This window comes from Abrus precatorius, unplaced genomic scaffold (assembly GCF_003935025.1).
Source record: "Abrus precatorius isolate BTA unplaced genomic scaffold, Abrus_2018 Scaffold10, whole genome shotgun sequence".
NCBI classification, from domain to species: Eukaryota; Viridiplantae; Streptophyta; class Magnoliopsida; order Fabales; family Fabaceae; genus Abrus; species Abrus precatorius.
Genome location: NW_020874292.1, coordinates 22,916,618 through 22,988,706, shown reverse-complemented (window position 1 = coordinate 22,988,706; position 72,089 = coordinate 22,916,618). Strand labels below are relative to the sequence as shown.

Below are 72,089 nucleotides of genomic sequence, written 5' to 3'. Positions count from 1 at the left end.
ACAAAAATATTTGTTGGGACTAATTACAAAAAGACTTATATTTATAGGGATAAAAAACATAATTAAGTCAAAAAGAAATCAAAAGTAACTAAAAATTTATTATTTTTTTAAAATTTATCACAAAATTAGAATTTTGGTTTATGAACAAAAATGAAAATGATAAAAAAACATGTAGAGAAGAAAATTATTCTCTGGCTTTGACACAAACTAGTACCTATCATGCCTTCTTCTTCAACCAATTTGTTTAAAACATTCACCAAAACCGCTAGGCTTGAGGCCTGGATCTGGTAGTTCAGGTGACAAAACTCAAAACAAAAGGAGCTTTGCAGCATAAACTCCATTCCAGTGGTGGTTGTCATGATCCCTTTTTAGAAGGAACCGAGAACATTATTTCTATACTGCTTACTTATTTGAGATAAATAAATAACAAAGAATATAAGTATAAAATTCACTTTTCATTTAAAATAAATAGAATTCCTTGTGACAAATATTCAACAGAACAACATAATATTACATTTAGTTCATAATACTCAAAATACATAAATTTTTTTTACTACATCACTCCCTTTATATGAGGTCTCAAGATATAAGGAAAAAAGAATTTAATGCAAAATTACTTGACTCTAGCTTCTGACATTTCTCCATTGGCCCCTCAGCCTGTGAAGTAGATGCAACACCTGTTACATCTGCTCATGTACCACCATATGATCATCACAGTACCCACGCACATAATAACATAGACAAAAATGTAAGGGTGATGGTGTGTAAAAAACCGATTACTAGGCAATTGCATCCATTGTTAGAGTAATATTGCAAAAAATAGAGTACTAAGTGTCATATCCACATAGACTGTTACTAAGAATTACTTCCTTAATTACCCAATTGTTAATAAATATGAGCAAGAGATTATGTTGATAAAATTGTTGAACTAAGAAAATAACAAATTAAAAGGAACAGATTTCTATGAAAATAAAACCTAGAAAAGTATGACTAAGTGTATTCAAGAGAAATAAGTGAGTATCTAGATTGTAAATCCTCCTAAATGTCCAAATAACTGGAATTCTCCTTCAACTACTTAGTTCCAGTCCCTTGTTACTGCAGGAATTCCTGAAATAAACCACTACCTTTCTCAAGGATAATAGTTCCTAACCTTCGGTTGATTAATCAGAATCTCTTCCTTAATTAATTCTACTAGGTTACATTAAGTTCATTATGAATTTCATAATTAGGGTTATTCCTAATACAAAAAACTCATGTCTTTCTATCTCTAGAAATACATTCAAGTTCTTTAAATTGACTAATGGTAAATTCATGCAGGAGTTTTACTCAAAATCAAACACGAAAATAAGATAGGAGACAATTAATACTACTTAATTAAACCCAAGAGAAGAGAACATGAAATAACATTAAGAAGAATTCTAAAATGTTTGGTCAATTAGGATTCATTACGTCTAGATACTCAAAGGAAAACTAAAACCTAAACATGTCGAAACTACAATTACAAAAGAAAGAAATTAAAGAGCTTGATTCCCTTCTCCAGCTGTCATTGACTCTTTCTTTCCCAAAAACATCGTCCCCTCAGTTTCTGTACCAAGTTTTCTTTTATATCAGTGGTCCCATGACTTATCTTTTCGTAGAAGTTTAATTCTGACGTAAATTAAAAGTACACGCCCCATATACACAGCCATGTACTTTAGCCGTGTACATCTCTGGTCTCTAAAAATTACTCTTCACAACTTTTCTGGGAAGTACACACTCATGTACATGGCCATGTACTTTGACTGTGTACATCTCTAGTTTGGATGATGTACTTCAATTGATGTGACCAGCTAGATACACACCCATATACACGGGCATGTACTTGCCTATGTATATATCTGGTTCTGATTTTGTGCTTGATTGATGCAACCAGTGAGTTACACTCTCAGATACACGGCCATGTACTTGCCCGTGTATATCTCTGGTTCTGATTTTTGCTTCAATTCCCATTATTCTTTAAAGCTTTCACTTCTTGATCATTTTCTTTCCTGAAATGTGAACAAAAGGGACTTAATAATAAATTCTCTCAATGAATAACTCAAAAATCTCAATTATCATTCACGAATTACATTATAAGACCAAGTGTGGAATAAATTTATCAGTTGAACTTACAAAAATAAAATAAAATCATATATATATATATATATATATATATATATAGCAAGATATTACTCACAGTAACAGCCCCATGCATTCCTAATCCATCTAATGCACAACATGAAACCGATTTTTAATTGGTTTCACAGCCTAAGTAATCTAGAAGGAACCGAGCCAGTCTGGGAGCGACCCATTCTAGTATCTGGATCCAAACAGCACAACACAGAACAACTTAGCATGCTTTACCATTACACGTCTACCCACATAAACGTTTAACTCAGCTCTATAATAATGTAAGATATATATCTCAGTATGATGCAACACGCCTAAAATTATTTCAACAGCTCAGCTAAGACAAGTTTATAATAAATCAGCCAAATCTCAGTGTTATTAAATCAGTTATCAACAGTTACAACATATAAAAATAACTTTCAAGTATTAAATCTTTTATATCTCAGATTTTATCAAAGAGATCTAATAAAACCAACTCAAACCTTTCTTTAATAGCACATCCAACTGTTTAAAACATAGTTCATAGGCTAAAGTAAGTTTCCTTTACCTTAGAACGGTGATTCACACCAAATCTACCGAATATTACTTGTTTTAATGCTAGATTCACCAAAGATTTGGCTTTAGAACAGAGTCTCTCCTAAGAACACCATGAATTTCTATGAGAAAGAGAAGAAGAAGAGAAACGAATAATGAATCTATCTTCAAACTTAGAAAAACTTACTTCAAATCCCTTAAAATAGATGCAAAACCATAGATTTGGAGAAAAATATAAGTTTAGGAGGGTTTAGTATGAGAAAAATGGTGGTATATGGCCTTGGAACCTTTGAGAAGTGTGAAGAAGTGAAAATTTCGTGTAAGGACCCCTATTTATAAAAAAAAAAATTTGGTACTGTTCATGTCAGAGTTACTGTTCATATTGTCTTATTGTTCATGCTGAAATTACTCTTCGCTAACACCGTTCACGCGTTTTGCACTGTTCACTGACACTGTTCACTTTTTTTTATATATAAAAAAAACTCCATCTAAATCTATTCCAACACCAAATAATCATTCAATTAACATTTAGTAAGTACAAAATATTACAGATTTTCTCAATAATATATTATAGGCTTGACAATTCTCCCTCTTAAAATAAATTTTTGTTCTCAAAAATTTCATCCCTTAGAGAAAAGATGTGGATACAACTCTCATTCTTTCCTCTAACTCTCATGTGGCATCACCAGTGACTGGGTCTTAAACAACCTTTTGCTAATCGAATAGACGTGCCTCTCCTTAACTCTAGTGTCCTCAATATGAGCAGTTGGGACCTCTACAGACAAATTATCTTGTATTTCCACAACAATAGGCTTGACTACATGAGACAGATCAGAAACATATTTCCTTAGCTGTGACACATGAAAAACATTATCAGTCCTAACAACTGAGGTGGTAAAGTTAATTCATAGGCTACTGGTCCTCTACGATGTAATATCTGATACGGTCCTATGAACTTAGGCATTAACTTCTTAGCCCTTAAGGCTCACCCTACCCTTATAGTGCATGACTCTCTCAAGAATACATAATCTCTAACTTCAAACTCCAAGGGCCTCCTGTGTCGGTTAGTATAACACTTCTGACGACTCTGAGTAGCTCTCAACTTTTTTCTGATAAGTTCAACTTTCTCTTTAGTTTTCTGTAGTATTTCAGGCCCAAACATCAAATGTACTCCATCTTGGAACTAACAGATAGGGGTTCTACACCTTCTGCCATACAGAACCTCAAATGATGCCATGTCCATACTCGAATGGTAGCTATTATTATAAGTGAATTCTATCAAAGGAAGCATATCCTCCCAATTACCCCTCTGCTTGACAATACAAGTCTGCAACAAGTCTTCTAAAGTCTTAATAGTACGCTCAGATAGACCATTTGTCTAGAATTTCCATCATCTACAACTCTCCCAGAGGACTTCAATGCTCCGCCTTTGCCTTTTGGCAAGTCAAACAAGCTTTAACAAACTCAGTTATCTCGTGCTTCATTCCTGGCCACCAAAACATTTGCTTTAAATCTTGATACATCTTGGTAACACCGGGATGAATGTTGAGACTACCCTTATGTCATTCTTCTAAAATTGCTCTCTTGAATTCAGCATCTCTAGGGACACAAATTCAACCTTGACATCTAAGAATACCATTAACACCTCTACTAAAACCCTCTATTTTATCTGTCCCTAAGAGAAATACAGTCTGACATAACATAAGATCCCATAGCTGGTTGTCTTTAATTTCCTGCAAGAAATCGTTAGTTACCACAATTTTGCCACAACTAATCTTTCCAGGTAATAAGTCCACATGTAAGTTCAGGTCTCAAAATTGTTCTACCAAAAGAAATTCACTAACTCTCAAGGAGAATGCCTGAACAATATTCCTGCTTAATGCATCAGCCACCATATTAGCTTTTCCTGGATGGTATTGGAGCTGAAAATCATAATCCTTAAGGAATTCCATCCTATGCCTCTGCCTCATATTTAACTCTCGTTGATCAAACAAATAATTCAGACTTTTGTGATCACTATACACATCAAACTGAGCTCCATAAAAATAGTGCCGCCACACCTTCAAAGCAATAACTACGACAACTAGCTCAAGGTCATAGGTTGGGTAATTTCACTTATGAGTTCGCAATTGGCGAGATACATAAGCTATCACTCTCTTATCTTGCATCGACACAAAATCCAATCCCTGATGGGAAGCATAACAGTACACCTCAAATGATCAACTAGTATCAGGGAGAATCAACACCGGCGAGGAAGTTAGTCGCTGCTTCAATTCATTAAAACTTTGCTCACATTCCATAGTCCATACAAAGGGTTGATCACGGCGAGTTAACCGTGTCAATGGTGCAGCTATCTTCGCAAATCCCTCTATAAATCTCTGGTAGTAACCTGCTAGGCCCACAAAACTACGAATCTCTATGGCTGTCTTTGGCCTTTTCCGTTGCAACACTGCTTCAACTTTGGAAGGATCAACTGCAATTCTCTTAACTGAAATAACATGGCCAAGGAATTTTACTTCCTTTAGCCAAAACTCACACTTAGACAATTTAGTATATAATTGTTTCTCCCTCAAAACACTAAGTATTGTCCTCAAATGTTCTGCATATTCCTTTGGCGAACTAGAATAAATTAAGATATCATCAATAAAGACTACCACAAACCAATCCAGGAAAGGTCTAAAGATCTTATTCATGTAGTCCACAAACACTATCAGAGCATTAATGACTCCAAAAGACATCACTATATACTCGTAATGACCATATCTAGTGCGAAATGTTGTCTTTGGGATATCTTCATCCTTTACTCAGATCTAACGGTATTCAGACTTCAAATCAATCTTAGAGAATACTGTAGCACCTCTTAATTGGTTCATCAAATCATTAATCCATGATAACAGGTACTTATTCTTGATTGTTAACTTATTCAGCTTATGATAATCAACACATAATCTAGAACTTTTGTCCTTCTTTTTCACCAAGAAAACTGGTGCTCCCCAAGGCGATACTCTTGGCCTAATCTACTGTTTCAGCATTAGATCCTCAATCTACTTCTTAAGATCCATTAACTCTTTCCTTGCCATTCTGTAAGGTGTTACAGACACTAGCTCAGCTCCAAGAATCAAGTCTATAGCAAACTCCACCTTTCTGCATGGAGGTATTCTAGGAATATCCTCTAGGAAGATCTCAGGGAATTCTTGTACTACTAGTATGGACTGAAGACTTTGCTCAATTTCTGCACTCATAACACCCAACAAAACAAAACAAGATACTCCCTCACCCAAGTACATTTCTACTTAGTGAGTAGAAATCAATTCAACACAGCCTTGCTGCTCAGGAAAGATTAAACACTTCTGGCCACAATCAATCAACACACGATTGGCAGTTAGCCAATCCATACCCAGTATTATAACTAACCCTGACATCGGGATACAAATAAGATTTACTTTGTACCTTCGTCCCTCAATTACTATGGGACACCTAACACAAACCGTATAAGTCTTGATCAAACTCAAAGCAGGTGTCGATACTACCAATTCACATCCTAGATCACTCACCGACAATCTTAAGTTTCTCACACAAATATCCACATAAAAGAGTGCATGGCTCCAAAATCAAACAACATAGAAAGAGAAGTACTTGCCACTACCGCTATTCCCTGAACGAGATCCGTCGCCTAGGCTAGCTCTAATGCAGAAGTCGTGAATACATATCCCTCTGCTCTCGATCTGGTTGTCATCAGAGCTCTGACCGCTCTAGGCCTCACAGCGTGTAAGGCGCTAGCAGAAGACGAAATTGTCCCACTAGGTGTAGGATAGTCCCTAGCAAGGTGCCTTGACTGCTGGCACGAGAAGCAAACTCTGACATCAGTCTGTAGGCACTGGTTTGGGTAGTGTGGCCCACCACACCTGAAACATCTGACAGTCTTGGGCATTGAGGCTCTAGGAGCTGAAGAACCCGCTCCTCTAGGCTGAAATGCAGAAGTAGCAGTCCCTACTAGCACTGGGGCTTATTCTGCCGATCCCCTCGATTGAGATGGTTGAAACTGTTGCTGGCGTGGCGGCCGATTGTAAGGGCTCTTCTTGGCACCCTTACCTCCATTACCATAGCTGCTAGCGGCTCTACTAGATGGAGCCTTCCCAACTCCACCAGCATCCTCTACATTAAGACTCTTTATAATGGTGGCCTAATCCACCAAGTCAGCAAACTCTGTGATCCTTATCGAGATCAAAATCCTCTTTATGTCAGTTTTCAGCCGTCTAAAAATCTATGACATCTCCACTCCTCTAAGGTTGGGTGAGAATAAAATATGTAGAGCCACTCAAACTGTATTGCATACTCATAGACTGATAAGCTCCCTTGCACCAAGCTTAGAAACTCCAGCTCCTTGGCAGCACGAACATAAGAAAGGAGGAACTTCCTCAGAAAGCTACTCCTAAATGCAGCCTAAGTGATGACTTCACCTCAGGCCTCCAGCATAGCACGAGCTCTGTACCACCACATATTTGCGTCACCTATCAGCATATACACAACATATAACACCTTCCTCTCCTCGGCGCAACCTATGGTCAGGAAGATCTTCTCAATCTCCTTAATCTAGAGTTTAGCAGCATCTGGTCCATCCACCATTATGAATTGAGGAGGATCGTTCTTCCTGAAATTTGACAACCTTTGGTATTCAGAAAAAAGGTGCAGCTGAGGTAGTAGTTGCTACTGCCTATGCTGTAGCAGCAGCTTGGTTTGCAGCCTGCTGTTACTGAATCATATTTAGACTTTGCCTCACAGTGGCTGTCATGGCCTCCATGGCGTGAGCCATCTGGTTCACATCCGTAGGAGGAAGCTTTGCAGTAGATCTTCTATGTCTAGCCATCTTAATATACAGAATAAAACCAGCTTAGATTACTAACATTCAACACATTTAGCAATACCGTCACATAGCTATATTCATAGATTCAACTTATAGTGATATATTTATACTAGGTATATCATAACAATTTAATCAATTTAGCGTGTAGCATAACATCATATTAGCATTCTCAGCATTAACATAGCATAGCATACACACTTATCTCAGCAATAATTTACAACTTAGCTTAATAGCCTATTATTCACGCAGCATGACTCACCTATAGCTCACCTAAGTATCATATACCAAAATTTTTTACATCTGTCGTGTATGAGAATCGAGGTGATCAAGTTCATTTCCTCACAACCTGATGATTAGAAATTATGATATATGATTCATAGTAAAAAACTCACATGCCTAATATGCACAACTGACGCCTAACAACCTCACCCCGTAGGTTTACCTAGACCATGCTCTAATACCACTAAAAATGTCACAACTCCTTTTTGTAAGGAACTAAGAACATTATTTCTACACCACTTACTTATTTGAGATAAATAAATAACGAAGAATTTAAGTACAAAATTCACTTTTCATTCAAAATAAATAGAATTCCTTGTGACAAATATCCAACAGAACAACATAATATTACATTTAGTTCATAATACTCAAAATAAATAAAAAAGTTTTACTACATCACTTCTTCTATATGAGGTCTCAAAATATAAGGGAAAATGACTTTAATGCAAAATTACTCGACTCCAGCTTCTTACATTTCTCCATTAGCCCCTTAGCCTGTGAAGTAGATGCAACACCTGTTGCATCTGCTCACATACCACTGTACGATCATCGCAGTACACACGCATACAACAACACAGACAGAAATGCAAGGGTGAGCTTGCAAAAATAAAATAAAATCATATATATAGAGCAAGATTTATTACTCATAGCAACAACCTCATGCATTCTCAAGCCATCTAATACACAACATGAAAATGTTTCTAACTAGTTTCATAGCCTAACTAATCAAAAAGGAATCGAGACATTCCGAGAGCGACCTATTCCAGTATCTGGATCCAGACAGCGCAGCACAACTCAGCTTAACATGTTCTATCGTTACACATCTACCTACCTAAACGTGTAACTCGGCTCTATAATGATGCAAGACATATATTTCAGCATGATGCAATACGACTAAAATCATTTCAACAGCTAAGTGAAGACAAGTTTATAATAAATCAGTCAAATCTCAGTGTTATTAAATCAATTATCAGCAGTTATAACATAAAAAAATAACTTTCAAGTATTAAATCATTTATATCTCAGATTTTATCAAAGAGATCTAACAAAACTAACTTAAACCTTTCTTTAATAGCATATCCAACTGTTCAAAACATAGTTCATAGGTTAAAGTAAGCTCCCCTTACCTTAGAATAGTGATTCACACTAGATCTACCGAATATTACTTATTTTAACGCAAGATTCACTGAAGATTTGTCTTTAGAACAAAGTCTTTCCTAAGAATACCATGAATTTCTATAAGAAAGAGAAGAAGAAGAGATACAACGGTTAATCTAACTTCAAACTTAGAGAAACTTACTTCAAATCCCTTAAAACAGAAGTAGAATCACAGATTTGGAGAGAAATCTAAGTTTATGAGGGTTTAGTATGATAAAAATGGTGGTATATGGCCTTAGAACCTTTAAGAACATTTGAGAAGTGTTAAAAAGTGAAAATTTCGTGCAAGGACCCTATTTATAGAAAAAAAAAATTTGGTATTCTTCATGCCAGAGTTATTGTTCACACATGCTTTACTGTTCACGCCGGAATTACTGTTTGCTGACACTGTTCATACAGTTTACACTGTTCACGTGCATTGTTTACTTTTTTTTTTTAACACCATCTAAATCTATTCCAATACCAAATAATCATTCAATTAACATTTAGTGAATACAAAATATTACAGATTTTCTCAATAATATTTTACAGGCCTAAAAGTGGCTGGAGGAAGAAAGAAGATATCGTGGAAGAAAGGGTGAAGCAGAAGATGAGGAAGAGACCTTCTTGCCAAATATGTTTCAAAGATAAAAATGAATTATTTTTTGAAGGATTAAAAAAATGACATCATTTTGTGTTCAAGATGAATTGTCACATATTACTTAACATGACATATCATCATTTAGTTACTTACTTTTAACAATAAAAACTAACGAGATTAACGATTGCTAAATATTGAGACTAAAATTTCAAAAATAAAATTAAAATTTTGGGGTTTGATTTGAACGACACTACATATTTTAAGGACCAAAATGAATGTTTACTCAGAAATTTTCTCATCCTTGAATTGAACATTATACTTGACTTTCATGTAATCATAAACTTTTCCATTCTTTTTTTAGAGTCTTTCAAAATTTCTTTACTAATTCTTTAATAAACCATCCTTGATCAGTTTTACTATGTTTAAAAGTTCTTCCACAGGTATGATCTAAGTTGAATATCTTGATCTAATAACTATGTTTGACATTGTTTGTGACACAATATATCTCTCAATCACATAACTCTTTCATTTAGCTCGAACCTTTATCTTGTCATTCTTAATTCCTAACTATATTGTGTAACTCACTAACCTCCAATATTGTAAACTTCATCCCCAATTCCTATGTAACATGCTCAAATGTGGTCTCCTTAGTGAATTGAAGAAACACTTCTATTTATGTTGCTTCATCATCAGTTGTGACAATGATTTTTTTTTTTGAATTGTTTAAACATCTAAGAATTATATCATGTAACACCTATTTTATAACAAAACCCCGTATACTCATATTATAACTTAAGACTCTACATCGTGGCACACCTAAATTATATGCGTAAGAGAACTCAATCAAACAGTATTATAGAGGGATCCTACTAGCTATATACCATCATCCATTACTCTAGGGGCATAATTTCGTCTCTCAATCCTTAAGATTCGTTCAAAAGTACTTCCATGAAATATCGCATTACAATTCTCTGTTGTACGATTCCACACCAACTGCATCAATTTACAGTATTCACATTCCAACTCAAATATTTAATTCATCACAATAACTCAAACTAATTAAAAGATAACCATTATAACAGTGTACTTGCATCGAGTTCACTCATCATAAAATTATATATATATATATATATATATATATATATATTACCCAGTCTCACATTTCAACAACGTACAAGTCATTTATGTTAGTTACTCTAATTGTTCGCAAAATAACTCTATAACAACGATACCGTTAGAGATGAAATTTTGGAAATATAGCAAAGAGTATATTGAAAAAGAAAAGTGCATAAATATATGTACCATCCAGCCAAGGTGTCCGAGGTAAAAAAAAAATCAAAGCCAAATAACCCCAAAGTTTAGTAATCCGAAATAGTAAAGACAACCCAAGTCCTATGAGTAGTATTTATCCATGACGAAAATAAAACAACTACAAATAAAACTCTAACGGAAGGGAATCCTCGCTAGGGTCAGACTCTACTCCGTCGGAGTCATGAGAATCATCCACTGGCTGAGGACGAGGAGAGGGCGGCAGGTCATCCGGGTCGCTGTCAATCCAGTCAACAGTAGGTGGAGGCGATTGAGAAGCAGGTGGTGGTGGTGAAGGGCGTCAGATGGAGGGTCCAGCTTCGTCGGGAGGAGGTGCTTGGATCCGTGGGAAGTGGCGAGACACTGGCCTAATGGAAGACTCAATAACCTCAATATCTTTCAACTCAGGGGCAGGAGAAGGGCTGGGAGGAGGGGTAGGCTCTAGGTCCAGATCGATAATGGTTTTACCTTTTTCGACAAAAGTTTTCAATCGCTTGGCATGGGGTTCTTGAGATGAAGGAGAAGAAGGGGGTGTGTGAATGATAATGTTCCGTTCAGATGGTAAAGGTACGGAGATATCAGCAAAAAGATGGTCACTCCAACTAGGCTTCCAACCGCCTTCAGCGAGAGGCCCCGTGGTCATGGAGATCATTCCTTGATACATGAGACGACGCGTTGTCAGGTCGTATCTCCAGACTGCTTTCTCCCCAGAATCCTCTCCCCAAATCATTGCTTGCTGAGGGTCCATTTGTCACACAGTCATGCAATACATACAACAGACAAAATAACAAAACAGGAACAGAAAGGGTGAGCTTCAATACAATCATCTATCAGCAGTTGAACAAGTAGGGAAATTAAATAACATAAAAGTTTTCACGAAATCATACTCCAGTAAACACATAGTCACAATTTAATGTCCATTAAAAAACCACAAGATGCAAATAAAGTCACAGAAATTCATCACCATGCGATTTAAACGATGTCACTTAGAATGTCACTACTTCCTCAATTTGTTTCCACCATTCCTCCAGTCAAGGTGATCGGAGACTCTCATTCCCTACAAGCACACATTGTACGTAATCTCTCAAGGACATTATCCCATTTTACCATTTCGATTCCTCAAGAATGAGTCCTTCCAGATCCTGGTAATGCTTACTCACGTCAGGATTAGTGGAGGCTTCGATGGCAACGTGTCCCGGCCGCGGTGAGCTATTCCGCACCATTGGCGCAACCCCCCTCCACTACCCCCAAGGTTCTTCCCTTGAACCTGAACACTCACATCCCTCAGTTGTGCTAAACTGTGACCTTGACTCTCCATCCTCCATATCATGCACATAAAAAGTTTCGTAACCGCATCCTTACTTCACCATTTTTTAGCACACATTTAACTCCCAAAGGTCACAAACCACATAACCAAATCCGCTTATAAGAGCTAGCACATTCAAAGAAAGGAAGGATCATTCATTCAAGGTCCAAGAATAAAAGAAAAGGGAGGGAAGATGGAGATAGTTATAAGAATTTCGTTCAAATACTAAAGTCAAAATGTTCCTTCACAAGAAAAATCACCAAAGAGTCATGAAAATAATCGTAGGCTTATTCATACATGCAAACTTATTTCTACCACAAATTTTTGTAAAACTATAGTTTAGGTGATGAGAAAATTCGTTTAGGTTAAGAAAAAGGGGTTCCTTGGTCAAACAAAAATTTAAATCAAGAGAAAAGGGTGAGTTCTGTTTTTCATATACTTGTTTTCTATTTTTGAAGGACGGGGAAGAAAGAAGGTAAGTGATTTCTTAGTTAAAATGAAAGAGAAGAAGGGTAGTCAATGAGAACCGAGAAGAAAACAAGGATTCATGTAGAGATTTTAACATGCAATGAGATATCCGTTAAAAGTCATGATTTTTATTCAATAGTAAAGGCAAACAACCGAGACTCATGTAAGGATTTCAATATTATCAACATGCAAAACTATTTCAACCTCAATCAAGTTCACGCAAGTTACAAAACATGGATTTTTAAAACACCAACCAAATAGAATCACCACGAGATGAAGAAAAATGGTTTGCATGTAAATTTCTTTGATGAAGATCAGAGACGAAAACAAGAAGAGAGTGCATGCAGAGTTTACAAGTTAACGAACAACCACATGCATTCAAGAGCAAACAAGAGCTCCCCTAACCTTGTTGAAGACGAGAATAGAAGAAAAAAGTTGAAAACTTGCTTTGTGTCTTCACGAAAGTCCATCCACGGTGCTTTCTTGGTGGTGAGAACGTAGAGGAAAGCAGACAAAGGCGGCGTTAATGACGGTTCAGTGTTCGTTGTCCCTTTGAGAGAGAGGTGAAGAGTGTTACTCTTGAGAGAAGAAAGTAGAGTTTAAGGGTTTGTGTGAGGGTGAGAAAATATCGAGAGAGAGGAGAAGTGAGGAGGTTGAGAGTGTTTTTGAGAATGAGGAGAGAAAAGGGTGCGTAAGGATTAGAAGGGTCCTTATATAGTGTGAGTGGAAGCCTAAGTCTTTTCACCTTCAAAGGGCATGGTGATTGGATGCACACGAGGGTTAGGGTTGGAGCACTAGAATGGCGTGACTCTTGGTCTATCTCTAGAGGGTCACACCCCTTGTTTTTCAAAAACTGATTATTATTGATGGTAGGGCCGGCGGTCAGATTTGAAGTGAGTGAATAGGTGTAATCTCTTCACATTCTTAGCATCTGAATGGGTGAGTCTCTTAGGTTTCTTGAGACAAGGTGATGCCCTCCCTTTTTCCGCAAGCGTGTGGCCAATGCCATAAAACAGAAAATAATTACACGTAATCAATGGCGTGACTCTTGGTCTATCTCTAGAGGGTCATGCCCCTTGTTTTTCAAAAACTGATTATTATCGATGGTAGGGCCGGCAGTCAGATTTGAAGTGAGGGAATAGGTGTAATCTCTTCACATTCTTAGCATCTGAATGGGTGAGTCTCTTAGGTTTCTTGAGACAAGGTAATGCCCTCCCTTTTTCCGCAAGCGTGTGGCCAATGCCATAAAACAGAAAATAATTACACGTAATCAATGGGGTATAGTTTCCAGAATTAAGGTTGCTAAGTTTTTGGTTGCCCATTAAGTGCAGGCTGGCGGCTGGGTCAACTCGAGAAGGAAGTGGAGTAGGTTTTCCTTTGTTTTTCTCCTAATATTAAATATGGATAAGAGGAAATTAAATGGCTTAAATGGTGGTTTAATTGAGGTAGGTGAGGCCCCTCGGTTTATATGCAATTAAGACGTGGTTATTAGGGAAAAATAATGTGAATGATTGATTGGTTTCAGTAATGCCATGCAATTAATGCAAGGTGGCTACTTAAATTTTTTTGATGGAGGGTGGCGCCACTTTTGGCCATGTGTTTACACAAATCTCCATAAGGTTCGGCCATAAATGTAAGGTAATTAAGGAAGGAATGTATGGTTAATGTTAGGCACAGTTTTGAGGAATTAATTGTTCTAGGGGTAACGTCCCAAGCTAATTGGCACGCCCAAATAAATGCAGTTCACCGTTTAGGTCAATGTGGAGGGAATCAAGTAGGCGCCTCTTCACTTCCCTATGGTATTTAGTGCAAGTGGGAAATTAAGTGAATCTAGTGGCGGTTAAATGAGAAAATAGAGGGTTTCTTGAAAAAAAAGGAAAGGCAAGGGTATCCTCAATAATTGTCTACAAGATTCTTGCTAATTTATGATTAATGACCTACCCTAATTAAATATGCATGAGAACCTGAAAAGTTTTGCAATTAAGGGAGGGAATAAAACTCCATTCTCGGCTAAACCATTTATGAGGGAATCTCAAAGATTATCATGCAAGATGTAACAGCTCAGGAGAAGAAAACGACTGCATCTAATTATGGTAACTAGGAAATTGATAATTGCATTAAGTGCAATTATTTAGGTTAAAATCTAGGTCATTATGGTCGGTTTTTCTCTCTCCTATCTCATATGCATTAAACGAAAATTGGTTGTCCTAATTAAGAGGGATATATTTGAACAAAATCATAAGGTGTCTCTTTGAATTTCTCCCTCCCCTAGGCATTGAATGGCTTTTCGGCTACAAGATTTAAATGAGGAAAGATTGAAAAGTGTCTCCTGGGCCCTTTGTGGTGCACGTGAAACTTAGGGTAAAAAGTGGTGGTTCTCATTAATTGACTAGCTTAGTCTGCATGGTTCTCAAGAAAAATGGAAGGACTTGTATACACTTATTTACTTGTCAAATGGACGCTTAAGGCAAGACATGTGGAGGAATATCATTAATGGCTAGGGAGATTGAAAGTCGCACATGTATCTCCCTCAATACATATAATACAAATAAATAGACAAATTAGAAGGATAATGCAATTAATAATAATAGTCATGAAAAGGAAAAAAAAATATGGGGTCCACCTATTTGACTATAATAATTTCGTCCTAGGGTTAGTCTTGCTAACCTAGGGTTATTCAAGGCATTCATACCACATGATCATATAACAACCCCATTCATGTACATACACATATAATGTGCCGACCATTACCCCATCATCATTTGTAAGAATTTGGGCAGCAAAGACTCAAATAACTCAAGCAATCATCATCATAAAGGAATATATTTAAGAAAAATCAATTAACCACAAAATTATCAAAACACAACGATAAACAACCAAAATAATAATAATAATAATAATAATAATAATAATAATAGTACTAATAAAAGCAAACTAATTTGGACAACCTTAAGTATACATACCAAAATTGGGGATGTTACATATCACACCTCAAAAGACTAAGTTTATGCTTAGTGATCTTATGACCAATTCCTTGCAAACTAACATTATTAATTTTTGCATTCAAATCATTTTCAATAACCACAAGGCAGTGTTTCCTTGTGACTTTCCCTTTTCCTTTGTTTTGGAACTTTTTTCTATTTTTCTCTTCATTTATTTTTTTAGTTGGTTGACTCCTTTCACCAACTTTTTCACTCTCTACAACTTTCTCTTTTCCTTTCATATTCTTTATTGTTCTTGCTGTAATGTATATGGTCCTCCTTTCAAATATGATACATTGTTTCTCCTTCTTACCTTCCAAATCTTTTATTTTAACTTTCTTTTATTTTCCTTTATCCTTAGCAGCCAACTTCTTACTGGAATATTTTAGCATGATATTCTTTCTTGGCTCTTATTTTAGTGTATACTTCTCTATAACTCTTTTTTTTCCTCAACAATATTTTGTAGATTTAAACTCTTTAAAGGAAAATATTACTAAAAAAAGAAGTTATAATTGACAAATAACATCAACATCATAAAATCAAACTAAGGTTAAAAATATTACATCACAAGAATCCACATCAACTTCATGGCAAGATGTATTTAATTACACATAATTATAAATAGGAAGGAAATGTAACAAAAATAAAATATCCATAACCACAATTAATAAGAAAATATACTTTTTATTATATTAAAAAAATATATAATTCTTTGTTAGATTCAAAATTCAGATTTAACATTCACTTTTTTTGTATTTATTTTAATTTTTCTTAATGATTTGACCTATTTTAACCAAGTTACATTGTCACCATTTCTTACAATAATAATTTTAAAATTTAAGGGGTAATAGAATAATTTTAATAAAAAAAAGGTTAAAATTTTATAAATAAAATGTTAGGATGACAATTATCACTAGATCAATACTATCATTTGTAAACGTTTCAAAACCAATACCTTCATTTCTTTCTCTAGTAAAATTGTCCAAGTTTATAAATTCAACTTCACTTATTGAATGTTCATAATACATATATATCTTTTACTTTTCTTCTTTTCAACATATACCATTTTTAATGTGACTAAACTTTTAACTCTCTTAACCCTTCTCCTAAATTCTTTGAAGGATCCTACCAAAACACATTAATCAATTCCTAATATCCTAACTCCTTATTATAATTGGTGATACCATAGACATCCACTATGTCTTCATCACAGTCAAGTCACACTTCTGCCTTACCACACAAATAGCTCTTTATTTTCCAATTTTCTTCCACAAAAGTGCATATGAATATGTATTACCTACACTAATAAAACATAGATACAATGATAAAATATTAATTTAAAAGGATATCACATATTCACTTACCAAAAAAAATATCACAAGACCACTAAAATAGGATTGTATGCTACCAACGACAAAATCTAGGACTACATCCTCCTCATAATACAAACTTATTTAAACACTTAATGTATATAAACACAATTATAGCCTATATTCTTAACTCTTAATGTATATAAATACAATTATAGCTTAAAACACAACCAAACTATTAACTTACCACTAAGCATATTACTTTGTACCCTAAAACTCAAACTCAATCTTAACCAACCACGATATCAACGTGCATGCAAAAAATACTAAAATTATGTTTGATTTTGTTGGCGGTCGTAATAGTACCGTAAAAACGTGTTAAGAAAAACATCTTTTAAGAATAAAAAAATATTTTTAAAAAAATTAGAAAACTCGTCACTAAAGTTTATTTTAAGAAAATCTTAGAATTTTTTTTAAAATAATATGATCTTTAAAACCAAAAATGAGTTTGAGAGTTATTTATATGTAAGAAAAGTATTAGCACCCTACAACGTCTGTTTAAAAATAGTAACCTTAAATTAATTGTGCAAATTCATTTTAATTTTAAAAAATATTTATTTAACTCCTAAACAATAATTATTTTTGTTTTTATTTTAGAAGAAGAAAAATTATTTATGTGAATGATATTTCAAAAAAAAATATTTTAAAAATTATTTTGACTTGACGGGTCTAGTTCCTGCTCCTACATATTCCAGGTGCAATGGGAAACTCAAAGCTAGATAGTTCTATTATAAAAATTTTGAAATTGATTGATTAAAATTGAATTTAGTAAAACAAAGTTTATTTTGAAATTAAAATTATTTTTATAAGATTATAATGTTTAGGATACAAGTTAACGCAGTTATACATGTATTCTACTAGAAACAATACAAAATGTGAAGAAAGATCACCCAACTATATTGCAACTCGTTAAAAAAAATTATTTATAAATGAAATATTTAAATTTATATTTAACTTATGATTCATGTTGAAAGAAAATTTAAGATAACATAAGTTATATATAAATTTCTTATAATTTTTAGATAATCAAAGGCAATGTATATCGCACATCGATGTTACAAAAATTTGTATGATAAAAATGAAGAAATGATTAGTTGTTTAATTTATCAAAGATTGAAATATAACTCAAGAAAAAATTAAAATATGAAATTAATTTTATTTAATGAATGAAATAAATATATTTAAATTGATTAATGAAGATATTTATTTAATAAAAAAAATTAAAATATAATTTGATAAATTTATATTACATAAAACTTAAGATAACGTTAGTACACAAAAGTTTCAAAAATTTAAAGCATCTAAAGGTAGAGAGGCTATACAATAATACTATAAATTGTTACATTAATGTGATTGAAATATTCGAGATGATAAATTTTAATTAAGTAAAAAAAAATATATGATTGATTAATTTTAGAAATCAGAAATTTTTTTTTTTAATATTCATGATGTAGAAACTTAAGGTAACATTAGTATATATACATTGAGACAAAAAATAACTTTAATTTAAATTAGTTGATTAATAAATTAGTAATTAGAAAAGAGAACACATCTTGATTAATTATTAAGATAATTATTTAATTAATTAAAGACATCATATGATAAATTAATATTATATAAAGTCTGAATAATATAAATACACGTATACTTTATCAATTTATAACATATGACGATAGAGAAGTTAAACGTTAATTTTATAAATTGATGTAATTATATATTATGTATTTATTTAATAAATTAAAAATATAATTTGTAAACCATGAAATAAAAGAATACAAAACATGAAATCAAATTACATCAACATTTAAAACTTATCCAATACAATAAAAGATAATCATATTAAAGAATAATATAAATAAATAATTAGAAAGTACTAAATAAATAACATAAAAGATATAGTAAGAATATAATATGGTTGCATGAATCAAGACTTACATGGTGCCTAAATCTAATTTAATTATTTTGTTACCATTATTATTTTTTAAATTAATTAATAAATAAAATTAAATAACCAACTTTGAAAATATAAAAATAAAAGGTAAGATACCAAAAATAAATAAATAAATAAAAATAAAAGATAAGATATTTTTATTTTTATTTTTATTAGTTAAATTAAAATGTATTCAGAAAAAAAATTTGTTGTTTAAAAAATAAGATAAACAAAGAAAAAAGAAAGCCAAATAAAAACAAATCAATAAAAAAATAAATTAATAATAATATATAAAAAAAAAGTGCAAGCCAAATGGTCAGGTAGCCTTCGTCCCCGAACCAAAACATGAAAATTCAGATTCAATCAATGAAAGGAAAAAAAAATAAAAAAAAAAAGAAAAAAAATTCAAAAATTAAATAGAATGGTGCAGGGGTCAACTCTTTCATGTCACGGTCTCGTATCACGGTCAAGTAAAAAAAAATATTAATATTTAAATAACATAAAAGAATAATTAAAAAAATAATAAAGGCCAAAACATTTTTACTTTGTCTACGTAACATCTTCATTTTATCATTCTAAGAAATATTTAATAGAGATGATGAGAGCAAAGTAATATCTGAAATAAGATCTAACTTGAAGGAACAAACATTTTACTCTCTCTTTTTTATTTGTTAGATCTCTCAAAGTAATTGGTTATTTCTTTTAAAATTTTTTGCTTTTTCCTTTAATTTTTTTTCTAAAGATTTATGTTATTTCCTCTAAAATGTTATTTTGCTTCCTTGATTTTTTATTTCCTCTTCTATTTTTTTTATAAAAAAATTCTTTCTTTTTTCATATCTATCTCAATTTTTTTAATAATTCTTTCGTTCTCTCAAAAAAATCCTCTTTCCCCTTATATTAGTCTTTATTTTGTATTTTTAAGGTTTTTTACAAAATACTAAAAATTTTAAGTTTTTCCTTTTTCATGTTTAAAGCTCAACTAGGTGCTAAATATGGATATGTACATCATAAAATTTTCATTTTTGAGAACTACACTTATTTCTCAAGTTTTTATATATTTTTGTTTGTAAAACCAATATTTTATTCTATAAAAATTTGAAAGCAACCGTAAAAAAGAAAAAAAAATAATATTCGCATATTTCCCTCTTAAAAACAGTTTTTAAGATAGAAATCAAACACGCTCTAGGAATCTTGGTTCTCAAGTTCACATCACATACCTCTTCACTCACGCTTCAATTCTATTCTTCATACACCAAAACAACAATATTCTCGTAAGTATTTTTTATTGCAACAAACAATATTATATGAAAGCTTGAAGTTAAACCCTAGCAAAACGTAATGAACGTGCGTAAAAATAGAGACTCAAAACATAATAAGATAAAGAGTTTGCAACATTCCACTCTAATTTCAAACATAAGTTTAATTACAAAATATTGTCATTAAACTTTATCGATATCCTCGCGTGTTATTTAAAAAAATTAATATTGTTATGATATAAATTATTAGTTGGACTAAAATATTAAATATTAGACAGAGTTGAAAATTAACGAGTTTATGTTAAAATCTCATAGATATTGTTAACCTCTTACGTTTAGTAAACTAAAAAGAATAACCATTTACTAACAAATAATATGATCTAGTATTAGAATGTTTTCTTATATAACAAAAAATAATTGTTAGTATAAGCTTTAGAAATGATATATTTCACTAACAAATAATTTTATTAGTATAAATATTAATACATAATATCAATATAAGTGCCAGTATAAAACATATTTTGTTAGTATAAATTTTTAAATAGATGAAATATAAGTATAGGTGTTAGCGGTATCGTTATCCAATTAGAGTTAAAGTCTTATATTTATAATATATAATAAATATCAATAATACTAACAATATTTAATTTTATTAGATAAAAATTATTATAACAAAGGCTATTCTAATAATTAATAATTTTCATGTGTTATGATATTTTTCGTAATGGTATTTTCTAATGAGATTATTCAATCCATTGATAAAGTTAAAATAACCTTTCAATTTGTTCCTTAATCATCTTCGCTTTATCTTACAAATTTGGCCAAGGTGCTGCGCCCACTATTTTATATATTCAACGAGTTTCTTTTGTTTTTTGTTTTACTACAGCAATCTAATGACAGGAAAAAGAAATGAACAGAACTAAAGTTATGAGAGTAAATGGCAATGGAGACGAATTTATATTAATTAAAATTTCTTTGAAATGTTTTAATTTGAAGGGAGTTTTGGAATTGGCCAATAGAAAGAGAAGGGCAGGTAAGCCTGTTAACCCAAAACTGCTTTTGACCCCTTTAATAACTAGTGTTAACCATATTTATTTGAATTTTGTTGGTGTATTTAGACTTTAGAAGACATCAGTAGTCGTTCCACTTGAACGAAAAAATGGGTTAATCATAACAGATAAAAATTAATTTATGAATTGAATCCTCTTGTTAACTAGTATGATATTATTATATTTAAAAAAATATATAATTTTATTAAATAATTATAAGACTCAATCATTAATTTAATTAATTTTATTTCTTTTTAATATAACTATATCATATTATTAAGTAATATGAGATGAGAGGATTCAAATCCTTCCAGGCCACGTTTCCTATTACTATCCATTTAACTGATACGCAATTGAATTTTTCGCAAAATTGAGATTCATTTGAATAAGTCAAACCTAGTTTCTTTTGCTTCACTGATTACGATACACAGCATCATTTTCTCTGGAAGGGTTATTCTTTGTTTAAGGGTACGTTTGAAGGAAATAAACACAAATGAAACCTAATCCATTATATAATTTTTTTATTCAATTAATTTATAGATTATTATAATTTTAATGAAAATTTACCTATTAGTTGCATTTCTCAATACATAAATAAAAAGAAAATTTTTTAAATCTAGAAAGAGAGCCATAGTATTAAAAAAAGATAAAACAAGTTGAATAATATTGCAAATAAACGAGAAAGTGAAAATTGAAAAAGCAAAAGAGCAAAGGACTTAAAGATTAAGTCTACGATTTGGTCATAAATGACATGGATTACAAGCTAGTCAAGAGTTTAGAAAATTTTGGGGCTAATATATAGGCTTGGCGATCTTTCGCATCACTAACTTTCAATATTTTTGTCTCTTTCAAATCTTATTTTTTTAATATTTGTTTGTTCGCTTTCAAATTCTGGTACAAACAAATATTATTCTCTTTTCAAATTATATACATTTAATTTTTTTTTGTAATTTTCATATTTTAAATTCTTATACTTTAATTTATGTGTAATTTTTTTATTTATATTATTTAAGTGAAGTTTTACACATTAATTTTTTTTAATAATTAATAAAAATATGATAGAGAACTGATATATTAATATAAATATCTGAAAAATGTATATAAAAAGATTTAAATAAAAATAAATGTTATTTTATTTAAATATTTTATACATTTGTAATTTTTTAAATTTATACAAATTAATGGTATATCACTTCTTTATTATAATTTTTTTATTTTTAGAATAAAATTTAGAGTGAAAAACTTAATTTAAATAATAAAATAATATGAGAATAAATATAGATAATTTAAATTTAAAATACAAAATTATACCTAAAACAAAATTTTACTGTAACAATCCGTGCTTCTTGAGGTTGAAAGTTTCCAGCGGGATAAAAACAGAAACTTTTTTTTGGTAGGAGCAAGGAATTTATTGGTATAATTAATTAAAAATTTAAAATATATTAAAACAACAGTATGTAAAGTCTCTGTATTGAAAGACTTTGTTGAAATTGCTTTAATACTATATTTTTGTAAAGAAGAAAGTGCACTTTAAAAGATAAATTACAGTATGGTTGATAAAAAAAAAATTGAATAATTTTATAATTTATTGTGCATTTATTTATTTTACGTCAGATTTTAGTCATTAATTTTGTAATTAACAGTTGTCTATAATTCTGCTGTATTCTTTTTATAATTAATTGTGACGAGGATAAGTTAATCGATTTATTGATCGAATAACTCCGTCTTATCAATTTAGTTATTTTTATTTTTTTGAAATTTATCATTTTTTGTCCTTTTCACTGACATGACACAATAAAGAATACTTTATACAAATTGATATGTAACGAATTTTTAATTAAATAAATCATTACAGGAAACAATAAGCTTTCAATTTGAGAAAAGTCTGGAGAGAAAATCCAGACTTAGAATAGATGAGTGCTTCTTTTTGAACAATCAAGCCATGCTTACCCAAAATAAAGCATGATCCACCATCGGTTTTCAAATAAATTCTTCCATCTTTTTTCCCAGTTTTGATGCAAAAGATGAATAACAGGATGCGTAAAATGAAAGAGTATTTTATACCATCTTATATGATCGTTAATTTTGTATCAATTATAATCGAATCAGTGATTTATTTAAAAGAGATATAAGAACTTTTTAATTTTTAATTTATTAAGGGAATCACAACTTTTAGTTTGGGGAGAATATACAATGTTTTTCAAGTTTAAGATTATCGTATCAAGTACTTTTTTTTTATTATTAGTTAATTTTTTAAATTAAGAAATCAGTACTTGGTTTTAAAAAATAAGTTATTCTATATTTTATAAAGCTATTAATTTGACTTTTTAAAAAAAAAAAAATATTACAAAGAGTGTATATTTGCTTACATTGCTTGTATCATACGCTCGCTGAATAGTTGTTGGTATGCACAATGGTACCCAAATGGACTTTGGCTGTCTGATTATTTTAATAGTCGTCTTACCCAATGTTATTCTTTTTTTTCTTCTATTTAATTCCCAACAAGGTTATATAAAATAGATTTAAGCTGCTTAGATCTCTATAATACATGACCACTAACCCTTCCCCAGTAGTATATATAAAATGAAAGAAGAGTGCAAAGAAATTAAGATAAGAGCAAAATTAAGGCGTTCTTATACCATGTTTTCTAATAAAATTAAATTTATCTTAATAATAACTTACGTCAACCTTTAAAACACGTATGAATTATCAAGATAAAAACCACTAGTTTAAACAATAACATATAAATTAGCAAAAAATTAAAAAAAACATATAAAAACATATCTTTAAGATTGCACTTAATTTTATCCTTAAGATAAAGAATATGTCATCTACTCCATAACAATGACAACAATAAAATGTTTGTCATCTCAAATATAAATAAACATAATGTGGTCATGTCTTATTAATTAATTATAAGTTAATTGTGATTCGGTAGATCTAACTTTCAGGGAACAATGTATACCGTTAAAAAAGACAAGAAAAAAACGAAGACGTGTATAACATGCAAAACATTAGAGACAACAACTGACCTCAATTACCTTGCCATCGCACATTTATTAACGTAACATATATAATAGGTAACAGAGATTTGGTATAACAAATCTGAAACTGATTTTTTTTAAGGTGAGAGCCATAGGATTACATCAAATTACAGAAAAAAAAAAAACATTTTTGACAAGATTATTGCCTGATAAGGGGGAATAAAATGAAGAGTTATAGTTATTAATTAAAAAAATAAAATTTAAATATGTGTTAATATACATATACATGCATTTATCATAAATTTAAAAGTTTGAAATTAATAATTATAATTCTTCGCTTTACTTTTATTATCCACTCAAACAAACCCGTAAATTAAAGTAATATAAACAAAACTGGTAAAAAAAAAAAACGATCCGGGGTTGGGAGATATTGCTCAACAATTAAATTCTATAGTTAAATCTCTTTCATTTGCTGATCATAAATTAGAATTCCAATCACTTTCATTTTTTAGCTAAAATAAAAAAAAAATATGCTAATATAAAATTTTTTAAACCTATATTAATATAAAAAATCTGCTCTTATATATCATCTTTTTACGCTAGTATAAATTTAAAAATTCTTTCATTCTATTTAGATTTTTTATTTAATTTACATCTAACGGTTAATAAAATAATAAATTATAACCCATTAGATTAAGGTACATAAAAATTTTAATATAAATTTTTTTAAACTTACACTAATATAATATAATATAAAAAATCTTTTATATATATATATATATCGAAATAATATAAAAATACATCTAGGATTACGATAAAGTACTCCAAATTGACCACTGTCATTATTTAATCGTTCTGCTGATGATATCTGTTTTTGGAATTCACTTGAGATTTATAGTGATTCGCACGGCAATGAAACTTAGCAGATAATAAAATAAAATAAAATAATGTCATGCACTACACGACCACGTGATTATTAACTGGCGCGAGGCACCGCTAATCTTGAATGTATTTTAATTAATCGGAAAGAACAGTCTATAGAACTTTGTTATAAAATGGAAGGCAATTCACAAGCTTAAAGCATACAATTACAGCAAGCAAATTAAATCAATCTTAGCTATATTCATGCTCCATGGCTTCCCTATGCCCTCCACCCCCTTCCATTGCCTCCCCACCTTCGGGGACCCACTTTGCTACTTCTTCATTCTCTCCCATATTCAGAAACCACAAGTCCAATGCCCCAAAAGTAGCGAAACCAAGCCAATACTACGTTTCTAGAGTGTCATGCAAAGCCACAAAGGGTGACGAGCCACAAAACCAATCAATAGGAAACATGAACAAATTAGAGACACAAGAAGAAGCCAATAGTAACAACCTTGGAATGTTTGACAGAAGAAACATCCTCATAGGTCTAGGAGGCCTTTGTGGTACCCTTAACAATGACTCATTGTCCCTTGCCGCTCCCATCACCCCTCCAGATCTAACCAAATGTGGTCCGCCTGACCTACCCTCTGGAGCCAAACAAACAAATTGTTGCCCCCCAAATTCCTCAAACATCATAGATTACACACTTCCAACGAACCCCAAAGTTAAGGTTAGACCCGCCGCTCATTTGGTAGATGCCACATACCTCCAAAATTACAAAGAAGCCCTTCGTCGCATGAAAGCGCTCCCTCCCAGTGACCCACGCAACTTCACCCAACAAGCTAACGTCCATTGTGCTTATTGTGATGGTGCATATCACCAAGTTGGGTTCCCTCAACTAGACTTCCAAGTTCACAATTCTTGGCTCTTCTTTCCCTTTCACCGTTGGTACCTATATTTCTATGAGAAAATCTTGGGGAGCTTGATCAAAGACCTTGACCCAAATTTTGCTCTACCCTTTTGGAATTGGGACTCTCCTAATGGCATGCCAATGCCTGCCATGTACACAGATCCCCAATCACCACTTTATGACTCCCTCAGAAACGCCAATCATAAACCGCCAAAACCCGTTGACCTTGACTACAATGGCACTGAAGACCAAAGCACAACTCAACAACAAATATCAGCCAACCTCAACATCATGTATCGGCAACTTGTGTCAAGTTCAAAGACTCCATCTCTCTTCTTTGGTAGTGCTTATCGCGCGGGTGAAGATAGTGATCCTGGTGGTGGCACTGTGGAGAACATTCCTCACGGTCCTGTCCATGTATGGACTGGTGATAACACACAACCTAACTTTGAAGATATGGGCAGTCTCTACTCTGCGGGTAGAGACCCCATTTTCTTCTCTCACCACGCTAATGTGGATAGGATGTGGTCTATATGGAAAACACTTGGTGGGAAAAGAAATGATATATCTGATTCTGATTGGTTAGAGTCTGGTTTTGTTTTCTATGATGAGAATAAGAACCTTGTTCGTGTGAAGGTGAAGGATTGTCTTGATACTAAAAAGCTTGGTTATGTTTACCAAGATGTTGATGTTCCATGGTTACAAACTAAGCCTACACCACGTAGGGGTAGCCTTCAAAGAGTGGTTCAAAAGAGCTTGGGTGTGGGTGCAGCACGGGCTGATGAGACTTCCAAAGAAACTAAGTTTCCTTTGCTTTTGGATTCAACTGTGAGGGTTATCGTGAAGAGGCCAAGGAAAGGTAGGAATGAGAAGGAGAAGAAAGAAGAAGAGGAAGTGTTGGTGATAGAAGGGATTGAGTTTGAAAGAGAATTAGGTGTGAAGTTTGATGTCTATATTAACGATGAAGATGATGTGCCAGGTGGGCCAACTAAGACTGAGTTTGCGGGAGGCTTTGTGAGTGTGCCTCATAAGCACAAGCACAAGCAAGGGAAGATGAAGACGAACTTCAGGATTGGGATAACAGAGTTGTTGGAGGATTTAGGTGTTGAAGATGATGAACATGTGGTCGTGACTTTGGTGCCTAAGTTTGGGAAAGGGCATGTCACCGTCGGAGGTATCAAGATAGAGTTTCACAAGTGATCATCACATTGATATTGGGTTAAAATATTTGAATAAAAACGATAGCATGTGCTTGTTCCATTGATCATGACGAGGTTTACGCTGGTTTAGTTGAATTCTTCACCTTTCAGTCACTAAATTAAATGGCCTCACCGTGTGGTACTTCGGTTGGAGACAAGATGTAGGTGCAGGTTGTGGAAAATGCATGTTTTTATATTTTGAGTGAGACATGTTTCGGTATTTTTAAAATGATATTATATATATATATATATATATATATATATATATATATATAATTACATATAATACTATATAGTATATATAGCGTTAATTTTCATGGTTTAAACAATATAATTGAGCTTAAATCGCTCACATTATATTTCTTACATAAAATCTTAGGAAAATATTAGTTTGATATTATTATTTTATTTTCTTATGAAATGTTAAATCATTTTTTTAAAAATTGGGATGTGTATAAAAAATGAAATTATGAAATAAAATAATCACATTTGAAAATTACACGCGTTTTTCTCTGCCTTATAATAAATGAAGAAATTAATTTTTAAGTTGTGGATTTTTTACATCTTTATTTAATTTCTATACCCTTTTATCACATTTATGTAAAATATTACAAATTAATAAAAAGAGAAAAAAATATCAAAATCCTTGTAAGTAAGGATATAAATGTAGATGAAATTTAAACAATTATTATATATTGCTATTTACAGTATTTCATATATTAGGGTTCTTTAGTTAGTAATATCGAGACTAAGCGTGTTATTTCTCATGAGTAGCAATATGCATGTGCTTCTTCCATTCAACAAGTTATCTTTACTTTTTCGTGTTTATATTCACAGGCTGAATATCAAATTTCCTTTATTAATACAAAATTAATAATAATGAATAATTAGAATGTAAATAAGAAATGTTAAAAATTTATTTTTGAAGACTAATAAAATGTATTTATTTTTTTTATTTAAATTATTCATAGTATAATTAATGAATACCACTTGGTTCACTAAAGATTTATTTCATTGGAAAAAAAAATTACTAATAATTAATAAGTGTAATTTTATTGATTTCTTTAACAATTTTTAGAATTACCGTCTAACCTGTGAGACCAGTCAGACTACATATCCATGATAAGTATCGCAAGTTGAAAACAAAGTCTATCAAATTTTAAGGATTATATTGACTAAATAAAATGAAAAAACTTTAAAGAACCAAAATTAGATACAAAAGTGGAAAATGTACCTTTATAATACTGTAAAATAGATATTGTCGGGGGCGTAAGCGGATAAAGCCAGCTGCTTGCAAACACGATCAATTTAGTTTGAATCAATAATAAAAATAATGAGTTAATTTGTACAGTTAGATTCATTTAGATCTAAAACGAAAATTTTAATTATATTTAATTTGTATATTATATTCAAATATTTGAAAAATAAATAGTTTAAATTAAATTAATATATATATGTTATTATTATTGACTATATTGAAGCAGTGTTAATTTATAATTCACTTGATTATGTTAAATTATATTTTTTTTAAATATATTTTAATTACTGAATAATTTGTAGATCTCTTTCTATTTTCTATATTTTGTTATCTTTTATTTTTAGTTTTTCGTACGTTTACGTATACATAATAAAAAATAATAAATAATTTTTTTTATTAAAAAACATAACATTATTAAAAATTTATTGTGTAAAATATAGATTGCCTTGGAAGCCAAAAAAATAAAATAAAATAAAAAATAATATAGATTGCCTTACTGAACACCACGGAACCCGTTAACTACTTAATTATAACATAAGCAATTAATACTTTGACTAAAATAAAGTACCCTGTATAAATTTGACTTCCACGGAAAACTCTTTAAATAAAATGCATATTACGTTACGGAATACGGCTGCATACTAAACTAAATATTAAATTTATTTCTTAAAAGTGACATAAAATAAGCTCCATTTGCTATATTTTATTGAATATGAAAAGTAATGAATTTGAAACTATGACTAAGGAGAAGGGCTTTTCACCTAAGTCATGTCATAATGTTAATGGCGTTATTATAATTATAGATGTTATTGTAATTGTTAATTATAATTAAAGATAAAGTGAGTAATTTATAAATGTTAGTTGGATGGCACTAAAGTTAATAAAGGATGAAGTCAGGCCAGCTTCTGCTCCAATACGTGTTAAGTGTTTAGTGGATAATTTTTTTCTTCGGCAAGAAGTCTCAAATTCACCTAAATGTTCGTTTAACATCATTTTTTCACCTGGGATAAAATGTGGAATGAAGAAAAACTAATTTTCAAATAATATAAAAATTTAACATAATATAATTTATTATTTTAAAATGAAACTTTTAAATAATTATTTTTATTTATTTAATGGTTTTTCAGTACTTTTAAAGTCAAAACTTACAGGTTGTGAGAAATGACTATCTAAAAAACAATAGATCATGTGGGGTGGGGGCGGTGTAGCAGTTTGAATCGTTAAAATATAGAATTAAAAGTTTAAATTAAATTTAAACTTTTCTATTTCAATTTATTTGTTCTGTTTTCTTTACTGGTTCAGGTTGAACTAATTTAATAAAATATCAAATTCAAATTTAGACTATGTTTAATAGTTTTAATAAAAAAATATGTTAAAAACAAACATTTTGGTAAAAAATAATAAATATGAACATAGACTTCATACGTCTTTTGTTTATTTTCAATAACTATATTATTATTATTATTATTATTATTATTATAATTCATTATTTATTTTTTGAAATAAAATTTTTACTACTAAAAAGTCTAATTCGTGAAAGTAATATAAAATAATTAGTCCAACAAAGAGAGGGAAAAAAAATTCTGGGCTTGTGATATTAGCACACGGATTAAATTTCATACACCACACTCGTATTTTTTTTTTAATTTAAAAACATCTATTGGGTAATTCTAAAAGAATTTTTTCTCACTTAAATTAAAAATACAATTATAATATTAATTTTTCAATATTAAGAATGTAATTATTTATATACATTTTTTTTCATATATTAAATTTTCTAATAAATTACTCAACGGAAGGTGAAGAAAAGTAAAAATTAATCATTGTTGAATTGATTTTCTACTATCATTTATTGGAAACAAATAGGTGGAGAAAATTACCAATGATTAGGTGAAAAAATTATAATTGTTAAATTAATTCTTTATTTCAAATTCATCCTATTTTAAAACTTAAAATAACTTAACTCTTTGAATACCTTTTAGTCATATGTACAATCTATTGTTAGCTAGCTCTTTGTTGAAAATCAACATATTAGTTAATGACACGGGGATTGAAAACACCAAAATCAAGTCACAATGGTGTATATATAGCATTTGTTTTGGCATTAATTATTGTTCTAGGCTGAGTCTTTTTAAATTTTCTTACATAACCTCAAATCTTAAAGGTTTCAATTTCCTTATTTCAGCTAAATAGCTTGTTGTTAAGAATTATTTATGAATTTTGTGTATAATCTTTTGTTTTAAGAGGGAAGAATACATGCTTTAGTCAAATAAGATTTGTTGTCATAGTTTTAGAATTTGCTGAAGAAAAGGTGACTTGTTATATGAAAAATTTCTTGATCGGTGAAAATGGGATAAAGTATCACACATACAAACATAAATATATGTTGAACATCATGCGGACCACCAAAATATCACATATTTAGGTGAAAATATTCTAAATAATTTGTTTACTCATGTTTCTTTTTTAACCATTGCAGTTGAAATGGAAGACATATATTTGACAGGTTAGCAACCATTAAAATTACTAAAACATACATTTTTATTGTACAAAGACTTTTTAATAGTTTCTTAACAACTTTACTTATTCTAGGTAGGAAAACTCATTCTAGATTTGTTATTCCAAATGAAGTAATTGAGGACTAAACCTATAACATCAAGCAAGAAAGTCATTTGTTTGAGTTAATCAAAGTTAAGTTAGTTACATGGGATGAGGCTCCTATAACTCAAACATTGTTCTGAAGCTACGGACATAACATTTAGGGATATATTACACTTTTCTATTATTGACAGCTCAAATAAGCCTTTTAGAGGAAAAGTCATGATTTTGTGACAAATACTACTTATCATCCAAAAAGGGATTTTTGGATAAAACAAGATATTGTTCATGCACCATTAATGCTTCATATTTTTAACAATTTTGTGAAGTATTGTAGTTGACAAGAAAAATATAAGACTTCTAGATGTTGAAATTAATGACTTAAGCACATTCTCCAATTAGATATTAAGTATTGACGATGGAACTATTAGTGAAGAAAATAATGATAGCATTATTGTTAGCATTCTAAAGGAATTTATCATCATTAACACAAGAGATCTTATTGCTTTATTAGAATTTGCAAATTTTTTTAAAGCTGCAAAGGATCCAAAGTGGATTATTGCAATGCACGAGGAGCTTAAAATGATTGAGAAGAACCAGACTTGGGAATTAGTTCCTAGACCTCAACACAAAAATGTTATTGGTGTTAAATGGATGTTTAGGACTAAACACAACGCATATGATTTCATTAACAAGCACAAAGTCAAGCTTGTAGTGAAGGGATATGCTCAAGTATTTGGAGTTGATTTCTCTAAAACATTTGCTCCGGTTACTCAGCTTGATACAATCATATTGGTTCGTACTTTTGTAGCTCAAAAAGGATGGAAGATATGTCAACTGGATGTAAAATCTGCTTTTCTCAATGGTTATTTACAGAAGGAGATATATGTTGAGCAGCCTGAAGGTTTTGCACTTAAAGGACAAGAAGACAAGGTCTATTTGCAAAAGAAGGCCTTGTGTGGTTTAAAGCACGCTCCAAGGGCCCAGAGTAGAATTGATGAGTACTTGTTGAGTATTAGTTTCACAAAAAGTCTCAGTGAGTCAATTGTTTATGTGCAATGCTTGAACTCTAAGATTTTAATTGTTTCATTATATGTGAATAATCTCTTAGTGATAGGAAACAATATTGCATTTGTTGAGAAATTCAAGCAAATATATGATGAAAGTCTTTGAGATGACAGACTATGAAGAAATGACTTTCTTTCTTAGAATAGAAGTTAAACAAGATGAAAAAAGAATTTTTATTAGTCAAAAGAAATATGTAAAAGAAATTCTTAAGAAGTTTCAAATAGAGAACTTTAAGCCTATGAGTACTCCAATGTTTCAGCAGTTGAAACTTTACAAAGATGATGGTGCAAAAAAATTTAGTGAGACTAATTTTAGAAGTCTTATTGGTTGTCTCATGTATCTTACATCAACAAGACTTGATATTTTGCAGGTTATAAGTGTTCTTTCTAGATTCTTACATTGTACAAGTGAAGAGCATCTTCAAGCTACTAAACGTGTGTTGAGATATGTCAAAGGAACTCTTGCTTATGGAATTTGGTTTAAGCATAATCAAGAATCTAATCTTCATGGATTTTTTTATAGTGATTGGGCAGGTTCATTGCATGATATGAAAAACACTTCTAGTTATTGCTTTACATTTGGTTTTGGAATATTTTCTTGGGCCTCAGAGAAGCAAGATATTGTGACACAATCAATTGTTGAAGCACAGTTCATAGTTGCTACTAAAGCTGTTAATCAAGCCTTATGGCTAAGAAAATTTCTTACTGATCTACAGGTTATTCAAACAAATTCAACTAAGGTGTTTGTCAATAATCTAGCAGCAATTGCAATTTCTAATAATTCAGTTTTTCACGTAAAGAATAAACACTTCAATATCATGTTGTATATTCTTAGAGAAGTTCAATAAGAAGTTAAAGTTTTATTGGAATATTGCAAGACAGAAGACCAACTGGCAGACATCTTCACAAAGGCGCTTCCAAAAGGATGGTTCGAGAACTTGAGAAAGAAACTTGTAATCGATAACTATTGATGCAAGGAAGAATGTTGAGAATTTGAATTAATAGCTATTATTAATGTTTATTCATATTTTATGAGTTTTGAATATAGAAATTATGGGTGTAAACGGATTGTTACACATTTATGAATAGTTTTATTTGTGATTTATTTTCATATCAATGAGTAGAATTTTAAGTTATGATTTTCTTGTATTTAAAGGTTTTTAGTATGAATAAAAGTGAATTTCAACTTTCAAGTTAATAGCCTTCTAAATTTCTTTTAGTTCCAACACACATATCATGTCGATCAGGGAAAATAACAATGTCAAAACACACAAAATTGTTTTGTCAAAAGCATTAAGCTCACAACAACCAAGTTTTGAGTTTATTCTAAAAGGATTTAGAATGTCGTCAATTGCTTGTATTGTAACCTTAGGTTCATATAGATGTTGAAACATCAAAATTTTACCTCCCAAGCACATGACTTTCGTCCAAAGAGCATTGGCTTCAAACTGCATAATTTCACAGTAGACATAATTGATTTGCTTATATTGATTTAACGCTATGGAATAAAAGAAAATTTCTGATGTGCCAACCACAACGAGTATAAGCATGTTGTTCAACTCAGAATGAAAGCCCACAAAATATTAAAATTTAAAAGATAAAAGTCTATACAATAATTTATCATAACTAATTTACTTATATTGACTTGATGCTATGGAATAAAAGAAAATTTCTGATGTGCCAACCACAGTACATATAAGCATGTTGTTCAGCTCAGAGTGAAAGCCCACCAAGTATTAAAATTTAAAAGACAAAAGTCTATACAATAATTTATAAGAGAATTCAAACTTTTATGAGGAAACTAAAAGAAAATTAGAAATGAATATTCAAATTAGGATGGTAATAGAAAATTCAAGACACACATCTTAACTATAGTTAGTTTTTTTGTTAGTTATTAGTTAATCATCCTGTAACTGATTTCAGTTAATTTGTTTTACATCATCTTGTCTATATACCATTGTACTCTTCAATAATAAGATAAGAAAGCCATTGTTGATCTTATTCATACACATTAAGTTCTTTCTCTATTTTACATGCTCTTTATAGGATTGCATCACTTTGTTACGGTATCAGAGCTCTTCATCTTTGTTTTTCTCTTCTCCATTTTTGTTATTATGAGTGAACAATCGAAAACATCTTGTGTTTATAGTTATCTCTATCTTTACTCAAGTGAAAATCCTGCAACCGCCCTTGTATCGCCATTGCTTAATTCAACTAACTATCATTCTTGGAGTCGATCGATGTTAACTGCTCTTAGTGTCAAGAACAAAGTTGAATTTGTGGATGGAAGTGCACCACAGCCATCAAAATTTGATTTGACATACACTGCATGGTGTCGTTGCAACAATATGGTAATTTCATGGTTCGTTCATTTAGTTTCTCTATCAATTTGTCACAATATCCTTTGGATGGAAAAAGGCGATGACATATGGAAGGATTTGAAATCACGTTACTCACTAGGAAATCTCCTCTGCATATCAGATTTACAATTTAAAACTTCTTCGATGAAACAATGATATTTGTAACTGACTTTTTCACTAAACTACATGTTATTTGGGATGAGCTTGAATATTTCAGGCCGGATCCGACTTGAACTTGCACTACAAAATGTTCATGTAGTGTTCTTTCTGTTATTGCTCAACACAAATTGGAGGATTGAGCGATGCAATTCTTGCATGGATTAAATGATCAATATAGCAATGTTTGATCTCATGTTTTACTCACAGATCCTTTGCCTTGACTTTCTAAGATTTTTCATATGTAGCATAGCAAGAACGTTAGCTTCTTCAAAACAATTTCATAACGCATGTTAATCTAGATACAAAAGAAATCATGATTAATGCAACCAATTCTTTGTCTATGTGCACTTATTTTGGACGCGCTGATCACAATGAAAGTATTTGTTATCACAAACATGAGTTTTGTTCAAATAATGATGCTAAGAATAAAAAAGTGTTCAATTGTAGTGGGAAATATGCACTCATTGTGAAAAAAATGGGCACACAATAGATGTTTGTTATCACAAACACAGTTTCCTACTGGGGCACAAGTCTCACACCACTAACAATGCAATTATGAAGAGTATTGTAACTGGTGATACTAGAGTCACTGGAAATGATGAAAAACAGGCTTATGAGAACCAAGATCTTCACTTCTCTCTTCAATAGTTTCAAGCCCTGCTAACTTTAATACAACAACCAAACAGTGGAACTTCAGCATTAAACATGTCCCATGTGAACCAAATTGGTTCAATTTTGTCTTCTACTTTAGGTACATGCAAGTCTATTGCTTGTTTTGCCATTACACCGCTCATGGCTCCATGGATCATAGATTCTGGAGCTATTGATCATGTATCTTGTTTGTTAGTAAAATTTTTATCATACATAACTATTGATCCCATTGTAGTTAAATCGCCCACTGGTTAGTATGTTATAGCTACCCAGTCTGGAGTGGTCAAATTCACTTAGTCCTTCTATTTAGTTGATGTGCTTTACATTCCTAGTTTTACCTTCAACCTTATGTCCATTTCTAAATTAGTTTCTTCCCTCAAATGTGAATTGAATTTTTCTCCGCATTCATGCATCATACAGGACACGAACAATAGGCAAAAGATTAGTACAATTGATGTAAATAGTGGTCTTTATCAACTTGCTCTCAATCTTATTATTTTACATTTCGTGCATTCTAGTATTGTTCACTGTCAATATAATAAGCTACCTATTGATTTGTGACACTTTCGTATGGATCACATTCCTCATGAACGTATTCAGTTCATGAAACAATATTATCCTTGTTTGTCTAATGATAAGACGTTTGCTTGTAACACATGTCATCATGCTAAACAAAGAAAATTTTCTTTTCCTTTAAGTCATTCTCATGCATCCCAACCCTTTGAACTATTACATATGGACATTTAGGGACCATGTTCAAAAACTTCTATGCATGGACACATATTTCTTAACTATTGTGGATGGTCATATGCGTTTCACTTGGATTTTTCTCATGTTTTCAAAAGCTGAAACTCGTACTCATATAATCAATTTCATTACTCAAATAGAGAATCAGTTTTATAAACATGTTAAAATCATTCACATTGATAATGGTATTGAATTTTCCATGCATCAATATTTTTTGTCTAAAGGCATCATACATCAAACTACTTGCATTGAAACTTCTCAACAAAGTGGTATTATTGAATGCAAACACTAGCGCCTTTTGAATGTTACTCGCATGTTACTTTTTCAGTATAACTTACCCCTAAATTTTTTGTGTTTTGCTCTTTTACATATTGCTTATCTTATAAATTGCATTCTTACTTCGTTTTTGCATAATATTTCTCCTTTTGAACAATTGCATAACCACCCATGTAATATTTCTAATCTTCGCGTTTTTGGATGTCTGTGTTATACAAGCTCTATCACTACTCATCACAAGAAATTAGACCCTCGTGCTCATCCTTCAATTTTTCTTGGTTTCTAACCACACACAAAAGGGTATTTAGTCTATAACATTCATTCTCGGGCTCTTAAAGTTTCCTGTAATGTACTATTTATGAGGATCATTTTCCTCACTTTCATGACCAATACCCTTCGTCTTCTCCAAACTCTTCATTACCCATCCCTAAATCTTTTACAATTACTTGTATTTTAGACAACTCCACCTATCCTTACAACACTTGTCGAGTCTTCTTTTCTGATAACCATCTCTCTCCCTACCATGCCCCTGCACTTACTCCTACTTCTCCTTCTCTTTGCTGGTTAACCCATTTCCGTCAACTGGCAACTTATCTTATGGATTTCTATAGTGCATTTATGTCACAAAGCTGAGAGAACACTAACTAGCAAGTGTAATAGGTAGTTGTAGCAAGTAATAAAATTTAGAATTTATTTGAGTCTCAAGTATCGTCCTCAGAGATTAGTTCTATCAATTACCACTTTACAAATCACTATATAGTTGAGCCAAATGAATATTTAAGATGTTTTGAATCATTTAAGAACTGAAGTAGAAGGTGCACTAAAATGTAAATGTTGATTAAATTAGAACTACAAATTTTAGTAATGAAATGATATGTGAACGAAGTTAGGAATGATCTCACCTCTTTATCAATTGCAAAACTGAATGAGGTATGAACTCTAAATTCCTTAATTGATTGATGATCAATTTCACTTATTTAAACAAAGGACAATTCCTTGCCTCATTAACCCTAATGTCTAACTAAACTATCCTAACTCCTTAGGTTTAATTCAATCAAACATTGCATTAAGCATTAGAAATTAAAAGATCACAAGATCACAAATTCTTATCCCTAAGATATCCATAATCTTGACATTCAATTCAAATCTGAGAAATTAACTCAACTTCCATTGATGAAAATTTCTCTAGGTTTAATTCAATTGAATAGCTAATTCAAGAATTGCATTAAGGAAAGAATTAAATGTCAATACAATTAAGATCTTAAAATTAAGATCCATAATCAATTTATAATATCAAAATTTTATCCATCAATCCATAACAAAAAAAAATCAAAACATGTTCCTAAAAGAAAAAGAGAAAGAAAGAGTGGAAGAAGAAGAGCTGCAGAATTGCTTCATAAATCTAATTCTCAGCCTGATTTCCCAAGGTCCAAAGCTTGGAAGTTGCCTCCAATCTCCCAACTCTCCTAAGGTGTGGAAATGAAAAAATGAGAAAAGATCCCTAAATTTCTGAGCTAATCTCATATTTATAGATTTCTCGTCTTTCTGGCGTAGCTATTTTTATAACATAAAGTAATCACACATAAGGCTTTCTCATAGTCTTCACAGTTGGAACAGCCACTTTTGTTGACAATAGTAGCAACACAGAGATGAATTGCCTCAAATATCATGCGTGTGTTTACTTTTATTCACAATAAGAGCCATGTACAGCTTGTTTTGCTGGAATGCTCTTTGGAACGATCACTTTTATTGACAAAAGTAGCAATGCGCAGCTTGTTTTGCTGGAATGCTATCTGGAACGATCACTTTTATTGACAAAAGTTGCAACGCACAGCTTGTTTTGCCCTTTAATCATGTGCGTGATCACTTTTCTTCAAAATAGTGATCACACGCAGCTAATTCCTCTTACTCCAATTCTAGAACAATCATTATTATTTGTAATAGTGATAATGCAGAGCCTTTCTTCATGGAAGTGGTTACTATTGTTGGAAAAAGTGTTAACGCGCAGGTTAGCCTCTAAACTTAAGCTCTAGAGTGATCACTTTCCTTGTAAAAAGTGGTAACACCTAACACTTAGCTTCATTATTCTTTGCTCTTTGTAAGCTCAAATCTTTCACTTTCTTCTATTTCCTCTTCTTCAATCATTATCCTTAAGACTCTTAGCTTAGAATCTCCTGCAAAACTAACAAAATTACTTCAAAAATTCTATTAAATTCACACAATTTGAATTACTAAAGACAACAATTTACTTTATTGAATATTAATATATTTTTGTGCATTTTTTATTTTTTGAATTACATTTTATATCAAAAATAATCTAGAAAATTACTTAAAAACCTAGTAAAATCTGCATTTATCAATTTAAATCAACTAGCACCACTTCCTCCAAAGGTATTCATTATCCTTTTGAACATTTTCTTTCTTATAAACATATTTCTCCACCTTTTCACAAATATATTATGTTCATTTTGTCTACCTCTGAACCTAAGTCATATGTTGAGGCTTCCAAGATTGATTGTTAGCTTAAAGCCATGCATGACGAGATCATTGCAATTGAAACAAACAATACTTGGTCTCTCACTGATCTTCCTCCTCACAAAACTGCAATAGGGCGTCGTTAGATCTACAAGGTCAAACATAATACAAATGGTACCATTGAGCATTACAAACCCCACCTTGTTGCCAAGGGTTACACTTAAATAGAGGGCCTTGATTTCCTCGACACGTTTTTTCCTATGGCCAACCTCACCACTGTTTGTCTTCTTCTTGCCCTTGCTGCCATTCATAATTGGCACCTCAAACAACTCGAGGTGAACAATGTTTTCCGACGTGGTGATCTCCATGAAGAAGTTTACATCCAACTTCCTCAACGATTGACTGCTCCCAAGCCTAGATAGGTGTGTCGTTTACAATGTTCAATCTACGGTCTTAAACAAGCCAGTCGTCAATGGTATGCTCGACATTCCTCTTTTTTATTATTTCATTGGTATAAGTAATCTTTGTCTGATTTCTTTCTCTTTCTCAAGTTCTCAACGATCAACCCTTCTTGTTTAAGTCGATGATATTATTCTTGCTGGCAATAATATTGATGAAATTACTTATATTACTTTGCTTCTTGATCGTACTTTTAAGATCAAGGATCTGGTGACTTGAAGTTTTTTTCTTGGGCTCGAAGTTGCTCATAATGCATCAGGTATTCATTTATGCCAACATAAGTATGCTCTTGACATACTCTCCGACAATGGCATGCTTACTTCTCGCCTTACTTCCACTCCCATGGATTATTGCACTCGTCTCCATGTTTCTTCTGGTACACCCCTCACTGATCCATCTGCTTATAGATGTCTAATAGGTTGCCTCATCTATCTCACTACCACTCATCCAAACATCACGCGGTTCAACATCTTAGTTAAGTAATTTTACACCTGACATCTACTCATCATCAAGCAACGTTCCATGTTCTTTGTTACTTAAAAAATACCCTTAGTTCTGGCATCTTCTTGGTTGCTAACAATGATACCCAACTCAAAGCCTTCAGTGATTATGATTGGGCTTGTTGTATTGATTCTCATCAGTCAATTATTGATTTTTCTGTTTATCTTGACACTTCTTTAATATCTTAGCTCTCCAAGAAATAAACCACTGTTTCTCGAAATTCTTCTGAAGATGAGTATCGAGCTTTAGCATCTACCATTTGTGAGTTTCAATGGCTTACATACCTTTTGAAAAATTTTGGAGTTCTTTTCACTCGTCATGCTTTGTTATATTGTGATAATCAATTAACTCTTCAAATTGATTCTAACTAGGTATTTCATGAATGTATGAAGAACCAGACTTGTGATTGGTTCCTACTACTTGTCATAAATAAGCCTTTTGGAGGAAAAGTCATAATTTTTTGCGACAAATACTACCTATCATTCAAAAAGGGATAATACAAGATATTGTTTATGCATCCTTAATGCTTCATATCTTTAACAATTTTGTAAAGTATTGAAGTTGACAAGAAAAATATAAGGCTTCTAAATGCTGAAATTAATTACATAAAGCACATTCTTATATTGAGTATTGGCAATCAAACTGCTAGTGAAGAAAATGATGATAGCATTATTGTTAGAATTTCAAAGCAATTAATCATCACTAACACAAGAGATTTTGTTGCTTGTATTATGAAAAAAATGTATTCTTATTTATTTTCTTTGAAAAATGTGATAGGTGCACTATTTTTCAAAATAATGTTATTTTGGCACCAACTAATAAAATAGTTGACATGTTGAATGATTATATGCTTTCATCGAGGGAAAGTAGAACATATGTTAACTTTAACCGTCCATGCACAATGAATGAACATCTTAATAAACCAGTTCAAACTCTTAAATTTTTTTTATTACAATAAATTGTTCTAAGCTTCCTAATCATCTTTTGAAATTGAAAATTGGTGTTCCAATTATACTTTTTTGAGAAATATAGATAAATCTTCAAGCATGTGTAACAGTACATGTTTGGTGATCACTTAGATAGGCTTTTATATACTTAAAGTAAAAGTAATATCAAAAAATAATTTTGGAGAAAAACTTTTTATTTCCTTTAGATTTTATAATTCCTTTCAAGTTTTAAAAGAAACAATTTCCAATTACACTTTCTTTGCGATGACCATAAATAAAAGTTGGAGACTATTTTTAAAACGTTAAAATTTATATTCCAAAATCAATTATCTCTTATGACAAATTTTATGTTGCAACCTTAAGAGTTATAAATAAAAATGAGTTAAAGATACTTATCACTTATACTAAAGGTCAAATTTCTCCTAATACTTCCAATGTAATTTTAAAAAAGGTTTTTTACAATTTATATCAATAGAGTAGTTGATCTTAAAAAGTTTTTTGCAATTTATATTATCAAAGTATATTCTTATCAATTACTTAGAACTTTAATTCAGAATCCTATGAATAGACATGAAATATATAGTTGATGTTTATAACGTGACTTTTTACTTGAGTCATGAAATCTTTAAACAACTATATTTATACATTTTTGCGATAACAATTCTATATAAATCTTATTTACTAAATATAACTTTATCATATTTTTCTTAAATTAATAAACTATACAAAACTATTATTATTATTATTTATTTATTGTTATTATATATATATATATATATATATATATATTGTGTAACATACGAATAAAAAAAATATTAAAAATAAAGAGAAAATTATTGTTGCTTAAAGTATAATTAAGTGATATTCCATCAAAATTTAAATGATGAAAAATTTTAAAATATAAAATAATAATGCAAAATTAATATCTCACACTAAAGTTTACAATCTGATCATCAAAAACAATTAAGGAGAATTCTACAGTACTCTTTCCTTGCTAAAAGGGTACAATACTCTCTTTAAATCTATTAAATTTATATTTATATTTAAAGGATTTAAAAAAAATATTTACTAATTAATTCTTAAAATTTTTTAATTATTATTGCTAAATAATCCCTTAGTTTTTAATTTAAGGTTTCACAAAGAACTTCTCCACTCAACTATCATGTTTTGATTAAGGAGTTTCCACTGGAATGAAAGGGAGAGGAGTGAGGCCTATGAAAAAATGAATATGAGGTCACCCGATCTTTAGAGATTAGACAAACTCATTTCTTACGAAATCTTCTAATTCCATTTACACTGAGCACACTGTATTATTCACTGACTTCTCACAAGATTTGAAGATTGATAAAGAAGATTCTGGTTAGCCTATTTCTTATGCTTCTTCTCATCCCATATACATTTGAAGACACTATATCATTCACCAACTTCTTACAAAATTAATTAAAGATTCTAAATCTTATCTTTACCCTCACCTGTAATTTTGAATCATTGTTCATTTTCAGGCTCCTTGCATTTTTTTGGAATGATAACCCTAAATCATACGCTGCAGAATTGTGATTTTTGTTACAAATTGAAGAAATCTTTGTGTCTTATTTGTGAATCTCTCTTGCTCAAGTAATTTGTAAATATGGGATTTCAATGCACCATTTGTATCGTTACTGGATTTCGTACATTAGTTAAATTTGAAACATAATTTTTTTCTTGGCATCAATGTATCATCACTTTTAGAATAGAGAACTTCATTTTTCTTTAATTTTTTCACAACACCCATACATATGTATATCAATTCCTTTCTCTGTTTTTTCCATTTGATTATTAATATGAAGCGACTGTCCCCCTCATGCTTGATTTTGAATTTCTTGCAATAATTTCTTTGGGGTTTTGAATTTCGTCGTGAACAAAACTATACAAAGAAATGAAATCAAGAAAAATAATAAAATAAATAAAAGAGTCAATGATATAGATGAGAAATTTGAACATAATTGTGATGCATTCTTATAGTTAAAGGACCTGAGAGATTGTAAAAAGACATGTTAAAGAATGATAGAATGATGAGATAAGTTAATTGTCAAGGAATCTTCCCTTATAAATTGTTGAAAGAAACGTCCAATGATTCAAGGTTTGAAAGCTTTCCTAAGGAAGAGAGAATATTGCTTATAAGCATGTTACTTAGACATCCATCACCTAGTTGTACTTAGATGATAGCATCTTTAAACATTAAGAACTCTCACAGCCTCTGACCTATGTTAACGACATAACAACATCAACATTCACCACATAACAGTAGCAACATTTACCCAGGAGCAGTAGTAACTTTCTATCACTTCCTTATCTCTTTCACACAATCTGAAAAGTTAAGAGCCTGCATGTATACATTAAGTGCTTGCTCTATGACTGCTAAAAGGAAGACAAGAATGTAAAAGCATCAACATCAAAGTTTACAACCCAATGAAAGCACAGGAAAAAAATGTCTTTGTTCTTGAGATATCATCTTTGTCTAGGTATTATCTTTGAAATATTGTGCTCTTATTTGTTTTCTTTGTGAAATATTATTTTACAATGAGCATAACATCTCTTGTACTGTACATTTATCTATTTTTGTAGAAATCTTAAGTGAATTTAACACTTTTAAAGCTACTAGAAATGAATACAAAAAAAGGACATCGATGAGAGATAATCAAAATAACCTCTCAATGATAAATTATAAAGTTAAATCCATAGCATCTCCTATTATCAATGCCCAACCAATTCAAAATCATGAAATAGAAATTTTTGATGAATCAAGTTCTGACCAGTGTGAAAAGGTAAAGACTTTTAACTTTGCACTAAATTCTTTATAGCAATGCTAAATGAATTTACAAATATGCATTAACAAGCTGGAAATTATTATGCTCCTAATATAAACAGGTTACGATGAAAAGGATTGCAATTTAAAAGTAATGATGAGACAAGTGAAGGAAGAATTGCTTAGTATGAGACAACTCCTTGTGCCACAAAATGTTTCAACATCTAAAAAATTGACTACCAACCAGAGTGCAAATGAAATGATTTTGAAAAAGTTAGAACATGGTGGGTTAACATCAACCAAAGTTCATTCAAGAAACAATGGTGGAAATGGTGAACAATTAGGAAAGAAATTAATTGGCAAGAAATTTTTCTCACACGTAAAAAAGAACCAGAAACCTACGAAGGTTTTGCAAACCACAAGGACATCAACTACAAGTCCATCATAGAGCAAAATAACAAATAAAAAATCATTGGAACCTCCCTACTTGGTTTAAGTTTAATATTTTTGTGTCGAATTTTTATACAACTTTTTAAATTATTATTAAAATAAGCATTTGACAAATTTTTATTATTATTATTTTTAGTGGTTAAACAACTTTTTAAATCACCCCAAATAGTCAGTCTACCCACGAAAGAAGTTGTTGTTACAACTTACATCTTTGGAATATCAAGTTCTGACAAAATGGAGGGGTATATTTAGTTTTTACTATCTAATACAAATTCAGTATATATTAGACATTAAATGATAGACTATTTAAGTCATCACTTTCATTTTATATGATTTTTTTATTTTAAATTTATTTTGCAAATATTTCAGGAAAGAAGTTTTCATACGTACACACGATAATTAGTGTACTGTTGATAGAAAAATATTACAAGCTTTAAAGCCCAAAGAAATGATTGTCCAAGATGTAATAATATCTCTATCTGACTAAGTTTTTATTTTAAATTGTATTTATATTCATTAATATTGCTAGCAATTATTATCATATAGGTTATATTCATTAATATTACTTGTAATTATTTTATATAGGTACTTGATTTGGTAGATTGTATAATGACATATCAAGAAAGATCAACATTTGAAGACCCAAGAATTTGGTTCATGCCTACTACTTTTTCGGTATTGTTTGGACTTGTTCTTTTATTTTTTACTGTTACTTTCACAAAATTTGCAATAAAAGTAAATTTGATTAACAAGTGTACTAGTATAGTTGTAACAAGTTATAAAATTTTGAAATAAAATTGAATCCCAAGTATCATCCTCAGGGAATAGTTTTCTCAATTATCACTTTACAATTCAACAACTAATTGAGTCTAACACAATTCAATTGGAGTTTGTAACATTTGGAAGCAATTTAATAAGTGTAGAAAGTAGAATATATAATAGAACAAAAGCCACGAATTTTGTATTAATTGTAATTATTTTATATAGGTACTTGATTTGGTAGATTGTATAATGACATATCAAGAAAGATCAACATTTGAAGACCCAAGAATTTGGTTCATGCCTACTACTTTTTCGGTATTGTTTGGACTTGTTCTTTTATTTTTTACTGTTACTTTCACAAAATTTGCAATAAAAGTAAATTTGATTAACAAGTGTACTAGTATAGTTGTAACAAGTTATAAAATTTTGAAATAAAATTGAATCCCAAGTATCATCCTCAGGGAATAGTTTTCTCAATTATCACTTTACAATTCAACAACTAATTGAGTCTAACACAATTCAATTGGAGTTTGTAACATTTGGAAGCAATTTAATAAGTGTAGAAAGTAGAATATATAATAGAACAAAAGCCACGAATTTTGTATTAATTGTAATTATTTTATATAGGTACTTGATTTGGTAGATTGTATAATGACATATCAAGAAAGATCAACATTTGAAGACCCAAGAATTTGGTTCATGCCTACTACTTTTTCGGTATTGTTTGGACTTGTTCTTTTATTTTTTACTGTTACTTTCACAAAATTTGCAATAAAAGTAAATTTGATTAACAAGTGTACTAGTATAGTTGTAACAAGTTATAAAATTTTGAAATAAAATTGAATCCCAAGTATCATCCTCAGGGAATAGTTTTCTCAATTATCACTTTACAATTCAACAACTAATTGAGTCTAACACAATTCAATTGGAGTTTGTAACATTTGGAAGCAATTTAATAAGTGTAGAAAGTAGAATATATAATAGAACAAAAGCCACGAATTTTGTATTAAAAATAGATGTACGAACATAGTTAAGAGTTTACTTCACCAAAACTTTAGTATTAACTCAATCATGCTATGAACATTCAAGCATTTGATTTGATTGATAATCAGTTTCACAAATTATTAGTCAAAAGTTAATTCCTTAACTCAATGACCCTAACATTCAACTTAACCACCTTAATTCCTTAGGTGTGATTCAATTAAGTGTTGCATTAAGAAGTAGAAACCACAAGATTGCAAGATTAAGATGACTTATCCCTAAAAAATCACTAATCTTGATAATTAATTCAGATCTAAGAAACAAATTCAAATTCCATTAATAAAGGCCTCTCTTTGTTTAGTCAATTGAATTTTCATCCAACAACTACTTTATTACAGAATTAACTACTCAATCCAATCAAATTCTCAAAGTTCAAATCCAAAATCAAATCAATACTTCCATTTTAGATTCATAAATTCTTAAGTACAAAGAGTTTAGAAAGCAATTACAAAGTGAAAAGAGAAAGAAAAAGAAGAATAAGATGAGCAAAGAATCATCTTCAATCCAATCTTCAATCTGATTCCTCAAGATATAAAGCTTGGAGTTTGTCCCTAATCTCTCATGCAGCTCTCTCAAGATAAGAAAATGGAATGAAAATGAAAAAATGAAAAAAGATCCCAAAATTCTGAGCTAATCTCATCTCATATTTATAATTTTCTCGCCTTTCTAGCATGGTTACTTTCATAACATAAAGTAACCACGCAGAAGGCTTTCTGGTAATCTTCACAGCTGGAACAACCACTTTTGTAGACAATAATAGCAACGCAGGATGAATTGCCTCAAATATCATGTGGGTGTTCACTTTTATTTACAATAGGAGCCATGCTCATCTTGTTTTGCTGGAATTCTCTTTGGAACGATCACTTTTATTCACAATGGGAGTTATGCACAACTTTTTTTTGCTTGAATGCTCTCTGGAACGATTACTTTTATTTAAAAAAGTAGAATGCGCAGCTTATTTTACCCTTTGATCATGTGCATGGTCACTTTTCTCAGTAGTAGTGATCACGAGCAACTTATTTCTTCTACCCACACTTGCACCTGTTCACTTTTCTTTAAAATAGTGATCACGCGCAGTTGATTCCTCTTACCCTAGTTTTGGAACAATCGCTATTATTTGTAATAGTAATAACACAGAGTCTTTCTTCATGGGCGTGGTTACTATTGTTAGAAAAAGTAAAGCGCAAGTTAGCCTCTGAACTTAAGCTCTGGAGTGATCACTTTCCTTACAAAAAGTGGTAATGCCCAGCACTTAGCTTCATTATTCTTTACTCTCTGTTTCCAAAATTGTTACTTTCTTCTACTTTTTCTCTTGATCCTCCAACCTTATGATCTCAGCTTAGAGTTTCTCGCAAAAAATGTTCTAATTAGTAACTTTTATACAAGAAATTCATAAAATCTAAACAACTAAACTATTTAGAAAGAAATTGAACATTCTATCATTTTTATGAGTTTTTCAGCTTTCTCAATCATATTTTTTATACAAAATGTATTACAAACTGAAGTAAAATACTAGTAAAATATGGATTTATCATTGACCAATGAATTAATTTAGTCTAAATATGATTTTATTTTTTTGTAACAATGCTAACATATTTTCAATTTTGTAGCAATATATTCTTACATGGACTAAACACCCAAATCAGTTGATGGAATATTATCAACATTCTTTTATAGGTAAAGTTGATTTCATATCAAAGGTGACAAGTGATATAAATTTTTTTTAATATTGATGTATTATCCCTTCTTAAATGAAGAAAACATTAATTGGTTTTTAGTTGTTATTAACATCCTAAAAAGAGAGGTAGTTCTACTTGAGTCATTCCTAATTCAATCAAAATTAGAATCACGTAAGAGAAGTGTGAAGAAAGTGGTAATTATTATCCACTCTCATTGTCAATACAATTCCACTAGTTTAATGTTTTTTAGTGGAAGAAATGAAATTTTAATCTTATAGGCTATATATATATGGAAGAACTACTCCAACATGAATCATTTTACAAATATGATTTATCATAGAAATATTCAATCTCAGAATATAGAATTGTGCACCCTAAAGGGACAGGCATTCAAAGATTTGACTTGTAAATGTAATTTATTATACTTTAATCTGTTGACTATTTATAGTTGTTTAATAGAAAATAAAAATTACTTAATCTGATCTATAAACAGAGGAATGATTATGGTGTTTGAATAGCAAGTTGGATGATGCAAATGGATGTGAATGAATATAGAATACGAGTTTAAATTTTTTTAATGATATTTTGTAATTGTAACCCAATAGTAACAATTACTTAAAAGTCGTTTTTGTTTATAGGTTGACGATGAAATAAGATTGCAAATTGCCTTAGATTTGACTTTAAAGCCTTACAACGTAATACATAACAATGTGATTATAAAGTCATTTGAGCACTTGAAAAAGATTAAAGAATAGATGTAAATCATTAGACATCATATTTCATATACCATTGACATTATGTTAGACTATTAATTTGTATGGTCTAATAGATATTTCTGTTAGGTGTAATTCTTTTATTTGTTATGAATATTTTGGATTATATTATTTCTTAGTTTTGCAATTTATATCAACCTTTAGCTACATCTGCAATATTAAATAGCAAAGCTAGTCAATTTATTTGCTTCTTACTTGAACATTATTGCAAAATATTACAATTTATATCGTGACAACTTTTTTATTACCAAGTAACTAGATGAACACAAGTTTATATTGACAAAATCTAAATGAAATTTATTGGCAAAAGTGGATCATTCGTTTGTTTGGCAAAGGAACAACAACAAATCTAGTGTACTTAACAATTAAAGACAACATAATACTTTGCTTGTTTCTAGTTAGCCACCTTGTAACAATTAAAAACTCTAGTGTAGAGGAACAACAACAACTTTTTGTGCAATCTCAGCTGTAATGAAAAATTAGTTTCCTTAGAAATTTGAATTTTTTTTTTGCAAAACCCTCTGATTATGACATTTAAAAATGAGTATAGGTAAGCAACATATTGTAGATAGAAATATGACATTTAAAATTTGGATTTGGTTTATAATTGGTTTTAAATCCTATTTTAGTTAAAAACTGGTTTTATTCTTATACAATATTAACTTTTTTGGGAGAAAAAAGCTCACTTTGATGATTATCCATCAAATCTTCATTTACAACTACAATTAAAAGTTTTTCTGGCCGCAATGTCTCGAATATACAACCTGACCTTGCATAAAAATTTAGAATATCTACTGTTAGTTACCTAACTCTAGCCCCAAATAATAACAACAATAACAAAAACACAGGTCACTTTATGTTTCGTTTATTATATATTCTTTGTCCTTTCGAAGAAAATAGTATCTTTCCAATTTAATCACAATACAACAACAAATTCATATGTTTCATAGCAATTTATTATTACATGCAATATTTTATCAGCAAAATATTTGAAAAGGCATTTGAAGAATGGAATAACAATGCTTTCTTCCTAGCTAGTAAAGGAATAACATTTCTGCGAACATCATCTCACAAAATTCATGTCAAATTCTAGTAAGTTACAACCTTATGACCACTAAAAAAGATAATCATAATGAATGATGTACATGTAATTCAAGGTATTGGATAACAAGTCCATGTTTATCTCAATATAGGTAGTCAATTGTGATAAAAGGTAATAAATGAATGCATAATTTTCAGAACAAATAGGAATTAATATAGAGAGATCTTGGGGCAGCACAACCAGAAATAGGAACACATCCATTCACAGAAAAAAATGCATACTTCCCTCTAGTAAACTATTGCAGTTAGGCACAATTGTGCCAAATTACATTGAACGAACCAACAGTTTTCTAAGGAAAAGTTTGTACAGATTTGTTAGGAAAGCAGTTAAGAATAGCTAATTAGTTAGCAAGCTAAATTAGAAGCAGAAAATACAATATTAACTTTTTTGGAAGAAAAAAACTCTTTCTTTTTCTTCTTGAATAATGCCAACTGAAAATTTTCCTGCCATGTAAAATAAGGAAACCATAAAAACAAACTTGCAGACAACTACTATGTAAATGACATTAAAATATAAATGTATGCATAAAATTAGAAGCTTTAATTCTACTATCAAGCATAGATCAGAGTAGAATGCAATAATGATTAAAAAATTGTAAATGTATGCGCTACTGACCATAACGCTGCCTGCCTTTCATTTAGCAATTGCATTATCTAGCATGGAGTGGACACAAGCACCTCTCTACATACATTGTAAAACCAAATTATAGTAATTTTGAAATAAAACAAATCCACATTGCAAAGACTAATATGCACAAAAGGCAACAAATATTCAAAAGCAAAAATTCCTCGATATTACACAAAATAATTACAGTTATGACCCCATTTTAAAAAATAAATAAATAGCATCATAATAAAGAAAATATTTTATATATGACTATATCTTTTATTTATTAATTTATTCAAACAAATAAAAGAAAAGATATAGGGAAATAGTGCTCAACCCTGAAACACTAGTGAGTAAAAAAAAATTCACAAGCGTTACAAATATTGTAAGAAAATTTGGAATAGGAATTAGAGAAGAATAAAAATAGAGTCATTAAAAGGATTTACATTACCATGTTGTGGAGGAGCAAAAAATGATATGATATCACCATGGAAGACTTTCACAATAGCACCATTCTTTTTCAACTTCTCCTAGTTAAGGTAAGTTCCATTTGTTTTGAACAAAGCTTTAAAAAAAATCAGAATATTAAGGAAAAATAATTGTTTACTTCTGCTTAAGTAGGACAAAGGATGAGGAGACTCAGGCTCAAAGAAAGAATCCACAACCTTGTATCTTTCAAGAATATTGATGTTGTATTCTCCATATTTTCGGTAGTAACTCTCATCCTATATATTCAGCAATGATTTGCACTAACAAAATTTGAATCAATTTGGAATCGCAGATCCTCTACCAATTGCCAAATGCAATGCTCATCCACAGTTAACAAAATATTAGAAATAAATGATAATGCAGACAACTGCTATGTAAATGACATTAAAATATAAAAAAAAAAAAAAAAACTTGCGGTTCAACATTCTTAGTCACAAATCGAAAGTTTTAAGAGTAATTTAAAATGACAAATTTGATATCTCTTATCTTAAAAAAGAAACAAAATATTTCAGCATTAAACTTACATGGAACCAGACCAAAGTACAAAAGATATGTAGAAGTGTTTTTGTTCCTCCTGATTAGGCATTGTATTGAAGAATCACAAGGACCTAGCTATTCATACACATAAAAGAAAGAGAATATGTTTTGTATAATGTTACAATATCTACTCATATATATATATGATTTTTAAAGCTTTCCAAAGGTTCCAACCCGAATTGTGTATATCCCTTTCCAAAACATGTTTATACTTTAGATAAAATAATAATAGTTTGAAGACAGATAAAATGGTGAATATGTTTTGCTTATTTTGGTGCATTACAACAATGGTGAATCTCTTTTACTTGTTCCCGTGCATTACAAATAAAGAACATATATATAACAAATTACACATGGTTAATGTCCATTAATTATTATGAAGTTGCAAGCTGACCTTTAAATCTCTAAGAAAGTTTTTTGCATGTTGTGAACTACAATAAATGAAAGGTCAATACAAGTATGCAACTCTTCACACATTTGTGAGTTTCTCCATCCAAACTCCAACACTTGATGCAACTTCTCCAACCATTAACCTAAATTTTAACACAGAATGCATTCAGAAGAATGAGAAGTGAGATACGGTTAAATGAGATAGTGAAAATAGGAATAATCCTTAAACCACATATATCGCTCACTCCTCCTTCAAAAACTTCTCATCCTTGAAACCGTGAAAAATTTCCAAGTAGTGAGAAATTGAGAAATTTTCAAAACTTCAATTAATAATTACCGGTTGCAAGGATTTAGGTATAGGGAAGACCCTGAAGGCATTGCTATCCTCCATTTTTAGTGTTTTTCTCTTCAAACTTTGAATCCAAAACCCTAGCACCAAAAGAATTAAGTTATATATCATTATTTAAAAATCAAATAAACATTGTAAGGAAATTTAAGTATAAAATCAGCGATAATAGAAGGAAACAAAAAAAACTAACCCAAAAGTTTGAGGGAAGAAGAAACGAAAAAAAAAAAAAAAAAAACCCAAAAGCTTAAGCAAAGAGGGTGAAATAGAACTATGCTTTGATGTTTCTGATATGAGTGCGAAAAAAGGAGTACTTGAATAAAGTTCTATGTGAAAAATATACTATTACATCTTTTTATGACTAACATCTGAAGCAACAAAGTACTCGTTTAAACATAAGAAAATGCAAAAGTTTAAGTAAAAAAGAAGAAATATAAAAAAATCTAAGAATTTTAATAAAAAAAAATAGAGCAGAACATAATATTTTTCTTCAAAAAAAACCTTTTTATATTAAAATAAATATAAAAAGTTTTTTATAATAAAAATTAATTTATAATAAAAATAATTTAAAATTAATTAAACCAATATTTTTATCCACATAGAAAAGGTATACGATACCCGTTTAAATATGTGGGTACCAGATCATGAACCTAACAATTAATTATACGATTCAAAATATTTTTAATCGAATTTCAAATCAATTCAATAATTAATAAATTTTAGTCACAATTTTATTATAACTGTGTTCTACCGTTAATAACTTTTTCTCTCATTTCCTCTCAAAATGTTATCCTTTCTTAATAAAATGACATTACTCTTAACTTTTTTTAACATCTCTCTATTTATCAAGTGAAACCTAAAATAAACTTCTCATTTTAAACATTTCTTCAACATAAAAAAGAAAGCGTAATACCCAACATTTTTCTCTGTTTACTATTTTCACGACACCATTCCTCTGAACATGAAAAACTAAACACCTACATCACATTCTAAAGATCAAGCATGCTTAGAAGTCCAAAAAGTTATGTATGATACTTATCTCTTTTAATTTTAAATATATATTTGATATATATATATAAAAAAACAATATCACATTGACAATTTATTTATATTTAAATAATAAAGTTGTTGACAAAATATCACGTGAAGGTATAAGCCTATCCTTTAGAATGGTTACCATGTCTGAGATAAGACTGATCGTGGAGGTGGCACAATTATGCTATTCCTCATGGTCCTATCCAAATATGATATGGTTGATATAACTCCAAATCGGCTTAATGATCTTTTTAATGTTTTTTTAATAATTATTTATCAAAATAAAATTAAAAACAAATATATTTTCTGTTTGGAGTAAATTTTTGTCACGTCAAATTATGTTTTGTATTTAAGGGATACGAAATTATTTTTTTATTTTATTTTAGAGTTTGTTTTTAATTTTATTTTGATAAATAATTATTAAAAAAATCATTAAGCCCTCCAAATCTAGCCATGGGAACATGGGGAACAACTATTTTGTTGGCAGTATCCTTATTTTTTGTTTTCAAATATGAGCCGAAAAAAGAAGTGAGAAAAGAGATGCTGCGCTTCGCAGGCCCAAAATCTTCCACTGAAAATAAAACTAGGGGATTTGGGTGTAGATGAAGCTGGGTGTGTAATGGTGACTAGTTCCGGTGAAAGCAATTATATTCATAGACAGCCCTTCTCTCTCAATACCAGAAAGTGCAATAATAATAATAATATATTTTTATAAAATAAGAACTAATTACTTATATACACAATCTTACTATATATTAGATAAATTGTTTAAAGAATCAAGGGAAAAAAACAGTAATTAATATGGTGGTCCTTACCAAGTTTGTACATGGCAGTGTTGCGTCACAATTACTAAGATGAATTTGATCCCTCTAACGTGTTGCAATGCATGAAGCACACTAGAAAATAGAAGTTTCCCATGCCCTCAAAGTTAGGAGAATTCGACTCACCAGTGCACAAGTACCATACCAGAGAAAGAGTACAATAGTACAATATGTAATTGCCATTTGGTACTCAATGGAAGTAGCTTACTGATCTTTAAATTATTAAATTAAAAAAATAAAGAGATATATTGTATGATTTTTTTTTAAATTTAATAAATTATATAAATTTAGAAATATTTTTATTATGTATAATAAATACTTTATTGTATTAAATAAATAAATTTACAAAAATTAAAAATTGTCTTAAAAAATCTTTTGATGCTTAAACTACAAATTTTATTATTTTTAAATGTTTTACTGTGTAGCGAGACACATTAAAAAAGTCATCATACAAATAGAAAATGCCTTTAGATAAACTTTATTTATAATGTTAAATTTTTATAACTATTTTAGATTAGTTTACCAACGAAGTCCAATACACTTGATAGATAGTTGAGATAAGGGTTCAATTCTTGACTATATGTATAGAAAAGATTTTTTTCAGGAGAAGCTATACTCATTTGGTTGATCTTTTTACCTTGGAAAAAATAGTCATAAGCTACTGGTTAGGGCATATCTTTGACGTGAACAAAAAAAATTCTGAACTAATTTACTTTTAAACACACAAAATATAAACACTTGAATAGTATCACTGCCCATTTGATACCCTCCATTTTTCTGTCTCTCTTTCTATCATGTTATATCTTATTGCTTTCTCTCCTCTATTTTTACCTCTTAATGCTTAAACACCTTCAAAAACATTTATAAATAATAAAAAAGCAGCTTGTATAAATTTTAAATCACTATACGTACACAATAAATCATGTTTCAAAGCAAAGGGCTTGATATTGCTAGGATAGGATCACAGGCTCCTAATTAAAGTTCTACTCATGAAATAGTAATCATGTTCGGTGGGTGAAAACCACTTTTATTTGGACTAAGCACTAAATCAAAGATAAAATAAGAACGAATAGTTGGATACATGATTTCAGATTTTTCATATAAGAGAAATTAAGACTATAATGAGAACTAAGAAAGGAATTCTTTCCTTACAAGTCCAATAGGTAGAAAATAAAACAATTTAACGGGAGTAGTGAAACTCAAGTCTAGCTTCACACTTCCAGTAGCTAGAGTTCCCGCGATTAATTTTGAACGCTCATCAAGCAAGATTGGCTCCTATAAAAAAATTATAACTCCATTTCTCCAACGATTATTTAATATCCAAATGGATTTGGACTTATGATGAGTATTATGCCTAACGAAACTCATCATATGTCAAACTCTTACAAACCAAGATTGAGCAAAGGCTTGTCTAACGTAGCTTTTGTTCAAACTAACGAAACCATGGTTTGGAGCTTCCTAACGGAAATCCAAAGATGCTGATAATATTAATCAGCAAATCACATGATTTTGTCTGTTCACACGAAAGCTTGTGCAAGATCATGGCTTGTTCGGGTCACTCTCAATTTCCTTAGCCAATTCTCTTGTCAGCTTATCAGCACGATCATCATGTCCACCAGCAAATGTATAGACCCGAAATGCGAATTGGAAAGCCCTCCAAAGCAACTTAGCATATTCTTTTCTTTTTACATCACTAATAGCATCATTGCGCCTCTCCTGCATTGAGTTTATGCAAATGCAAATAAAGTCAATCCTTCTAAATGATACTAAGGTGGTTTGATCAAAAGTGTTTGTGTTACCTTTAGTGCTAACTCCATACAATTGGAGGAAACATCCACCATTGCTTCTTTGATTTTTATAAGGATGTCGAAGTTGAATTCAATGTTGTGGCCTTCAAATTTCTTTGATTCTTCATCTTTGGTTCGCTCCAAAGCATCTAATTCTGTTTTTATCTGTATGTTGATCTTAGGGGTTATAAATGAATGTACAATTGTAAATGCATACATATAAGAAAACAGGCATCATTAAGCGGATAATAAATTTGAAGATTTTGAATCACCTTACTGAAATAACGTTCAATTTTTTCAAGGAGTTGGCCCACAGGAGTCACTATATTCCAATTTTGAAGCTCAGTAAGTATTGAATCCAACCTATGGTAGAGTGCTGCTGCCATTCTTATGGCCTCTAACTTCTTCGAGGGGAAACCTTCGAACCGGGATAGCACCTATACAGCAATAGAATTTTTGTGTCATGATATTGAAAGAACTAAAATATAATAGATGGTATTGCAATAATTCAAATGGACTCGAATCAAGTTTCTAAAAAATTTTACCTGTGATTCATCAGTTAGATTCTCAAGAACAGATTCAACATCCTCGTGGAACTTGATCAATTCTGTCATTTCGTTTGTCTTGAAATTGGTAATAGCAAATCTCAGTTCTATAATATGTTTTGTGTACCTTTGAACATCTTCTTCTATTCGTTGAAAGTAAGATGATCTAGTAAAAGAAATCAAGGAAATAAAACATAATAACATGAAGTTGTGAGACATTTGGTTTCAAGAGACTTAAGAGCTAACTAATTAACCAAAAGCATACCTTTTTGTCATCTCTGCTAGAGCATCAGCCATTCCTTGTTTTCCTCCAGTGTTTCCTGCTCTAATTTCGCTGCTTCTCCCGCTGGATGATTTACCTTTGAGGCTAGATCCTTCCACTTTTCCCTTGAGAGTTCGATACAGATTGCCTAATTGTGTTGACCTTTTCAGTTTGGTAGTTGCCTTAGGCCGCAAGGATCTCCCTACTCCAGGTGGAGGTGGTGGTGGAGCAGTAGCTGCGTTTTCACGTGGTGTTGGTGGTGGAGGTGCTGGAACTGATCCACCTTTGAAGGGCACTGGTGGGGGAGGTGGTGATGGACTTGAGCCCAAAGGCAATGGTGCCACAGGTGGTGTTAGCACTGGTAATGGGACAGTGTGTAGTGTGGGAAGGGGTGGAGGTGGAGGGGGAGGTGGAGGTGGTGGAGTTGGTATTAATGGGGGTGAAGGTGATGATGCTGCTGATCCTAGTGCTTTCTGCTGCAGGCTAGGCGTTTCTAATGGTTTGGGAGATAGTGATATTTCCACTTCACCCATTGCTTGAGGTTTATTATATGTTATTCCATGATCCCTTCTGGTCCTATCTGATAATGATTCCCCAGTTGTGTCCAAGTCAAAAACTACATCTTGTGATGTGTCCTTTACAGGATATCTAGATTTGTGATCCATTTCCATGCTTAAGGTTGGTTCCTTCTCTATCTTATTGTTATAGTTTTGCATGTGTGCTGGTGACATATGGAAAGATAAGTGCTTTAAATCAATTGGGTTCAGCTTTCCCACAGCTTGAATTCTGAGAGACGAAAGTGGGGAGGTGGTAATTGAAGATCTTTGGTTCATTGGTTCTGGAAGGACAGATTTCGGTGTGAGAGGGGAACATTTGCTATCTGGAAAGGAGGAGTTGGATATATCTGCTCCAAAGGAGCTATGTGTTGGGCTAAATTCTTTTTTTGGGTCATCTTCTTCCATTATATCAAACTTCTCACTTGCAATATCAATCAAACAATCAAGTGTCGCCAACATAGTTTCACCTGCAAAACAAATTAAATAACAGTTAACTCATTCTATAAAAAAAAACAAATAAGTTAATTGATAGAATTTCTAAAATCTGATTATTTATTTGATTAGTAAAATGAGATTATTAATCGCATACCCAGTTGCGGCATTTTGATGTTATCTTTACAAGATGGTAACTCATAATTGTGTTTTTCCACACCATCATTGTTCATCATCCAAAACTCTCCAAGAGACTTTAAAGCCTCACAGAAGTAGGCCAGACCCTAGCAGAAAACTTGCTACATTTAGTATTTCAGGATACAAATTTCTGGGGTAATCATAATTAGGACAGTTTTGAGTGCGACATGTCGAAACCTGATCTATAGACTTGGCCTTAATATCTGACATTCTTTGTCTTGATATGATCCCCGGGTAAAGTCTTTGCATATCTTCCAGGGTTGTAATAACCATCTGCAACATGACATGAAAAACAAAGATTAAAAGGAGGCAAAGACAATTATTTTATTTAATAGAAAGGAGTCATAAAGTACCTCATGTAAGGAAGCAGAACTATTAAGAGGGGCAAGGTCCATGATGTCCCTGAAGACAAATATCTTCTTATAGACCTTCATCATTAAAATCAATTGGTCCGCACCAACAAATGACCATTCAATTGACTCTCCCTTCCCTTCATTCAGAACCTTAGAAGGCTTATTAGGCATGGTTGAGCTTTTCATTGGCTGCACATATGATTAACTTTGAGAAAGTTGCCTGTATATAAAATCTGAAATATTTCGGTGCATCATGTACACCATATACCCCTTCCAAAACGGTTACATAAGCCATTAATTTTTCTAATATTTTATCTGGTAAAGGTTCTCTAAATGTTTTTACTGATTAGATCTTTCTAAAGAAAATTTGATGAATTAATGAAAAGTATAATGACAACACATATTTCCAATATTAAGTGAAATTGAAGCATGGACATACCATGTCGAGAAAAATAACAATGTCAAAACACACGAAATTGCTTTGTCAAAAGGATTTAGAGTGTCTTCAATTGCTTGAATTGCAACCTCGGGTTCATATAGATGTTGAAACAAGAAAGGTCAGAATCTTACCTCCCAAGCACATGACTTTCGTCCAAAGAGCATTGGCTTCAAACCGCATAATCTCACAGTAGACATAATTGATTTGCTTATATTGACTTGATACTATGGAATAAAAGAAAATTTCTGATGTGCCAACCACAACTTCATAAAACACGTATAAGCATGCTGAAATGTTCAGCTCAAAGTGAAACCCACAAAAGATATTAAAATTTAAAAGACAAAAGTCTATACAATAATTTACAAGAGAATTCAAGCCTTTGGAGAAACTAAAAGAAATTCAGAAATGAATATTCAAATTGGGATGATGATAGAAAATTCAAGACATGCATGCAATTAGGGAGGTAGACCTTATGGTGGGGCAACAAAATAAATTATGTGGATTGCAATGGAAATTTCGCAAGAGAGAGCTGATAGGAATTGAGAACAACTAATTATGGAGAACTTCTGTAGTTTTATTACACCACTCACTCTCCATATATTATAAGGTGATATATTATAAGGTGTATTTATAACAAAATGAATAAATGATGTTAAATAATAAAATAACTTATTATGTTTAGCTCTAAAACAGAATTGATAACAGTGCAGAGTGTATGCATGTGTTGTAACTAATTTTCTATAACATGTTGCGGAGGAAGAGCTCGTCGCTAACAATAAGAGAATATTGAACAACTTCTTCCCTTTGAGATGCGGTTGCTTGAAGGACATGTCTCTAAAGATTTTCTATATTTAATTAACTTAATTTTATGTTCAGTTCACTTCTAACAAACTACTTAACGTTACATAAAGTTGCCGAATTTAGCAAACTACGCCACTCTCTCTTATTCTTCATGTAGTTCAAACTTATTGTGAACTACTGCTTACCACCTTTACTTTTGTATATAGGATTTATTTATTTAATCGCTTCACAAGAAGTAATAAATTTAATTTTTCTAATAATATTAAATTATTTATAATTTATATTTTTTATATTATTGAAAATTCATGCTCTTGACTTCTTTATATAATTAATTAACACATTTCTACTTAAAGAACATTTTGTAAAAAAAATAATACAGTAGAAATTTTTTAAAATATTATAAAATGATCAAGCCTCAACTAATCGTAATCCAATGTCTAAAAATTTTCCAGTAACTAAAAATAACAATTGCAATTGGGTTCAAATTCAAGCCTGAATTAATAATAATCCAATGATAAATTCTTATTGAAAAAATGGACAGTTTACCTTCCTCTCCAGTGCAATGGAGATCACCAGATTAGGCGGTGAGCCTTCATGATCATCAATTGACCCAATTGTTTATTTAATCTGTCCCCACATGTATCGATGTGGGACTAGGGATACAAACTTGTTTAAAGTAAGTTTCTCATATTCTTATTACCTCCTTGAATTGTTGAATCTCTGGCAATTCATCTCCATATCCATTAACAGGGAAGCGCTCTTCTTCTCAAAGCAGCTTGAATCAGGAGAGAAGCTTTGGACGTGTAAGTTTGGGTTCTTCCAATTTGTAGTATTTTTTATCAATCCTTTCTTCTTTTCTCTTTTACCCATTAAACATTTTCCTCTAAACTTCTAAACATAGCCTTCGTGGCAATATAAACCAACAACGAAATCAAAAGAGAAAAACAATTAACAGTTCTTAACATAACAATAAAGCTATAATAGTTTCATAAGTTACATCAGAGAAACAAAGAATGCTAGCATATATAAAGCCACACAACCTATTCAAGTTCAACCTTTATTTTTATGCAACAAAACTTTTGACAACTTATTTTCACCTACAACTTTCAACCTGAATTTGGCACTGGCCATTCTTCTTGAGGATAAAGAATGTATCGATATACAACCGTGAAACAAAAGAATATATTTGAAGTCTGAATACATCCAATGACTTACACTTTATATAAAACAAAACAATTCATTTCACTTTAATCAACGGTTATTTAAATACACTTTACCATGTAGAATCACCGTGTATTGTATCTTATAATAGCTGCGCCTGCATCCACATAGAACTCACAAGTCTTGCTAAATTCCCCTTACCTTCACAGAACTGATTCTGTTTACTGGTTGAGTCTTATTCTTGTCACTTTTAGCAGAGATCCTTGCTGTTTTACCTTCAATTTGGTCTTTCCTGGGCACAGCTCGAGCAAGACCAGAGGATGCAGTTCTTTCAGCAATTCTCCTCTGGCGTTCACTTGCCAACTCTTCCATCTTCTTCCTAATCTCATCTTCCTGTTTACCATCATCATACATGTCATTAAGAGTTATGACCTACCACTGTAGGTGCACAATGCATCTTCAAGATATAACAGCACGACTAAAAATTGAAAATTCACTATACCTGTTCCCTTTTGCTCTTGTGAACTATAGGCCTACTTGGTAGTGATGGCTTTCTGGTCCTAGACATGATTTCAGACTTGCCCCTTCCAAAGGATCCACGCAAGGCCTTTGATTTTTCTTCTTTTTCACAACTTCTTGTTCCTGAAACTTTGCTTTTGGTCACATTGGTTTTCTTAGGACTAACAGGAAGGTTGTTATTCACATTGTCATGTGCATCATCAATAGAGGATATTCTTTCAGTTCCTGAGAAAGAGAAGTCAATTTCATAGTCCATTGTCCGTGAGGCCTCTACAAAATCCAATCCAGAATCGCGTTGTAGAACTACAAAGAGATCATTTGGCTCCTGGTTCTTTGATAATGCATGTTTCTCATTAAAAGCAGCTGTGTGACTTTCAAGCTTGTTGGCAGCAGTTAGATCTGCAACCATACTTATGTCCGTCTTCCATTGTGAATCAGAAAGATTGTTATCTACCAATTGACCCTGTATCATGAAGGAATCATCAATGAGAGTTCCTTCATTTCTTTTGTCAGCATGGGAGCAACCATGTACTGATGCTAAAGTGTAATCACCATCAAACATTGTAGGCACAATTGGAGGGCTCCTCGTCTTTTCCAAATTATCAACAATAAACCAATCTTCTGATGATCTGCCCTTTGTTTCCAATGAATCAGCAACAAAAGTAGATAAAGGATCACCAAGTTCATTAACTAGTTCTTTTGATCTAAGTGATAACAGCATTTCTTCACCCATATTATCCCTGCTCTTTGTAACTGGACCACAGTTGTCTACATACTCATCCATCTTGTATCTGTCTTCATTTCGGCCATCTCTATGAGTCACAATAAAAGAGTCATTCTGAACTTTAGGATTCTTCAGAACTTTGAAATTCAAGTTTGGAGATGAACTAGCATCATATGGCATTTTTATTTCAGATTTTCTCACCACAAAATGTTCATCCTGGACATCAATTGGCCGCATCATTTCTGGTCCATCAGTTGCAGTCCCCTCATCTATCTTTAAAAGGTTCTGGAATGCATCCCAGTTGTCATTTTTATTTCCTCCTTCCGATGTATCACTCAAGTTTTCAGGGAGATCCTCATCAGTTGTTTCACTAGATTTAGTTATGTTGCCCCGGGCCACTGCTTTTTTTCCATTAGCACGTTTTTCAACTTTGTGGACCTTCTGCAAAGATTCAAGTGCTACACCAACCTTCTGTTTAATGGTTTCTTCATCAATGACATAATCATCTTCTAATGATTCATCAGAGACTCCACTGTCATTTCCATTTCTCCTTTTTGGAGTGATGTAGTTGATGTTACGAATCACAACTGTTCCTGATGACTTTCTTCTGTGCTTTTTCCTCTTCACATCATCCTTGGACGAATGATTGGAGTCCTTCTGTTCATCTGAATCAGATTCACTCCTAGAATCAGGGTCACTGGACTCTGTCTGCTGGTCTTCATATTCTCCTGGTCCTTTCTTATAAAGAGATTTTTCCTTTTTGGTTGCTGAAGGTTTCTGATTCACTCCCAGGTCAGAAGACCATTGCATATTTCTTAGAATGTAAGGAGGAACAGGCTGCATATTGTTCAAAGGATATCCTTGGTATGAAGGCATTTGTGGAATAGGATTCTGAAGATTATACATATATGGAGGTATGTTGTATGGCCAGGGCATTGGCATATGAGCATTTGCTGCATGAGAAGGGTTCTGATCTGGTGTAGACAAGTTTGCCTCTGCACATCACATGCCTTGATATTAAATAACCATTGAAAAGCTTATAAAAGCAAACACTGATAAATATACTCTCTTTAATACGACGTAGTAATATTAAATCCAACAGACATCATTATGCTGCAAGACCACAATCATTAAATTTTGATGTTTTTAGTGAATGAAGAGTTGCATCCAAACTTAGAGCATTCTTTCAGTCAACTAGAGTTTAAGAATATAAAAACACATTAATTGGCAATCATCTAACAGCTTAAACATTAAAATGAAAGCAGTGCCTTCACATTAACTAAATACTGAACAGCAAGGCTAGCAAGTCTTACATATGTTAAGAATTTTTCTGATTTCAATCACCCTAGACTTGAAAATCTACAAAATTATTCTCATCATTTATTTTCTTTGTCCTCTTTCTTCCCATTTTTTTATATCCCTCACATTAACAGATTTGAGTCTTTCAAGCAATTATTTAGCCATTTAACAGGTTGATTTAGGCTAAAATTGTAGATAGTGGATCAAAGCACAATTTGCAGATGAAAATAAAGAAATAGAAATACAAAACTAAATATGTTTCTTGCTTAACCCATGAAAAGATAACAAACAAGAAAAAAGAAGCATAGAATAGCATACATTGGTTAGTTGAATTGTTTATAATAATTTTCAAATATAAAATTCAGAGGTTTGATCAGAATAAGTTAAAGGAAAAAGAGGAAAAGGGTAAAATAATACCTTCTTTTTGGTTTAAAGTAGCAGAATTTGATGTTTCCAGAAATATGTTTTCATCACTAGAAGGAATACTGTCCTTAGAGCTATTACTTTTGTTGCTCTGATCATGGGTGGTTATATCATTTGCTAGTATAATTCCTGATGTTCCACACAATGAGAGTGCTTGCGGTAAACTTGACTGCATAGCAGCTACTTCTTTTATCCAAAGATCATCTGCATGCTTTTTCTTCCATAATTCCTTAAAATTAATGCAGGCTTCCCTACGTACATTGAATGTCAAGAGTTAGATTGGTTTAAAAACTGAAGTTTTTATGTCAACGAGGCAACATCCACAAAGCCACAACTACAAGATACAAGTTTTAGAATGACGCAGCAGATATCACTGTAAGAAGCAATTATGTTGTATGGAAGTTTCCTCCTAATCTGATACGCCAACGTAGGGTGTAGGCCATTAGTAAGCTTGACACCAGGATGACATTCAGAGTTCAAAGGAAACTACAAAATTCACATGAATAGGTTTTCAATTCTCAATGATCCTTAGAAGAAAAAAAGGAATGAGAGAACTGACATCAGAAGGTTGTTGAACCTCCATAGCAAAAAGAGGGATCCCCTTAGACAAGAGAAATTTCACGATCTACAAAGTAGGGTCAATTGTCAAAATAATTTTAAGTCAGGAGAAGCAAGGGAAAGTTTTTTATTTTTGAGGAAAATAAATTTACTTTCTAAAAAGGGAAGAAAGAATAAGCATATAAGAATCATATTTTTTTATGTAAATTTGCAGTCTTTCTGGTCAAATTATATTGACATTATAAGTAAGAATTGACTAATTTTCATTTTACAATTTACAAGTATGAACTTGCAAACTGTATCTTTCCAGTTCATACCTTAAACGCACTGCTCCAAATGTATTTGCAAAGTATATGAGATCATCAATACTGTCAATTTCAAATCCAGCAACTAGGCCACGTGTATAAGCCATTGCTTGCTCTTTCCGTAATAGTGCTATCCGAGACTCCAACAAACGTTGCAGGGAAATCCTTATCATTACAGCAACTGAAAGTGTTAGTAATAGTGTTTAATGAACTAGCCAAAGAAAATGGATTACATTTCAGCAACAGCAATCAGTGAAGGGGTAGAAAGGTACTTTGAGTTTTCCTCTTCTTTATTGTCCACACCTTCAACTTCATCATTTAACTGAAGCAAACATAAAATGTAAATAAAAAAATGAGAGCTCATTTAGTTATAGTGACTTTTTAAAAGAAATTAAATATACCTTTGTAGAATCACTTAACCTCCTTGTGTTGCCATTGGTTTGTGGTGTGGTTCCTAATACACAACAGAATTTTATTAGAAAACTAGCTTCACTTAAAAAAACCCTAGATTATTTGAAGGAATATCATACACAATACTACTACATTTATTCGTAGGCAACAAGCAGTAATAAGCATTCTTTGTTGGAATTAAATTCTAGCACCTAACAGTAAGCAATTCATACAGAAATATCCACAAAACATGATTAAGTTGTAGGTCCTAACAATACCTTCATCCGAATTTGCAATGGAGATTGATAATGCATTAGCTTGATATGAACTTTCAATCTGAAGAATTTCTTTTTCAATGCTCACAAACCTCTCCAGAATGGCTGGTGTGCTGACAAAGCGCACAAATCTTCAAAATACCCCCTCCCCCCCACCCCAAAAAAAAAAAAAAAACAAAACAAAACAAAAAAGAGAGAGAAGACAAAATCAGCTTCATAAAATCTTAAGTTGGATGACCGGGTAAAAATACAGATGAGCCAAGTATTTTTTATCATTTTCACTTATTCCTTCCTCATTTCTCACCTATACCTGGATCCTATCAAACCCCTACCTGTTAGACCATGCAAACTAAATCCATGATTAAATCATGAGTAATCATTCAAAAGCTGGAATTTATTAATCAATCCGTTGGTTTGACACTACTATGTAATTTCATTAAAGAAATTTAAGGGCCGTGAAAAAATTATTAGTAGAGAAAAAAGTGAACCTCCAAAGCAAAGCAATGTATTTGTAGGACTATTTCTCAAATAAGTGTTACCGCACATCCCAAGACATGATCGAAAAGAAAAGACATCGCCTCATTTGCAGTGAAGAGGTATCTCTGATAGCAATCTGAGCAGAAAAATGGTTACCCCTCTTACTAATTATGTGAAAAAGTTCAAAATTCTTTAGAAACCATTCCCATTAAACGCATCATGGTCTTTCATCATCGCGGCTATAGATACAGAAGCTCTATAAATTGGATTGGAAACATGAAAGAATGTTGTTGAAATAAAAGAACAAAAAGAAAAAGTCAAAATTGGCAGAAGTAACTATACACCAAGTGGGAATCACCTCTCAAACGTGGCCTTGGAGAACCAGAATGCACCGTTTGTGGGAGGCAGAAGCTTAATCGAGTATCCACCTTTGGAGATCTCATCCTTCACAAACTTGAGATGAGAAATAAAAGGTTGAAACAACCCAGAAGCTATTTTCTGATGAACACCTCCACAAAAGACTAACAACTCAAATCTGCAAAATTATCAACCAAAGATAAAAAAAGCATAAATTTTTTAGTGTCTAACAATGAAATCACAGCATAGAGCAATCTGGGGTGGTGTAAGTGTAAGTGTAAGTCACCTGGTCCTGGTTGGAGTGAGTTGAAACAGAGCATAATCAAGAATTGCCTTGGAATCCATGCCAATTCAATTGCCAAGCAGAATGTCAGAGCATAATCTTGACAAGAGCGAGATTGTATGTAAGTTAATGCTTGGTGTTGGTGAAGTGAACAAGAACAACGTTAATTTTGTTGCGGTGAAGTAACTGAATGGGTCATGTTATGTGAGAGAGAGGCTAAGCCAGCAGGGACATGCAGCATCGCACATGGAGTGTGAAGTGGGGCATTATTATTATAGGATTTCAACGCCCTGGCCACATGCAATAGCGACAGCTTCTGCTTTGTCATGCGTATCCAACACCTTCCCCTTGTTTATGTGCAATTGCAAACTAATCTTTACTCAAAAAATAGAGGTAAAATGTTAAGGGGTAAGCTTTTGTGTTAATGAAGGCAAGTGAAAGAGTGTCATTATAGGTTACTTTTGCTTATCACTTTCTTCGGCCTTCAAAATTTCTGAGACAAATCCACAGGCAAGTTTCCAAAAGGCTACCATTTGATAAAAGATATTATTGGAAGATATCCCTTCCAAAGGAGGATCATTAATTATTTTATATGTATGGGGTTGGAGAAAGAATATGTTCATTGAAGGAGTATAGTATATGATTAATGGGTTATCTTATTCAAATTTAAAATCCATTTCTCCCTTCAATCATTGGGGTTAGCATTATGATTTAAGGGGACAGCTGATACAGTTGCGATTAAGATATGCTTGATGAGCTAATAAATGAGACGCTTACCAAAGGACCATTGAGAGTAATGGACAACTTTTCATCTTTTCTTGTGAGGAATAGGAAAAAAAAAAAGAAAAAACAAAAATTGAGATATTTTCTACGTAATTCCGTTCTTTGTACTTTATACTTTCTTATTATTTAAATATATGTAAAATCATAAGATATACCAATTGTTTCCAATTAGGAGTAATTGATCAATTGATCATATATTTACTCTTTTGAAGCTTTTATTAAGGAAAAAATTAATAGTTTGTTTTATTTTTGTGATAGAGTGATGCAAAGTGTCTGTTGTTATTACCCGATCATTTCGTATTATATCTTTTATACAGTGAATGTAATTATTGCAGTATCAATTATGGATATTTGGCTTGTTCCCTATCTTACATTTGTGAATAAATACAGAATTTGAGTTTGAATTCAATAATTTCTTATTAATGAGTCGCTGGTTTGATTTAATTTTAAAATTTAAATATTCTCTTCTTACTTACTTTAAAAATTCTATTATAATATAGTTATATTTGTTAAAAATTACCTACAAGATGAAGTATATGCCCTGAGAAAAAATATATTAGTATAGGAAGTTGATTGAAGTAACAAGTAATTCGATATTGTTTAAATAAGATATTAAATTCAAGTTTTTATATATGTAAAAAATTTCTACAGTAATAGATTTATTCATTATATGCAGATGTTCAATTTATGTTATATTTAAATAAAATGTATAATTTTGGATATGTATATAGTTAAGTTAAAAATTTTAAAATAAAAAATAAAATTAAGTAATAATTTGAAATATATTTTAAAATAAACTATATTAATATAAAATATTATCACGTCATATCAAAATATGATATCTAAGTTATAGTTACAATTTATATATAGCTAAATAATTATTAATTCTTAAAATATTAAATAACATTGTATGACATAAAACCCAATTTGAATTGTAACTCAATTCCAATAGAAAATACAATGAATTTTATTTTCATAACCAAATTCCAAACAAAGCAATTTTGTATTATTTGATTGTTGGGGAAAAAAAAATCTTTACTATTGGGAGTATTACTCCACAGAATATGAAAAGTGCATGAAAAAGAGTAAAGTCGTGAGTGTATAAGATGATTTTGTTGAATAAAATACAGAGGTGGATCTGAAGCCAACTATCAAACAGCTGTATTGGTCACTTTAGCTGGAAAAAAGCAACGCTGTGCATGTGTGGGGTTCATTGAGTTGTGCGATTGACAATGAACATGAACAGCTTCTAAAAGAAGACGACAAAATATCTTATGCAAGTTGACGATGCCGTTGATTCAATTGTAATGCCCAAAATATCTTTCCTAAAGACTTATTTTCATAGGGATAGGGTTATTGAAAGCTGCACTTATTGTATCAAACAAAATGTGCAAAACACAATTTTCGCTTTATTAATTCCAACAATTGACACCCTTGGATTTCAAGGAATAAAATTATAATGCCTGCTTTTAATACAAAATACTTGGCGTATATTCCAGAAAATTATACTCACAAATGAAAGGAAATCAGTAAAATGACAATAAAAAAAGTCCCCATGTAATTTTTAAAATGTAATAAGGCTTACAGTGAGAAGATGTTCCCTTCATTGAAGATGAATCACCAATTTTTATTAATATTATGTAATAAAATTCTAGGTTTCTAACAAACAAAAATTTGAACCTTAAAATCAAAATCATGTAATTGTCACGAGTATAGAACAGATAGTCAAAAAGATTTACCAATCGCATTAACTGTAATTACTTTTAACTATCAGTAGGGACCTTTTTTTTTATTTATTTATCAAACAACAATTAGCCAGTATGGGCTTAAATTGTTATTCATGTCTGATAATTAATGCAACGGACATAAACTCAATCCATTTAACAACTGAAACGGGCTTTGTTTAAACTGACATGGGCTTTAATTTTTCAAATTATCCACTTAGTTATTGTTGATCTGTAAATAGCAATCACATGGGCCTTATAACTGGGACTGTGAAAGAGTCCATTTAAAAGCTGGAAACAACGTTGATTAAGAAAAAAAAAAAACTGGAAACAACGTGGACCAAAAACAAAAAACAGCACTGGAAGCTATTATGATCTTTTCAAAAATGGCATTCAAGGAATTTTAATTGCAACGACCAAAAATATGAAGTTAATTGCCGTTGACCCAAACAAAAAACGAAGTTAATTGCTCATCGCCAGAATTAAGCGTCTTCAGTTTGATAAAATCACTCGTGTAAAGATAGAAGTGAAAGAATTGTGTTAAGCTATGTCAGCTGTCTTCAAGCTTTTTGGGTTTAATTTTATCTTCTTTAATCAATAATTATGATTAGTAATTATAATTTTTATAATAGTTGACTCTTTTTTTATGTATTATCAATATAAATTTTTTATATAGTATCAACTAATTAAAAAACACAATAAATAATTTTTATATTGGGATGAAATTAAAAAGTTTAAATCTGATACATAAACCAAAATTAGATTTTAATTGTTTTATTTACTTTATTCTTATATTTCATGTATACTTGTTTGAAATTTACTGGGATTTTTTTACTAGATCTTATGTTTACACCAACACAATAAAATTTACTATTATTTCTGTATTTTGAGATGATTATTTGGATAATAATAGAAACTCTCTTTGCTGCCCTATCATTTTGTTTGGTCTATAGTTTTTCCCAACACCTTTAAAAATAAAAAAGTAACCTTTGCATATATTAGTTAGTAATTACTTGTTAGATGTTAGTTAGTATATTCAATTAGTTTAAACCTTAAAACTTCTCTTAACTTCTTTCTATATATACATGTGTTACTAATTATTCTCAATTTAATAAAATATTTTATTTATTTTACTGTATCTACTTTAATATGGTATCAATAAAAAAATATTCAACTTTTATTTCTCTCTCTCTCTCAACTTTTTTCTTTTTCATTTTCTTTATTTTTCTCATAGCTTACATAATAGTCATTAATAATCTTCATAGTCTATAAACTTTTTTATTATTCAGCTAACTTCAGTTTAATCTTGGTTTCTTAACTATTAATAGTAACAATTATAGCTCTTAGAGTTGCTCTATGAAACTAACACTCAATGCAAAGAACAAATATGACTTTTTTAATAGGTTCATTTCAAAACTCGATGACACTGATCCTCAGCCTTTTTTTTATAGGGGAAGAAACAACAACATCAAAGTACTTGGATTTTGAATTCTATATCCAAAAAATTTATCATTAGCATCATCTATGCTGAAAGGGTTGCAAATACATGGAAAGACCTTCAAAACCAATTCAAATAGCACAGTGACCCAAAAAATACCTATTAAAGAAAGATCTAATTGGTATTACACAAGATACTATGACTGTCACACAATACTTTTCTCGTCTCAAAAGTATTTGAAAAGAATTAAAAGAGTTTCAACTTGCTTGAACTTGTACCTATGGAGTTGATAAGCAACTAATTGAACTCGGCAAGACTACAATAGCATTTTTCATGGGCTCGAATGATGACTATGCACAGGTTCGTAGTCAAATTCTATTGCTTGATCCCTTCCCTTCCATTACCAAAGTATTTTCTCTTATTACACAAGACGAAAAACATAAAGAACTCGATCATAACTCTAATTTAGTAGACTCCCAAATGGTCTTTACTATAAAAAAATATGTCTTCCAACTTCCAAGCCATCTGTTGATACCCAATCCAAGGTTTCCAAGAAGGAAAGACTTGTGTGTTCCCACTGTTGTGTCATAGGACATACCATGGATAGATTTATAGAATACATAGTTACCTTTATAGTCATCCAAAGTCCAAGACATTCAACATAGTTATTGTTGTATCATAGGACATACCAAGCTTTTTACTACTCACACTGTTAATCATGTATCTAAAACAAACAATGACTCCACTTTTTCAATATCCATTGATCAATATCATTATCTCATTTCTCTACTAAACAATCACATAACTCAAGTTAATAAGCTTCCAATCATTGATGGTAAACCTTCTACATCTATTGGTATCACCTTATTTACTTTTTCACATTCTTATGTTGTTAACTATTTTTCTCCACATTCTTGAATTATTGATTTAGATGTTACTAGTCATATTATTTGTTCCTTACAATATTTCATTAATATTCACCCAACAAATAATTTTTTTGTATCCTGCTAAATAAAATTTGATTTCTGTTCATTTAGTTGGATCTGCACAATTGACCAATGATTTAATTCTTTATGATGTGTTTTATGTCTCTTTCTTTGTTGTGAATCTCATTTCACTTAACTTTTTAATGAATAATCTAATCTCTCAATTTTTTTTTATTTTGATTCTTTTTCATTATATAATAAATCACTGAAAACGATTAGTAAGGGTAGACTACAACAAAAAATTTATATTTTTGACTAACACCTTTAAAATTTTCTTCTCATGCTAAAACACATATTATTGTTTTTATGAAAATTTTAGTTTCATGTTCCTCATAATTTCTTCTTTGTACCTCACATTACATGTCCTTTATCTAAACAAAAAGATTGCCCTTTGTATCAAATAATCATTTTACAAATAATCCTTTGATTTAATACATTATGATATACACACACTTTCCTTCAATGGAAAAAGATATTTTTAACATTAGTTAATAATAATACTATATTTACTTAGATATTTTTAACACAAAACAAAATAAAGTTGTCTAACACATTCAACACTTTTTTCAACTAGTATAAACTCAGTTTCATACCACTATAAAAATTATTAGAATAGATAATGCAAAAGAACTTGTTTTAACAAATTTTTTGCAATCCAAAGGTACTCTTCATCAATTTAGTTGTGTAGAACAACCACAACAAAATGCATTGATAGAAAGGAAACATCAACACTTGCTAAATATGATTAGATCACTTTATTTTCATTCACATTTTTGAGAACTTGCTTGCTGCAACATTCTTGATAAACAAAACTCGAATTCCAATTCTACATCATAGGTTTCTATCTTTATATCAATTACTATATCAGAAAGATCCATGTTACACCAAAAATTGGAGAACTACTAACTAACAAGTGTACTAGGTAGTTGTAGCAAGTAATAAAATTTTGAAAATCAATATGAGTTTCAAGTATCGTCCACAATGATCTTATTTTCAATTACTACTTCACAATTTGATAATTAGTTGAGCTTCACAATTTATTTGGAAGATTTGTAACATGTAAAAATATGAGAAATAAGAATAATAAAAGGTAATAAAATGTTGTAAAACAGAATACAAATTTTAGATTGAAAATGCTATGTGAAAAGTAGTTAGGAATCATTTCACCAGATTTTCAATTGTAATATAATCATGTTCTAGACTCTTAAGAATTTTAATTGATTGATAATCAATTTCACTTCTTTAACCAAAGGACAATTCCTTACCTCATTAATCTTAATATCTAATTAAACCTCCCTAATTCTTTAGGTAAAATTTAATCAAATACTGCATTAAGTTCTAAAAATTATAAGATTACTAGATCATGATACTTATTCCTAATATCTCAATAACTTAAGCATATGATTCAAATCTGAGAAATAAACTCAATTTTCATTGATGAAGATTCCTTTAAGTTTAATTGAATGAAGGATTAGTTCACAATTGCATTAAGAACATAATCATATACCCAA

At 31.1% G+C, this 72,089-nt stretch overlaps 4 protein-coding genes across 5 annotated transcripts; 1 reads left to right on the top strand and 3 right to left on the bottom strand.

Annotated features, from left to right (window-relative positions):
- Nucleotides 1–6,355: 6,355 nt before the first annotated feature.
- On the bottom strand, nucleotides 6,356–7,549 carry LOC113852070 (serine/arginine-rich splicing factor RS2Z32-like). The gene is made up of 3 exons (XM_027482327.1): nucleotides 7,463–7,549; nucleotides 6,698–6,865; nucleotides 6,356–6,649 (listed from the first exon to the last, which is right to left on the bottom strand). The coding sequence occupies exons 1-3, from the start codon at nucleotides 7,547–7,549 to the stop codon at nucleotides 6,356–6,358; spliced, it is 549 nt and encodes a 182-aa protein (XP_027338128.1).
- Nucleotides 7,550–25,347: 17,798 nt separating this feature from the next.
- LOC113852069 (polyphenol oxidase, chloroplastic-like) lies at nucleotides 25,348–27,189 on the top strand. Its single transcript, XM_027482326.1, has 2 exons — nucleotides 25,348–25,523; nucleotides 25,584–27,189. The coding sequence occupies exons 1-2, from the start codon at nucleotides 25,348–25,350 to the stop codon at nucleotides 27,187–27,189; spliced, it is 1,782 nt and encodes a 593-aa protein (XP_027338127.1).
- A 27,417-nt stretch (nucleotides 27,190–54,606) lies between these two features.
- LOC113852752 (uncharacterized protein At4g04980-like) lies at nucleotides 54,607–58,896 on the bottom strand. The gene is made up of 9 exons (XM_027483118.1): nucleotides 58,207–58,896; nucleotides 57,637–57,825; nucleotides 57,461–57,556; nucleotides 57,243–57,369; nucleotides 56,100–57,120; nucleotides 55,835–56,000; nucleotides 55,562–55,726; nucleotides 55,302–55,454; nucleotides 54,607–55,218 (listed from the first exon to the last, which is right to left on the bottom strand). The coding sequence occupies exons 1-9, from the start codon at nucleotides 58,270–58,272 to the stop codon at nucleotides 55,042–55,044; spliced, it is 2,160 nt and encodes a 719-aa protein (XP_027338919.1). The 5' UTR covers nucleotides 58,273–58,896; the 3' UTR covers nucleotides 54,607–55,041.
- Nucleotides 58,897–59,376: 480 nt separating this feature from the next.
- On the bottom strand, nucleotides 59,377–66,271 carry LOC113867221 (COP1-interacting protein 7). 2 transcript variants are annotated; one of them, XM_027502375.1, is made up of 9 exons: nucleotides 65,651–66,271; nucleotides 65,366–65,542; nucleotides 64,534–64,661; nucleotides 64,267–64,319; nucleotides 64,138–64,187; nucleotides 63,878–64,030; nucleotides 62,997–63,253; nucleotides 60,540–62,275; nucleotides 59,377–60,430 (listed from the first exon to the last, which is right to left on the bottom strand). In XM_027502375.1, the coding sequence occupies exons 1-9, from the start codon at nucleotides 65,707–65,709 to the stop codon at nucleotides 60,224–60,226; spliced, it is 2,820 nt and encodes a 939-aa protein (XP_027358176.1). In that variant the 5' UTR covers nucleotides 65,710–66,271; the 3' UTR covers nucleotides 59,377–60,223. The 2 variants fall into 2 exon arrangements, with proteins under 2 accessions (XP_027358176.1, XP_027358185.1); XM_027502384.1 differs by lacking the exons at nucleotides 65,366–65,542; nucleotides 65,651–66,271 and having other exon boundaries at nucleotides 59,379–60,430; nucleotides 63,878–64,046; nucleotides 64,534–64,571.
- Between the last annotated feature and the right edge of the window lie 5,818 nt (nucleotides 66,272–72,089).

Coding starts and splice junctions, on each gene's coding strand:
- LOC113867221 (XM_027502375.1), bottom strand. CDS start 65,709: ATGGATTCCAAGGCAATTCTTGATTATGCTCTGTTTCAACTCACTCCA. Junction 63,254..63,877: donor TTTGGAGCAGTGCGTTTAAG/GTATGAACTGGA, acceptor CAATGTACGTAG/GGAAGCCTGCATTAATTTTA. Junction 62,276..62,996: donor TACTTTAAACCAAAAAGAAG/GTATTATTTTAC, acceptor TGTGATGTGCAG/AGGCAAACTTGTCTACACCA.
- LOC113852752 (XM_027483118.1), bottom strand. CDS start 58,272: ATGTCTACTGTGAGATTATGCGGTTTGAAGCCAATGCTCTTTGGACGA. Junction 57,370..57,460: donor AGGCCAAGTCTATAGATCAG/GTTTCGACATGT, acceptor GTTTTCTGCTAG/GGTCTGGCCTACTTCTGTGA. Junction 56,001..56,099: donor CTAGCAGAGATGACAAAAAG/GTATGCTTTTGG, acceptor TTCTTTTACTAG/ATCATCTTACTTTCAACGAA.
- LOC113852070 (XM_027482327.1), bottom strand. CDS start 7,549: ATGGCTAGACATAGAAGATCTACTGCAAAGCTTCCTCCTACGGATGTG. Junction 6,866..7,462: donor TGGAGGCCATGACAGCCACT/GTGAGGCAAAGT, acceptor TTGGTGGATTAG/GCCACCATTATAAAGAGTCT. Junction 6,650..6,697: donor CATCTCAATCGAGGGGATCG/GCAGAATAAGCC, acceptor TCTGCATTTCAG/CCTAGAGGAGCGGGTTCTTC.
- LOC113852069 (XM_027482326.1), top strand. CDS start 25,348: ATGGCTTCCCTATGCCCTCCACCCCCTTCCATTGCCTCCCCACCTTCG. Junction 25,524..25,583: donor AAAGCCACAAAGGGTGACGA/GCCACAAAACCA, acceptor AGAAGCCAATAG/TAACAACCTTGGAATGTTTG.